This window comes from Tachypleus tridentatus, chromosome 11, assembly GCF_004210375.1.
Source record: "Tachypleus tridentatus isolate NWPU-2018 chromosome 11, ASM421037v1, whole genome shotgun sequence".
Taxonomy (NCBI): domain Eukaryota; kingdom Metazoa; phylum Arthropoda; class Merostomata; order Xiphosura; family Limulidae; genus Tachypleus; species Tachypleus tridentatus.
Window position 1 is genome coordinate 67,822,768 of NC_134835.1, and position 72,089 is coordinate 67,894,856.

A 72,089-nucleotide genomic window follows, 5' to 3' on the forward strand; every position below is an offset into this window, starting at 1 on the left:
AACAAACAGTTTGGTCTTGCAAGACTTGAGTTTAATACTCTATGAACTAATAACATGTCCACTTGCTGTTGCAAACAATTGATACAAACTCGAATAAAATCCTTCTTTGATTTTGGTGAACAACAACTGACAGATAGTGGTCGTTTACTTGCATTATTGAACTTAGACACTGTGTCATTACTATTACCTGTGGATCAGAGCAAGTCACCTACTTAGAGCGAAACAAAAATTAACCTGGCAACTAGCACAGCTAACTAAATATATTTTTTCTTATTTTATTACTTATAAAGATTATAATGTGTTGTTTCATCAGTTGGGAACTCTCGCCGTTATCGATATTTTCGGCCGTAAACCTAAAAATATTTGACGAAGTTCAGCCATCTTAGGAAATTTTCTCGTTCTAGATAAATATAATAAAATAAAATATAAAAATAATCTTTGTGAAAGTAACTTTAAAAATAATATAGCTCACCTTTCTTATGGAACATACAATTACTAACTGTTTAGGTTCAAGTACTATCAGAAATTTAATGTACGTTAAATAATATGGCTGCGCATGAGTAAAAATTTACACAATTTTGTTAAAAAATAACTTTAGAGAAGAGTGGCATCTTCTGAGATAAATTACTATCACACTTAGTATTGTTTGGATGTGGCTAAAAATAATGTTTATTAAGATAGAAAAGAAAAACAAAAATTAATAAAAAGCTGAATCTTCCAATAAATAGCAAAAAATATTGGTTCTATAGTAAAAAGAAAACAGTATTTTAGGCACGCTATTATTTGTGTTAAATGACCTCTGTAAGTTATTAAAACACATGGAGCAGGTGGCAAGAAGAAATAAAGTTAAACCTTCGGTAACAGTCGAAATATAAAAGATATAAGTGTGGACAAAAGTTCCCCAATAATAAAAAGATTCAGAAGGAAAACTAGAAGAATAGTAACTATGGGGGGAAAAGTAATTAGAGAAACTAAAAAATTAAATTAATTATGTAGTATGCTACACAAAGAACTTCTATATAGCTAGTAATAATTATACGTAACAAAGCTTAAGTTAACGGAAAGTAAAACTAATGGGGTCAGTACATTAAAACGGTTCGCTTCAAACTTAATCAATTTCCAAATTAATTAAAGTGTAAACGTTAATAAACAGAAAAAATATTGTTGAATATTCCAGATAAATTAATGAATTTTAATTCAGAATACGATAGAAGGAAATAATGTGCGAAAAGAAGTACTCAGTTTATGAGCTCTGTTCAAGAAATCTTGTAATGTTGAACACATTACATATTGTACCTAATAAGTACTAAGTAGTAAATATAATAATTTATTTGAAATATTCATACTTGAAAATGGAAAGTTTATAACTTGAAAGTTGAAAGGGCCGGGCATGTCCAGACGGTTAAGGCACTCGACTCGTGTTCCGAGGGTCGCAGGTTTGAATTCTCGTCACACCAAACATGCTTGCACTTTTAGCCGTGCGGGCGTTTTAATGTTACGGTCAATCAGACTTTTCGTTGTTAAAAGAGTAGCCCAAGAGTTGGTGGTAGGTGGTAGTGACTGGCTGCTTTCCCTCTGGTCTTACACTGCTAAATTAGGGACACCTAGAGCAGAGAGCCCTCATGTAGCTTTGCGTAAAATTTAAAACAAACCAAAGTTGAAAGTGTTCGCATTATTGAAAAATTTGACCTTGAGTGTTTGATTAACGACCCTGATTTGTTTTTCTTTAAGTGAATTTTGTTTAAAGAGCAAACTTCAGTTAATAAATTTATTGGCTGTATTGAAAAATAAACTTGATAATTAGTTATAACACTTTCTACAAATGCTACTAATATGCAATGCTATAATGTTTTTCTTACTAAAAAGTGACCTTCCATAAGAATCCATTGTGTTTGTTGGAAGATATATGGCTAAGAAACAAAATTTTGTGTTAATCAAAAAATTACATAACCAGTAAGAATTTGTTTGATGTGAAAATTAGATTCTTTTATGAATGACATTAAAATAAGAAATTCTATATTTTTTATGACACAAACCATTACAAATTACTATTATAATTACGATATCTTGAATTTCGTAGTGAAATATTTTTAATTTTTTTCTATACCCAAACTAGTGTAAAAGTTAATGTGATTATAAATTTTCCTTTTCTTTTTGCTTTAAAGCTTTTTTTCCTCTTTACATTCAATAGAATTAGTGATTATAGTAAACGGATTAATATCTGTTTTCTCTTTGATAATATTAGAACATTTCTTTGAATGTTCACTAAAGTATTTCAGAACATTGCTTATTGGACTCATTGAAACCTAACACATGTATTTTATACTCTTAATAGCCCTGAATTTATATGTTGTTTCATGCTGTTTGGAACTTCAAAGTAACTTAAGTATTATGTCTTCAGATTTAATAAAATTTACACCAGTTTGATAAAACAATACCGCGTGTACCACTTCGTGAAAAAATAAAATAAATAGAAGAAACTGTCAGAAGTCTATAAATTGGAGAACCAAGTGTCGATATATCCGTGTATTCTCCTCAGTTTCACGTTGTCAACACTAATTTATTAAATATTTCAAAACAAAGTTTCTTTTATAAAATTCTGAACTTGATTATTGTTTTATATAGTGTATTTAAGCTGTTAATAAATAATTGTTAATTTAGTTTCATATCTGCAAACGATCTTAATATTTCTATAACTGACAATGAACAGAGACATGAGCTGATATTTTTCCATGTTGGAGCGAATAAAGAAACTCAAGTACCTATACTACGTTTTTATAAAATGTGTTTGTAATGGTCCGGTGGTAAGTTTGAAGGCTCGTAATGCTACCAATACCCATAGCGGTAAATACACACAATCCATCGTGTGTTTTTACGCTTAAACTAAGTAAGCGGATTTACTTTTAAATACAATATATACAAGCGTGCATTTTGAAATTAAAGTAATTTCTTACGCTTCATGTTTCGGAAGGCATTTTTTATTCTTAGACTTCTCTTCCAGACAGTTTAATAGAGTATATCAAAATAAGTGTTTCATGTTGTCATAATTAACTAAAATCCGTTTTATTAATTATTTGAAAGAGTGGATACATTATTTTCGTTCTAAAAACTTTAGGATTTCCATTACGTTAATAATGCCAGATGTATAGCTTAGAATTCCTGAAAAAACATTCCAGTTTGTTCTCAAGATGCCTGAAATTTACCATTTCACTTTATAAAAGAGAAAAACTGAATATTCGTGATAACTAGCGAATACTTATAATTATCAACAAAAGGTTTGTAATTGGGAACTGCATAACACTTCACTTGAATACAAGCTTTATGAGTGAAGTGGGATTTTAAAACGTCAAAAAATCTGTAACTATAGACACGTTTAATAAAACTTAAGAAGTTGAAAGTCTAGGAGTGAAATGAGTTTAATTATTAAAGACATTTCTTTAAAGCACGCTATCTACGTTAATAAAGTGTTAAAAAATGCGAATAAGCCATATATTTTACTCTTTAAATTCTGATAGAGGCTCATCTTTGACGTAACTTTTGTTTACGATTGACATTTGAACGTATTATAAAAATTGTAAGAAATAACATTTAGTTCTTTACAAGCTCAAAAAGCTGTCTTTTCAATGAAAAAGATAATGCTTAATAGAACATATCCATTGAATGTGAAACGTGTTTTGGTAAAACATGTAATAATTTTATTTACGTGACATGAACAGCAGGAGTTCTATACATTTTGTTTAGGTGACAAGATATTAAAAATGAGTACATATTTTTTAGCAATATTATCTTTATGATTACCCAAAATAAATTGAAAGTGTTGCTGAATCTGCTTCTAATGTTTAAATGATAACTTTAATTACATAATACAAAAATGACAGCAACAGATATCACAATAATTATACTTTCAATAATACAAATCTATACTTAAGATTATGACCAGTTTTATGTTTATGTACATCAACAAAGACAGAATTTACTAAGGTCAAACCATAAAATGACCTCAGGATAAACTCATCACAGTGCCAATTTAATGTCAACCATTTTGTTGTGAGCACTTCCATTTATAAGCCTAAACACATTTTTATAACACCGATACATGATTGGTTTACAATATAACACAGAGAATAATTCGAGTAATTGATTCAAACAACAATATTTCCTTTAACTATTCGTATACACTCTGGTTTATAACACTTAGATACGTTAAAGTTCAAAAATCATTTTTACCCAGGACTTTAACTTTAGATTTGAGATCTTTTTCACTAGCCAAACATAAATTTTTATTTGTCTGTTTCACACTACAAAAACCATTTTGTCCAGACCCAACATCTACAACATAGGTTATAATACTGTTTCTTCACATCGTAAATATGAATATGTCCAGAAATCATAAGTTCATTAATTTGAAAGATACTAATGTTATCACAATATAGAAGATAAAGCGACACCAATAACTTGATGTGCAGGTTTAAACCAATACAAAATTACAATGGCTTATACTGGACATCTAAAATGACAATAGTGACATTTCGCCTTGTCAGTTACTGAGTCTACAGTTCTGTGACTGGTATCATCTTTAGCGATTGCTGAGCTGTTGTTTGTAGCACTGTACTTTCGTCTTCAACACAGGTTGTTTTCTGGTACTGAGGTTCCTTTCTTCTAGAGGTCCACTTATTCTTAAGAGCCACAGCAAGTTTCTCTCTATAACGAAAACCCAGCAAAACTAGAACACCAACTGCTATCGTAGCAGCCACTATAATACCAATAATCATTTGTTGTCTTCTATTTTCTATGTAACACCCGAGATCTTCTTGTGTAACTTTTAAAAGCAGCATATTTTTTAATCCAGGAGGAGTTGTGCAGTGGACTTCCACTATGTCACTTGGAGCATCGCTTGAAAAATTTTTGTTTCTTAATAATTTCCACAGCCACAACAGTTTACAGTCGCAAGACAATGGATTGTCCCTAACGTCAAGAACAGTCAGCTCATCCCAAGGAAGTAAGTCATAACTGAATGTAGTAAAAGCATTTCCACGAAAGCTTACGTATTTCAGATTGGGAAGACCATCAAAAGTATGCGAATCAACGTGATTTAAGTTTTTATTATGAGCTATAATAAATTTCTGTAAATTAACGTTGTCAAAAAAAGAGTTTTTACGAATGCTGGTAAACATTGGAGAGCCGCTGATTTGGATTGTTCTAAGATATTTAAGCTTTTGGAAGGAACGAGGCTTAAGTTCTTTAAACTTATTTTGGCCTATATTAAGTTCTTCTAAACGATTGACAATACGCAATGCTGATGTGGGAATCTCTTGAAGTTCATTATCGTGAAGTTTTAGGACAAGAAGAGAGCTTAATTGTTGAAATCCCTTAGCATCTATTCTCCGAAGACCACATCCATCTAGAGATAACTCTTCAAGCTGTCTGAGGAAAGCAAATGCTCCTTCCGAAACTTCTCGTATTGTATTCAACCCAAAATCTAGTTTTAACAATGTAGGAACGTCCTCAAACGCTGCAGATGGAATGTGATTAAGTTTGTTATCTCTTAGCAATAGACCCCGGATGTTTTCGAGTCCCTCAAAGGCGTTTTCCGAAATATAAATTATTCTGTTTCGTGAGAGATCTAGTGTTTCTAAGTTAGGTAAGTGCACAAACGCTCTTGATGGTACGTCTTCTAGAAAATTCTCATTTAAATGCAACACTTTCAGCTGCTGTAAACCAACAAAAGAATAGTTGTGAACTGAAGAGATCATGTTACTACTTAATAGAAGAAATTCTAAGCGACCCTGCATTTTAAAATTGTATTCTCCCAGATCTACCAACTGATTGTGTGAGATATCCAGGTATTCCAAGTTATGATATACACTAAAGGAGGCCATTATACCTTTAATGTGATTGTTGTTTAGAATAAGTTCACGAAGTTCTGGATTCAAAGTGATGGGGACTACGTCTAGGTTGGCATTAGCACATAAAACTCGTAGGCTTTGATCGTCACACTTACACCGCATGGGACACATGGCAGAGACCTCTGTCCACAAACATAAAATGTAGAAGAGAAGAACCATTATCCCACGTGATCCCCGCAAGCACTGCATGGTGATTAAATTCAAAAGGAGCTCTGTAGAAAAAAATGAAAGAACATATTTATGCTTAATTACCGAAAAATAATAAAACAAAGTGTACTATAATAATCCTAGTACCTTTTTCTAGTTAATATTCTAAATGAATTTTGAAACAATAATATTACGTTTACAGGAAGTAGTCTCTATTATCCAAACCATTCGCAGTGATTTTAAATAGGTTTCTTGTCTTACTATTATATAAATTACTATAATAATAAAAACAAAATATTAAAAACCTAAAAATTATGAACATTATTACTTATAAATGACTTATACTAGATTTAAATGCGTACTTAACTTATTTAACGGGGCAAACGGCAAGTTTCTTAACTTATTTTGACGATAAAACATCCAGGCTAGACATGAAAAAACCAAAGACACATTTTGAAGTAAAGCAATCAAACAGCTGAAACGCGACATGATAAACGTTGAAAAATACAAGGTTTCGGTAGTGTATAGGCAATTAATACTTAATATATACCACTTAAGAGAAACCTCGATAATAGAGACATTTTAGAATAAAAATTGGTAAAACTGGCCACGTGTTTATGAATGGTTTTTGTTCTCTTTCTTAACAGAGAGGTTCTTTATTTTTTTCTTAAAGCTGTAGTATTTTAAGCCAGTGTTCCACATAAACAATACAAAATAACGCCATGCGTAACTTTATATAATAATAATTAATTTTATTTTATGTTACCTGTAACGAGAGTAGGAGTGAAGTTTATTACAGATATTATATCAAAAAAATTTATAATTATTTAAAACACGTGATTTATTATCACAATCACAATTTTTGTAAAGACAGTTTTATTCCCGAAAATCGAAATGTCCAAACATTTTCCTAACTGTTTTTACTATGGTAACATTACGGAGGATCTCAAACAAAAAATAGAGTTTTTATCAATATGAATAAAGAAATAGATGATAGATTCACCAGATACTTTTTAACACGTACATGTTAACAACGTGTAGTAAATTAAGAGAATGATGAAGTATGTTCTTCACGTGCACTTCCAAGCAACACACTTAATACAGATTACTGGATCAAAAATTAACAGAAATAAATAAACTACGTTTATCATTAACAATGTCATTTTCTGCGTGTTCATTTTTCATTTGAGTTGTGTAAAATTGTCATAAACAATCTTTTAAAGACGTTGGATTTTAATTCTTAAAACGCAAAATGATACATTGTGAACTCTGAACAATGCTGGCACGTAACAATGTTAAGCCTTTTTCTCTCCACCTGAACACGTTCTTGGTTATAAAATATTGTAATTATAAAGCTGTAAGAACTTTATTCCTAACAAAAACGTCTTTTATCTTTATCATAACAACATTTATATAGGGTCAAAGGGTAGAGGAAGATATTAAAATATAAAGACAGTTTCTGATGCAAAACAACTTTAAGAAAAAAAAATAGATAACTGTTATAATCTTTAATCCGCGATCATTAAAATATAGAAAAATGTTGTAATCTTTACCTATGGATCAATGAAACAAATAGTTGTGTCAGTATTTAATAAAATACCATTAAAAACCATTTATAACTGTTAAAATATATATCCAGAAACAAGTAAACATTGATAACTGTTAAAATATATATCCAGAAACAAGTAAACATTGATAACTGTTAAAATATGTAACTAGAGACCAGTAGAACATTGGTGACTGTTATGATTTAGTCATGGAGTAGGAGAGTATACCAGACACACGGTTTTGGATTTATATTACGAAACTAGACTACGTATTTGCACAAGGAAATCTTATGTCCAATCTAACACCGTGGTTTCGTTTACTGCTCACGCCATATCTTCACATTTACAAGTTTATTCCCCTTGAAATAACTGCAAATTTTACGTTAACGCTCAGACTAAGGATTCCATGAGTTACATTCTACGATATGTAATGTAAATGGGAATATAGAGACCAGGTTAAAAATGCCGCTTTATTTCGAAATACGCACTCATTGTATTCAACTGCATTCAACTGAATCAGTTGAAACGTATCTGTCATATCTCTTATAATGCGAACAATAGTCGTTTATCAAAACGTAATGTTTCTTACTTATGGGTGAATTTGCGAAATGGTATAAGACAGATATGGATAAAAGACAAATCATCTTCAAATGTGATGGGAAGGTTCGCAAAACACTTCGTTAACTGAGACAAATATTTTTTCGTTCTTAAATTAATGCCCCAGAAAGTCGTAAGGAAATCTCCTAGGAGGAATGTGGGCGACCATTAAAGTTGAAGCAGTGGTATTCAGTTTTGCAGAGGATACTGTTTTAAAGTGCTATATATTTCCTCTGTCTAGATCTATTCCCTTCGGAACTTTCCTAACAAATAACCAGTCACCAGGAAATGATCATTGATTCCAGCTCAACTTTTCTTTTTTATTAACTACCAGTTTCTCAGTGATGTTCATGCTAGAAATACCTCAACATTCATTTTATTTTTTACAAAGATCACTGTGTTGTTCCGTGTCAACTACCTTCTTAAACACCCAAAACACGTTCCTGTACTGTTTCTAATTAATTTATTAGCATCATATTTGTCTTAAGATGTCATGACATAACATAATTAATATGTATATATAATTTGTTTTAGGTTAAAGCTATACATTGGGCTACATGTCATAAGTCTACCGTAACCTTATCGCTGGCTCATTGGAAGACTATCTGATAAAGTTCAAGATTTTATACAGTTACTTCTACAAACTTCTAAAAAATATTGAAGAACATTCTCGAAATCAACAGACCTGAAACGTGATTCCTCCATAATTTTTTTATATAGCTTATAATACCTTGATTCTCTTAATTCTCGAAACTGACGCTGTTGCAAACATACAAGTTTCTTTTTTAATCGAGGTGGTTGTGAATTTAACGAACACGTATCAAACTTATTTAGATTTACGTTGATTTTTGAATGAAACAATACCTGTATAAAGTGTTATATTTATTCATTTTTATAAGTTTGTTTGTTTTTTGAATTTCGAGCAAAGCTGCACAAGGGCTATCTGCGCTAGCCGTCCCTAATTTAGTAGTGTAAAATTAGAGGGAAAGCAGCTAGTAATCATCACCCACCGCCAATTCTGGGCTACTCTTTTACCAATGAAAAGTGGGATTGAACGTCACATTATAACGCCCCACGGCTCAAAGGGCGAATATGTTTGGTGCAATGTGTATTCGAAACCGCGACCCTCATATTACGAGTCGAACGCCTTAACCCACCTGGCTATGCCGAGCCGTTTTTATAAGACCTTAACTGTATTATATATTCGAATGAAAATACGTGTTTCATGATTACGTATAAATTCTTTACTAAACTATTGAAAACAATTTTTAAAACACAACATATAATTTATAGTATTTAAAGAAAATAGTGGCTATTTTAGTTAAATATATTGCATAAAATATAAAATACAACAATAAACGTTAGAAAAGCAATAATGAACAACCTTTTAATATTTAGACATGATATAAATGAAACTAGAATGACTTGCATTCTAGTCCCCTTCACGTTTCGTGTACAGGTATAGTATGTTAATTTATAAAAAAAATTTGAATATGAAAACCAAGAAGACAAATAAGAGTCAAATCTAATATAAATTCGCTGTGGGATACCATGTATAAAAACTGCATTTTGACATCGCTTGGCACTATGTAGGTGGTGTGACACCAACGAAAATTAATCGTTTTGGGGAAGAGTTATGTTTTAAAACACCTTTTCTGTTGCAAAATATTCATATATACAGATATTAAAGATGAACTGAGGTCGAGGATATAGAAGTTAGAATATTCCTTCTACATAATGGAACTGTAAAACAAAATAGCATGGATCAGCCTGGGGTACCATGAACATCCAAAAAGAAACCTGCAACAAGCTGTACCAAAGTCGAGGTTAGCAAAGTGTGATGAAGCAACAGGTAAGAATCGAAAAATGCATAATCAGTGGCAGAAGTTATTTACTTGTCTAGGGCAACAATACGCAACATAATTGAATAGCATTTCCATATGGAAACGAGACCAGTATGTTGCATGCTCATGTATATAATGCTTACAGTTATACCTCATGTTCAACCATAGCATAACGTAAGCAAATAAGTGGATAGGATACAGTGTTCACGGATTTTTATGCCAATGAACTGTTGAAACGGTTGATAGAAAATCATCTTCTTTGCATACTAGAAAGGTCACGGACAGCAACAGGGAGTAGTGGTATGCTTAGGACATAATAGTCCTGTAATAAAACCTTTTTCAACTTAAATTACGTTGCAAGGCTAATGCCAAATTTACAGTCATCAGGTAAAGCGTGTCTAAATGTGGCAATATGGACTATAATGACTATAATGTTTTGAGGCTCCAAAACATTTGTTTTTACACCTGCTTTGTTTACATTTCACATTTACAGAGTATTCTAGTTCTCACTGAACACTGCTAGCAAGCGTTATATTACTTCCAAACAATATATTTCGTAGGAGAAGTGGAAACCAATATTTTGTAGTTGTTTGAGAAAAAGTCATAATTCAAGTGGTATATAATACTGTTTCAACAGGATCCTAAACTTGTACTTTTCTTTTTGTTTCACATACACATACCACGATAAAACGTAATAACGAGAAAAGCACTTATTGTATACTGAACACAAGGAATTGTTAGATTAAATCATTCGTATTAACAGAAGCCAAGCACATAAAACAAAGAAGAAAAAACAATTAATTTGTGTCATTTCTTCAATCATTACTTTACTTTTATTGTTGTTGGTTGAGCTACGTCGCAATCAACCAAAGTCCAATTCACAAGGCCATGCTCAGCTACATGTAGAAACAAACAAGACATAACATATAAGCGAAATCCACTATTAATAACTACCAAGGCTAGAGAGATCTAATGTAGAAGCCTCTGGGCCCAATGTAATTCTGTTACAGTCCCTAAAGAAATACATGTAGTTTATCAAAATCCATAACGCAGAATGGAATGAAGAAATAATACAAATAAGGTAGGTGTAAATGACAAAAAAAACTACCAAACATAACTACATTACCATGAACCTTTTACTATTTTACTGAAAGAAGTTTGAAGTTAGTCAACACATCATGGTGTAAAGTGAAACGTTAAGTAAAATTAATTTATGAAACTTGTGTTCCTCACATAAATTAATATACGTTATAACACACAAAGTAACTTAACAATCATCCCAAGAAATAATTTATAGCCCAAATGCAATTGTAATGATAGATGTTAAATGTTCTACCATACAATATTATTCAGACTAAAATTCAATCCAAGCTCTTATAAAACATAAAAAAAGCTGAAACTTAAATCAAGAATTTACAAACTCACATTGATTTTATGTGTAAAAACATATTATAACAAAGAATTTGACATTTCCAAAGCAATCTTTGGATTGAGAATTTAAAAGGTGTAGAAAAATTATTTTGAGCTTTTTACAACTGTGTGAATCAATTCAACATCTTGCTCTTATTTCAAATAGAAAAGTAAAGTTATATTAACGTCTGAAACCACATACTTTATTCTAAGATAAAATAAACCCAAGCATTTGATTACTGTGACCTCATCTTCAAAAGGTATTTATTTATATTATCACATGAAATTACTTTTGAAATTAAGTGCATTGGAATTTCGTTAAACTGGTTGTTAACTCTGGAATTAACCTAATTATTTACCGATGAATTCATCATTAATGTGAATTAATTCATCATTAATTGTTTACTCTAGAAACAAATGTATCGACTTTGCTCGTTAATCATATAATTCATTTAGTCAGATTGTTAACACTAAAATTATTTTAATCTCATAAATTGTCATAATAGATACCTTATTATTCATGTGTTTTGCGTTATGTAATTTTTCAGTCCCACACATTTATTATATAAAAACAACACGAACTATTAACATTACAGTAAATTATAAGTTGATGGTGTTGCGGTGTTAATTTGAGCAAGTAAACGTTTTAAATTTTTACTTTTGAAAAGAATACTCAATATTGTTTGTATGTAAACCATTTGTCTACAAATCATTATTTGTATCAACTATTTATAATAACCATTATTTTAAATTGTGTTATTATTTCTTCGTTTAAAATTTCGCTCAAAGCTACACGAAGGCTATCTGGGCTATCCGTCTCTAATTTATCAGTGTAAGACCAAAGGGAAGGCAGCTAGTTATCACCATCCACCGCCAACTCGTAGGCTACTCTTTTACCAACGAATAGTGAGATTGACTGTCACGTAAAGTCTCCACGGCGGTATAGTGGACATGTTTGGTGTGATAGGGATTCGAACCCTTGATCCTCAAGCAATCTAACCTGCTGGCCATGACAGGCCTATTGTTTGTATGTTAAACTTCATATTTGTATGAAGAAATAAAACTGTGAGTATCAGTCCTGTTGGGGGCCTGGCATGGCCTAGCGCGTTAAGGCGTGCGCTTCGTAATCTGAGGGTCGCGGGTTCGCGCCCGAGTCGTGCCAAACATGCTCGCCCTCCCAGCCGTGGGGGCGTTATAATGTGACGGTCAATCCCACTATTCGTTGGTAGAAGAGTAGCCCAAGAGTTGGCGGTGGGTGGTGATGACTAGCTACCTTCCCTCTAGTCTTACACTGCTAAATTAGGGACGGCTAGCACAGATAGCCCTCGAGTAGCTTTGTGCGAAATTCCAAAAACAACAACAACAACAACAGTCCTGTTGGAAAATATCATAAATTTGATACATCTTAACATGTAATTAGCTTTTACATTTAAATTACAATTTACTTAATTTCAGGCTAATTAGAATCGTAATACGTAACCTAATAAATTGGAGGCTCGATTGAAATCAATTATAATACGTAAAAATTAATTATTGATTCATCTGCAGTATCAGATAAATTTGTAAGTAATATTTTACCGGCATTTTTAATATATATATATATATATTGTGAGGGAGGGATTATATCTATATCAGATAGAAATCTGTACGCTATGAGATATAGGATCTTAGTGTATACTTCAGTTTACGAATTTCAATAATTATATTTTCTGAAATTGTTTCCTTAGTAGTATTTAACTTTAAAAGGATACTGAAATTAAAGAACTATCACTCAGTAAGGAGTAAACTCCATCTTATTTCGAAGAAAATTAAACCTCTTTTAACCGAGTTATTAATGGTTATAACTTCCAATTTGAAAATTTCTGAAAAAAAGCATGCGAGAATCTGAAACTTAAGTTATTCAGCTTTGCGTAAAGCCAGATTTTTATTTGGTCAGTTCATTACTGTATTGTTTGTCACCACTATATGGGTGAGGTTATTTCTTTTCACAATAAATTAATAAACAAAATTCGTTTATATATGATGTCATACATACAAGTCATCGTCACTTATTTCAGACGTTCTAATTCTGTACAATCAGATGAGTGTCTCCCGCTTGAAATTTGTCACACTTTTCAAAAAGATATAAAATGGAATTCTTGACAATATTGTTTGGGTTTGGAATAACCTGTAGCTTATTTCTGTTTTAATATGCTATGTCATTATTCCTCAGACCAGGTAAAAAGTTTACGAAGAACTGATAGAAAATACCTCTTATTTCAAAATCCCAAAAAGTATAAAACGTTAGAGCCAGATTGAATTTGAATAAACTTAAAAAAACAAACCAGACCATAAAGTTCTGAGAATAATGTTTTACATTAGAGATAAATATCGACCTGTGCGTGACAAACTGTTAGGCGTTTAATAAACTACTGAAATTATATTAATATTAATTTTTACTGCAGTTTTACACCATAAAAATTAATCTGTCCTTTAATAATAATTATAACCAAATATTATTTACGGAATCATTATACAATTTACATAAAATTTTAAGGGCTATAAAATTTTACCAATTATTTACGTCAGTAGATGGTGCGTACTTTTGAAACACTTTGATAAACTTCTAAGTGCTTGTACAACGAACGTATATGTAGATATAGGCAAAGAGGAATCTAACTCCAATGTGCCCATAACAAAAGATTTTGAGCTTTACAAGGCGACCAATGTAAATTAATTTCTATCCTTAAGAATTAATGAAACGAAAACTCATCGCTTTGTAGTATCTGGTAAGTAAGTAGAGTAACGGGTACACGTCTTGCCCAATCACATTTATCAGAATAATTACAATATACTTTATCTGTGATATGTTAAGTATTTTTATTGTGAAACTTGAAGTTATTTCAATGTGGATGATGCTTCTACGAAATCTTCGCTGTATATAGTTATGAGAATAAGACACACTGAGAAATTGATAGTAAATAGACTGGCTTTCAATAAGTTCATCACCTCCGCACTCACAAAAAAACGGGCTCTGTTTAGAAGTACACGTACTTTGTGTAATAACGACATCAAGTAATCAACAGGTGACACTGCAATACATCAAGATGTATACGTGCATTTTGATGCAGAAAAAAGGAATATTTTGATTTGGAGAATAGCTACAACCGATGGAATCTGTGAAGGCTGGAATGTGTGGAGAAAGTGACGTTTGAAACCCAACGTGAAATGTGTTCTCTTCATGGAATCTTAAGAAATTAAGAATACTTATACACATAAATATTTTGTAAAAATGTTGTAAAGTCCATAACTACAGTCATAATGTTAACTTGAAAATTATCCACAAGATTTTCTTGAAAAACTATTTTACATGTAATTTACGAAAAGGTTTAAAGACAGAACTCGACAATTACATAATACACTCAATCAAAGCACATTCTTATATGTTATGAAAAGATAAAACATTCAAGATAGTAATCTTCAAACTGCTACAGAATCTGGTGCAAATATTTACACCAATATAATGGTCAAAGGTATTAAATAAAATGTGATAAACAAACAAATGTTTCTTCGATGCTCTACCTATCATAATTATTCATTAATTTAACTTATAAGGGAAGGATCACATGTGTAGGAATAGAGTTAGTGAAAAATGGATTTGTTTCTTAAGATTTTCGGTAAATAATTGATAAATGAGATATTTTATCTCGCAAATTAAAAGCCACTTTTCTTGATAACAGTTTGATAAAAAAGATAAATCACCATGGGAGGGGGGCAGGTGGATTTTCTAGAAGTTCCACGCGTAATTAAGACGGGATGTTTTGAAGAAGTATGTGCGGTTCTCCACTTCTTTAAGTGGGTTAGATATATTATGTCTATAAACATTGGAAGTCTTCTGTCATCAGTAATTACAGTGCTTAATAACTTATGTAAATGGCTTGCTTAAACTTGGCTTGTACTCATTTCTCACTGTAGTTCCATACCTGTATACTTTCTAAACCTAAATATATAACCATATACATCTCATTACGTATTAATATCAATATCATTTGAGGGTGCTTACTTAACTGTAACATGTCAAGATTCTCATTAGAATATGAATGGATAAAAATAAGGTTCATGAACTTCACTATTACTTTGAGGTTATACCGTAGAGACATAGACTAATGTCTTCATTAGCTGATTCTTTTGGTCTTGCATTACATGAATAATTGTGTTAAAACAAATCACCTTATTTTACGACGATGTCATGATAATCTTTAAGTTCATTAAGGATACGAGACGATATTGATAGCATCATGATATAAGGTTGTCAGAATTTATTAATAACACAACTAAAGGAAAATTTCTTCTCAGACTGCAGTCTAAAACTATACATTAAATCTATAAATCACTTGCTGATAACCGTAACACATAAGATGCAAAATGCATTTATTGTAACTTTTAAATGGCACACATCCCGATTAAAAAAATTAGACCAACGAATAGTCTGAGTCTGAGCAACATGAAAATATTCAAACAATCTGTTTCAAAGGATATGAATAAGATGATAAAACAGCAGAACGTTGTAACAATCGATCTTGTATTTGTCATACATGAATATTTATATGATTTTAATGGAGAGCGCTCCTTCTTATTATTGACTTTGATTTTAATATTTCAATTTTTTTGCACACAGTTTTCTATGCTCTTACATGCTAATTATTTAAGCATAGACTACATTAAATCAATTCATTTTCGTTGAGAGTTCTTTCTTCTTACTTTATGGTGCCGAATATTAAAATATATCAAAATCTAAGCACCAGATTTACTGGACTTAATGTTACGATTCGTCTCGCTAATCCATCCATATAGTGAGGAATATTTTGGGATTAGAAATATAACTCTAGTAAAGAGTTTTAAAAAATGATTTTCACATTATTATTAGTGAATATTTATTATGAAAAGGAAGTACTTCTAAAGCTTTGACACTGGTGACGTTTTGAACTAAATAATTGTCAGTTTCTTCATCCGAACACCAAGCTTGGTGTATTTTTTAACATACAGCTTGAAACGTCGTCACTGTGGAAAATCTCTACGCAGCTATTCTCCGTAAACTGCTTCCTCTATGTAATCAAAACTCGTGGGTATTCCTCAAATAGGTTATAATTAACAAATTTTCTGTTTTTAAATAACGGTTTAATAAAAAATATACAAAATAGACATAGTAAATAAAGTACATTACATAGTATGTGACTTTTAACATAAGCTTTCCATTAAGTTTTGAATTCACAATATCCGTTTCTATTTATCCATAATGTAATTTCTTTTTTCCAGAAGCTGCAAACATGCCTGTAATATGTACACGGTTGTACAGAGGAGTAAAAGTTATTGAAGCTCCAGAAATATTCTTTATATGTCTTATAACCATCACAAGAGCTTGGTTGTTGTTGTTTTTTTAATTTTGTGCAAAGTTACACAAGGGTTATCTACGCTAGCCATCCCTAATTTAGCAGTGTAAGGCTAGAGGGAAGACAGCTAGTTATCACCGCCCACCGCCAACTCTTGGGCTACTCTTTTACCAACGAATAGTGGGATTGATCGTCAAAGTATAACGCCCCCACGGCTGAAAGGACGAGCATGTTTAGTGTGATGGGGATTCGAACCCGCGACTCTCAGATCGTGTTTCAAGCGCCTTAACCAACTGGCCATGCCGGGCCCACAGGCGATAGATTACGTCATTCGTATTTAAAAACAAAGTACAATAATCGCTCTGTGGTGAACGTTTGAGGTACTTTTAACATGCTTGAACAAAACAAGTTAATGTGATCGTCACATTATAACGCCCCCACGGCTGAAAGGACGAGCATGTTTAGTGTGATGGGGATTCGAACCCGCGACCCTCGGATCGTGATTCGAGCGCCTCAACCAACTGGCCATGCCGAGCCCACAGGAGATAGATTGCGTCATTCGTATTTAAAAACAAACTACAATTATCGCTCTCTGGTGAACGTTTGAGGTACTTTTAACATACCTGAACAAAACAATTTAAACAAATATATATATATATAACAATACAAGGGTTCGAACCCTTATAAAAATAGTATTGAATAAAATAAACAAATGCTAATTTTACAACTGTATCTGTGTATGTATTAAAAGTTTATCTGAAGGTATTATTCATGCAAAACATGCATGAAACAATTTGATCAATAATATGTCTTCTTTCAACAATACTTAGCATTTTCATAAATATATTCCAAGCTCAAACGTTTAATTCTTTAACTATGATTTCGTTATAAATTATGGTCTCTAACAATATTTGTGTCTGCTATTGTCGATATATAACCTAAACATACTAAAAGACCTGAAGAAAAGAAAACCCAATGATAAATTCCATAAAATCTCTATTGTTGAATATAGCCTACCAAGTGCAAAAACGATGAAAATATTTTTTATTTTGCGAAAAGCTTTCATTTTTAGTGTAATAGTAAAACTTTATACATTGAAGCAAGTATTTGAGCAATATAATATGTTCTTCAAAATTATTTATAACATTCCATATTGATGCAGTATAAATCAATGATAATTAAATTATATTCAAGGGTAATACAAAGTTTCTATCATTTTACTATAACAAGACAGATTGATAGTTAGGCCAAACTACATTAAATAGTTTTATTAAAGATATTGACATTATAGCGTTACAGAATCTTATCAGAATCGCCATTGATGGTATAATCTCATAGCGACTCGTTTTACATGAGAATATGGAATATCCACCTTCTAGTTACAAAGCCGGACTTACGTTATCAAAGTCTTTTCACTCTCGTTTTTTTTTTTTTTTGAGATCGTATAGTTCTTTAACAGACGTAAAAGCGCTATTCAAGATCAGTGAATATGACATTTATCAAAGTGTGTGAAAAGGGATTGGTCCTTTCGCTTCCAGGACGGTTTACATTGTCAGTGTTTCTATAGAGGACCAGTCCTAGTTTTTGGTATTGTTGGCTTATAACACCTTGGACTTACATTGAACCTCTTGAGTTACAAAAAACTTCATTCAAATATATTCAATGAAAGGCTGAGCTGAAAGCCCTGTTGGTTAAATTCGATACCCATCATCAAGTTTCAAAGTCTGTTGGTTACGAGGCTTAGTTAGATTCAAGAGTATATATCGGGAAACCTTCTTATACTCAGGATTACGCGTATAAGGCGCGATGTTCTCGAAGTCTGGTCACGTGAAACAGAAGAAAAGAGATTTTTTAAACACCTTATCGCATCTGCAATCGTTTTCGCCATGACTCAGTGATAACAATCACATTTAGAACATTTCTTACCTCTGTTTATATTGTCAGTAACAGATGTTTCCCAATTGATGTTTTTATGTATTATGTCTTCAGTATGGTACATTATACCAATAATCCAAGTTGTTAAACGTTAACGCTATAAAATAACTTCAAAGTGTTTGAGAAGGATTTACCTTTCCTAAACCAGTTAATCTTTATCAATTAATTGTATAGTTCTATGGGGCTTTTTGTAAGATAAACTTCCAATAAAGAAGTATCAAGTTATGTCCAAGATTTATTTTAAACTATATAGTATTTATTGCAGTATAACAAATACGAATTATTACCGTAACAACTTTAATTAGCATAATTTATTTAAGGTATTATAGTTAGTTAATTAATACATATGAAATAACTGTCATATTCGTCTTAATGTTTTTAGATACAATACAATTATTTAGTTGGGTAATGTTTGTGAATTCGTTACTACATTGGTTCAGACAGCGAATCTTTCCCAGCTCCACTATAAAACAATGTATTCACTATATAATAGAGTATTAAGTGGATTAATGAGATTTAAAAACAATATTTGATTTAAGCAAGAATAGTTGCTATACGTAATAATTTCATATGTAGACTGGTACTGTAGCTTTAGTGTGTGTTTTCTTACAGCAAAGCCACATCGGGTTATCTGCCGAATCCACCGAGGGGAATCAAACCCATGATTTTAGCGTTGTAAATCCGTAGACTTACCGCTGTACGAGCGGGATACCTGTAGCTTTAGGGAAAAATGATTTAAAACCTACTTGTCATACTTATTCTTTTTGGACCGGTGTAGCTAGGTGGTTAAGGCACTGAACTCGTAATCTGAGGGTCGCGGGTTCGAACTCCCGTCACACCAAACATGCTCGCCCTTTCAGTCGTGGGGGCTTTATAATGTGACGGTCAGTCCCACTACTCGTTGGTAAAGAGTAGCCCAAGAGTTGTCGGTAGGTGGTGATGACTAGTTGCCTTCCCTCTAATCTTGCACAGCTAAATTATGGATGGCCAGCGCAGGTAGCCCTAGTGTAGCTTTGCGCGAATTTCAAAAACAATGGATGAAGTAATTACAATACAGGGGAATAAGCTATTTACGGATCAGGTGTGTACAAATAAGGATCCAAACAGTTTACATATCGTAATGAATAAGGGAGCACAATGTAGATATTGATATCTTATGCATTTAATAATGAAAAAGATAGGCATAATATAGAGGTTCAGACTGTTTATGTACCTACCATTAGGGAGAGTACAACACTTAGTTCTAGCAATAGGATAAAATTAGTAAAATTAAAGGATTCACAATGTTTATTTAAACTAATAGATCAGCTAATTACAGTGTATGGTCCAGAATGTATTTCTGTATTAATGGATGAGTAAATTTAATGTAAATGTCCAGAGGGCTTTTATAGTAGTGGATGGGGTAAATATAGGGTTTAAATCTATTATATATAATAATGAATTAAGTGTGTGCAGTGTATCGGTACAGACACACTGCGTATATTAATACAAGACGTAGGTAAAAGTAGGGGTCCAAAATGTTTATCTATAGTAATAGTTTAGATATGTACCACATAGAGATCCAGAAAATGAAAACAAACCAGTTTTCTTTTAATAAATTTGTCTTTGATCAAACGTTTTATATACTCAAAAGTAGTTCTTTTTTATTACACATACATTGTTTATGTATGCACAATCAGTAATAATAATGTACTAACAACCTTTTAGTGATTTACAGAATCAGTGAGCAACATAATCAGAAATGTATTGGTGACGAAATCTGAAATCACGTGGACTCGTTCGAAAGATGTATTATATTCTGATCTAGGCGTGAAAAAAACAACAACTTGTGTAACAAAGTAAAGAAATCAAAACATGAAAGCTAATCATATATGTTACAGTTGTCCAAATCAACGTAAAAAATATATACAGTAATTTCATAAATTTAAAACAAGTTTTAAATCAAAATACTTTAAAAATACAAAAATAAAACCAGTTAGCTATAATGTTTCAGTATAGTTGTTGGTTTATTAGCGTATAGTTACTGAATGGGTTAGAGTTGAATTTGTGAGACCTAACGCTGGTCCGTTAGGAATATTTAGTATAGGTAACTCGAACAACAGGTAATCGTCAATAGCCGCGGCACTTGAAGTTCGTTTAGGCAGAATTAGTGTAAATTAATCTACGATTTCTTTGTTTCTTTAAAGTGAAGCACATTGCTACACAACAGACTATCTATGCTCTTTCCACAACGACTTTGAAAACCCGTATTTTAGCGTTGTAAATCCGTAGACATTCCGCTGTGCCACTGGGGAACATTAATCTAGGATTTTTTTTTCCTTTTCATTATCAATATTTTTGCATACCAAGCGTGGTGCGGGTACACCCGATTAGATTTTATTAGTCATCAGGGTCTCTACCAACTCATCCTTAAATTGAAACTCCGTTATGTAGAATTAGAGTAAATTAATCCATGAAACTTTGGGTATCACCAAATGCATCAATCGAACGGGATTGGCGTCATGAGTCTGAAACTGTAATTAGATCCGAAATCGGTCAAAAGATGACGTAGCTACGAACTAAAAGTTTATACTGCAGAAAAAAAAAAAAGCCAACAAAACGAGCCGCTGTACCGCTAGAGATTTATATAACACTAGCTTCCTAGTGCTATACGTTTGATCCATCACCCAGCAGTTAGGATTTTTGTTTGTTTTTTGTTAAGCACAAAGTTACAAAATTGATTATTTACGTTCCCTCCACCGCAACCCGATTTTTAACATTATAAGCCTGCAGACTTAGTACTGAGTCACTGGGGGCATTTATAATGTAACAAACTCATAAAATTATCTTTTGATAAATAAATATACTCTTACTGTATAAATACCATATATAAATCGCAAAACCTTATAACAGAACTCCTTAATCACTGTCGTTATATGAAACATAACATAACGGTAATGCAGCATATATATCAGTGTTGTCTATTTTTAACGAAGGCTTATTTTTGGCGTAAAAATGAAACATAAAACTATTGGAATTTTTTTACTACCTAATAAATTAGTTTCCCTATTTTGTGGTTATATTTAAGTGATATCTACTATAATACAAAAAATCTGAGAAATCTTATAAGGGAGGGACGTAATATGTTTATTTGTTTTTGAATTTCTCGTAAAGCTACACAAGAGCTATCTACGCTAGCCGTCCCTAATTTGGCAGTGTAAGACTAGAGGGAAGGCAGCTAGTCATCACCACCCACCGCCAACTTTTGAACTACTCTTTTACTAACGAATAGTGGAATTGATCGTCACATGTAATGCCAACACGGCTGAATGGGCGAGAATGTTTGGTGCGATAGAAATTCGAGCCCGAAACCCTCAGATTACGAGTCGAGAGCCTTAACAACCTGGCCAGGACGGAATATTTTCAACTGTAATCTGTAGTGATGACGTTGGATTTCGAGCATCATTGTTTCTTGGTTGGAACGTCTATATGATTTTGTTTTGAATGCATTGGTTTGTCAACAATTACATAGTGATTATCAACGATGACATAGTGTGGTATCTTTTGTGACTTAAATCAATCTCAGAATATGTTGGAAGTAAGTCAGAGAAGTTAACAAAGGTCTGATTGTTGTATTGAATGTAGTGTTAACCACTTGATATTTTGGCAGTTGAAAATATATTTGTAAATGTTGTACAAACATGAAAACTGATTTGTTGCTAATTACTTCATATCACACAAATATTTTGTTATTTATTTTTCAAGCATTAAAGGAACCACACAGTGAGTCATTACAACCTTCCTCGCATGGCCACGTTGTTAAGGCGCTCGACTCGTAATTTAAGGGTCGTGGGTTCAAATCTCGGTCGCACCAAACATGCTCATCCTTTAAGCCGCGAGGACGTTATAATGTGACGTCAATCCCATTATTCGTTGGTAAAAGAGTAGCCCAAAAGTTGGCGGTGTGTGATGATAACTAGCTGCCATCCTTCTAGTCTTACACTGCTAAATTTGGGTCAGCTAGCGCAAATAGTCCTCGTGAAACTTTGCGCGAAGCTCAAAAACATACAAACCTTACACTTAAAAAAAAAGGTTGATATCACTTTTCGTCACACATGATTGTGTCAGAGTTCATAACTTAAACATGTTTTATTTACAATAAAAGTAATTTTAAAATGCTAGTGGCATAGACAAACAGAGGAATATAAAACAGAACTTCTTTACAAATGCTGAAAAACTTCCTAGACGCCCCCAGTGGTACAGCGGTATGTCTGCCGACCTATAACACCAGAAATTGCAGTATTAGTACAAGCATGAAAATCAGAACGATGTCATCGAACTGTAATCTGGAGACAGAAATACGAGGCTTGCTGTTTTCCATGGCCGCTAATTAGAATGTATTGATAACAATCTTTTAAGTGGAAAGAAAGAGCCGCTAGTTGAGAGAAGTCTTGCTGGTATCATAAACAGAGAGAAAGTGGAAGTCTTGAAAAAAACAGATGACCTGAACATACTGGAAATCATAGTTGTTTGCCAGCATTTCCGCATTAGAAATAAAAGAAAAGATAATTGAACAAAACTAGCCTAATTTCCCTCTATTTTCAGCGCTTAAAACTGTCGTAAATTAAAAGTATCCACATATTTCATTTTACAATTGGTAATACAAACATTTTTAGCGAGTTATTTGACGTGTTATTCTACTTTAATTGTATCGTATTACAAACTGCATTAGAGAAAACAAAAATTTATTTACCGTATTCTTCAAAGTGTCATTGGTTAGCTACAAAGTTTATAGGCTTAAGTGCTGTAAAATGGATATACCTGAGTTACAATGGATATTAACCTAAGTGCTATAAAATTATTATACCCAAATTATAATGAATATTAACTAAGCATTGTAAAGTGAGTATACTCAAGTTGCAATAAATAGAAGTTTGTGTACTGTAAACTTAGTATATCTGAGTTGCAATGAATAGGAGCCCAAGTATTGTAAAAGTACTACACTTAATTTACAATAAATATTAGCTAAGTATTGTAAGATTATTACATTTAATTTACAATAAATATTAGCCTAAGTATTGTAAATTTAGTATACTTAAGTTACAATGAATAGCAGTATGTCTGAAATATCTAATTACTAAGTTATATAAGTTAATATGTACTTACAATATTTTCAGTCTACTTTTAACATCAAAAATAGAAAACACAAATGAGAACGAATTGTACAAGTCAGGTAAAAAACTCAAAAAAATACTTTAGCTTAGCTGTCGTTCTTTCTATCACTTGAGTAAGTTTCAAATCTTCAGAATCAATATTCCTAGAAATGAAAAAAAAAAGAATCTTAATATGCATTGGATTCTAATTCATATCAACTGAAAGAAAATACTTCTATTTAAAAGTCCATGGTGCCCAACAGACATTACGTGCTGTAAACTAAGGACGTTGAAGAGGAAAATTGACTTTTAATATCTTTGTCAGCACTCAAGCCGTTAACTAGAATAACGATCCCTAAGGGTTTAATAAACTTTGATGATTGCAGTATTAATCTTCAGAGAAAGAATGAAAAATGTATTAGGTGATGTTTGGCATCCACATCTGAGCTTATGATTCAACGATGTTTGAAGTTTCCTTCTTCATGCATGATGTTATTGTTTTTCACCCTTTTGAAATACCTCAGGTGACAATCAATATTAAAGTTAATTAACGTTTCCATACATTATCAAACTATTTGGTAATGATAATATGTAGAGGTTAAAACTACGCTAGTACATCTATAGAATAACTTTTCTTGGACAACGCATATAAAAAAGCCTTAATAAGGTTCATTTAAGTTTCAAAGGGGTACTTCATTATTTAGAGCTAGACGTTGTCTATACTTATTTGGTTTGCTCGCAGTTTATTAACATAGGTGGTAAAATTCATGATTATTGAATATTTTCGTCGAGAATTGCGTTTATCTATAGCTTATTAACGAAAGCATTATTAGTGACTATTGGGTGTTTTCAACAAAGCCTTTTTTTTAATATTAGACATTATTTATGATTATGGATTATTCAACACAGACGGAGTGTTTGCAATACGGTTTATTCAGAATTTACTTTTATGGATATTTTTTGAAAATTCTGAAATATTTTCATCAATATTTGCCAGTAGGTTAATAATACAAACACCTTTTTTGTTTATGGATTATGTCCATAAATATTTGCCAGATAACGCTCGTATTTCCATCCTGAACTGACCCTTATGCAGCAAAAGTGCCCCAAACTATTATTTGTAGTTATAGGAGTTTAAAATGAGTATCAATAATTTCCTGGAAAGTAAAAGATGGGTTTCGTTTCTTACCTTTCTCAAACGTTGGTGTGATAAAACGACCCTAAATAATTAAATGGTCTCTTGTTTTTCGTAAGTTCCTGTGTTAAACAACCAGCTTATAAAATAGCCTATAGAGTTTAAGAACAGCCAAGTTGAATTAGAAACCAAAATCAATAGCAGCAGCCACGGACTAATCTGCTACTCTGAAAAGCAGTAATAACAAACACCACCTAATCTACTACTCCATTATAAATGCTGTAAGGAGAATAAATGTCAATGTTTTGGTGTGGCATAAGAAGGCCCGTTTGCAATTCTACGAGAATCAACTACGAGTATTGGTTGGTTGATTTAGTGTTTTATGGCACAAAGCAGCTAGGCTATCTGCGCCAAACATCCAGTAAAAAGTTAAAAATAAATTCAGTAAAATTCATAAAAGGGAATTAAGGTAGACAAAACAAAGTTTAAAAAACCCATAAATAGCATAAAACTAATGTTTACGTCTAATCTACGACGTTAAGAGAAAAACGACAGTAATTCAAGATGTAAAGGACTTTCTGTAGCGTAACTGTAATTCTCATAACTCGCCAGGAAGACAAACAAATAAGTACAAAAAACACTGTCAGTCACTTGAAGTTGGCTTTTCCAGTCCTGGTTCTAAGCTATTTGACGTTATGGCCATTTTCGAAAAGGAAAGTAGTAAAAAGGTTTTAAAAGACGTGTAGCAAAACTATAATAATAACTCGTCAGGATGACTAACGGGTAGTTCAAATAGCAGCGTTAGTCACCTGAAGTTGGCCTTTCCAATCCTGGTTTCAAGTTATTTAATGTTACGGCCAGTTTCTAATTTTAAATCGAACTAGATGAAGTGTGATATTTATAAAGGAGCCACATTAAAAAGGTGTAATGTATAAATTAAAAAAAAAACTCAAATGGTATGAAAAAGATTAATGGCCTTTAAAGAACTATAAACATTACCAAGGTGGACAGTGTCACCATCACCAATAACACTGTCTAATGTTACGGACAAACCTTGGGACCAAACAGTGTTAAAATAGTGCCGTCGTTGAGAGTCGTAACAATGGCAAGAAAGTAAAATGATTTGAGTGTTACATAGACTACACACTGATGCATCAATTTCATATAAAAGAAAACGATGAGTTAAAAAACTGTGACCAATGTGTAGTCTAGTTAGAACAACTTTCTCCTTCCGAACCTTACGAAAGCTAGACGGCCAAAGCCCAATATAGGGTTTTATTTGAAAAAGCTTGTTTTCACGTTGCTCACTCCAAGTTGACTGTCAGTTGGCATGGAGCAAAGCCTTGAATACAGGATCACAGTCCATGTATGGAACAGGTACAGTGGTGATAGTGCCAGAGCAGACAGATTTAGCTGCTGTGTCTGCAAGCTTGTTCCTGTGAATACCAACGTGGCCTGGTATCCAGAAAAACTGGATAGAAATAGACGCTAATGAGAAATTGGCCAGTCGGTTTTGAATATCCGCGAGAACAGGGTGTGGACCAACGTGAAGCGATTCTAGGGCCAGTAGAGAACAAAGCGATTCAGTATAAATAGTGCAGTCTGAGTACTGCTTATCTTCTATGTGATCCAGGACAAGAGAAATGGCGTACAGTTCAACAGTGAACACAGAAGCTGTAGAGGGGATTTTAAGGGCAACCACCGAACCACAACAAACCACACAGTCACCTGATTTCAAACCATCTGTATAAACACGAATAGAAGGATGGTTCGAAACATGTTCATCAAATAACAGAGAGTAAAGATGACGTAAAGATAGGTCACAATTGGGGACTGTAAGAAGCCATGGTGGGATGAGCTGACCAGTGAATACAGCAATGTTATCCAAGGACAGACCCAATTCATCCAACAGTGCCTGGATACTAAGGCCAAAGGTACCAATGACAGACCGTCTGTTCTGAAGAAGTATGGCCCACTGAGAAAGAAAAACACAACCCCAGGTGGGATGCTTTGGTAAGGAACGAAGTTTCAAAGCATAAAATAAAGACAGTTGCAAATGGCGGAAGTGAAAAGAAGGTTCATGAGACTAAGGTACTGACAGACCGATGAAGGGCCAGTTTGAGTTCCACTAGTGTAAAGGGACGATTATGGTCATAGAGACAATCAGCTCGAAAGGAAAAAGGTGATTGCTCTGCCCGAGGCTTGATGACTAATGTGGAAGAAGAAGCAGAGGTGCTAGATAACTGGCAAAAGTTTTCACCTAAAGTATCGGCGATGCTCCAAGTATCAGCTACTTCCTGGCTATTAGAGAGCAAGATCGAGAGGGCGGAACAGAGTTATATTGCCCAATGACCTTTCGAATCTTGTCCCATATGACTTTGGAACTGGTGCTAGAAGATATGCTGGTTGTGAACTTAATCCAAGATTCCTTCTGGCTTTGACGTCTTACCCATCGAGCATGTGCATGGCCCACTGGAAAGCGATGCGGTTCGAGAGTGTGGAATATATACGGAAAGTATCCCAAACTTGTTTTTGAGCCTTCCGTGCCATGTGGCTGGCAAGATTCCACCATGGACGAGAATATAGTGGAAAACGTGTCGAGGTTTTAGGAATATATTGAGCAGCTGCTTGTATAATACAGTCAGTTACTACTGCCACACAGTGGTCTATTGATGGCTTACAGACGATGGCAGGATCAAGTTCTGTGAGAGCAGTGAAAGAGGGGCAGTTTGCCTGATCCAGCTTTCACCGGGGCACGCGGATCAGGTGGCATCGACCACGGCCAGTCTCTCTCAAAATTATGGGAAAATGATCACTGTCTGAAAAGAGATAGATTGTGATCACAGAGCAAACGCTCTAAAGAGCGACCCTCTTATCAATATCAACACTTCTCCAGAGGGGATGATGCCCATTAAACTCCCCAAGGATGAAAAAGGAAGACGGCAGCTGTTCAATGAGAGCATCAAGGTCTGATTGATCATATGTCTCTCTAGGCGACAGGTAGAGAGAACAAATAGTGAAGGTACAACCCAAGGAAACACGGATGGCTACGGCCTTTAAGGGTGTGTCGAATAGCAAAGAGGGTGGGCACATGCTGATCAACCAACAGTGCCAGCCCTTTATGTACTCGTCCATCACAGTCTGTCATTTCTGTATAAAGAAAACCGCCGAAAGGTGACTGTATCGGCAGGTTTCAGAAATGTTTCCTGTAAGGAAAGACATACAGGATGGTAGGAAGCAATCAGTGCTTTGATACCATCCAGATTAGAACGTAAACCTCGACATTTTCATTGTATAAGGTTGACCATTTTATTTACATGTAGGCGAATTGGGTGGAGAACCCTCCTGTTTACGACCACGTATTTTTTCCTTACTGTGTTTATACGAGGGAGGTCTATTGACCTCCATGGATCCTGCCCTGGATTGATTGGGCAGGTATTTGGTATTGGAAGGGGATTCCAGAGACTGAGGACGTGACGAATGATTGTTTTGCATCGTGGAGTGAGAGAAGAAAATCTATCGAAGGAAATGTCTGGAACCAAAGGATGTGGATCTTGAGGTTTGTTGGAATGTATGTAAGTGACAGAAATAGGTGTTGGAGTTGATTCATTAACTTTTTTTAACCATGGAGGTCAAAATACTTTTCATTTGTTTGAAGAACGATTCTTTTGGAGGCACAGTGAGATCTGTCTGCACTCCCACTGTAGTTGTGGAACGAAGTGCAGTAGCATACATCCGAGATGAGGTGGTGCACAGCACTTTTCGAGCCTCAGGATAAGTAATGTTATGAATCGTTTTCAAACGCTGCACCTCTTCTTCTTTCAACTATTTATGGCAAGAACGAAAGTAAGACGGGTGAGAGCCATTAAAATTGATGCCATGAGGGTCCATCTCACACTCGTAGGCATCATGGTACTTGCCACTGCAACGAGCACCCTCAAGGAACCACGACATGACATCTTCGAATGACCGAACCGTTGACACTGGAAACATCGGACAGGGTTTGGAATGTATGGCCGAACTCTGCAATTAAGATAACCTGCCTTGATGGTGGCAGGTGGACGAAATGATGTAAATGTCAGAATGAGGACATTGGTCAGCATCGTAATTCCATCTTTGCGAGTGGAGATACGCCTCACTGCAGAAACTTCTTGGGTGGAGAAACCAGCGAGAATTTCCGACTCTGGGTTGTACTTTAAATACTCTCAACAATAACTCTTCGTGATGAATTCAAAGTAACATAAGGGGTAACCTCAATAGGTATATCTCCAATTGCTTTTGAATGCAAGAGGAGGTCACTGTGTTGAGATGTGGATGTTTCTACCAAATTAAAGCTTCTTTACTGGCTCTGGAGAGCTAGCAAGTCCCTAAAGGTTTGTCTGAAAGAGAATGTAAGATAAGTCTTCACCTACCTATATTTTGCATTCGTTATTATACAATACCAAGTAGGATCAGAAGAGTTTCCTGCCAGCGGAATGTTTGTGGATTACAACGCTAGAGAAAGGGTTTTTAATAGCCTATTGTGTAGCTTTGTGCTTAACTTTAAACAAACAAAAGAGTGTAGAAATATCAAACTTAAAGAAGCTCGATGAAACCCTGTCGACAGGTGAAAGAAGTTAATATTATATTATATTATTAACATTGTAACACGGTATTACTGATCTTTTGATAATTTATGGGCAACTTCATATGACCTACTTGTATTTTATTAATACATACATTCTAATGGTTATTATTTTCATTCAAGCTCATTACTGTTTCACTGTTACTGCCATTTTTATTACTATGAATTATGAAGCATTATCTATATATTACCTCATATGGATGTTTTAATAAATATGGAGAATTATAATTAAGGCCTACAAATATTTTATTCATTCGGACATTCTGATAACTATGTATTATTTTTTTCCACTTCTATTCGTATATTTTCCTAACATATAGATTTTAATACCTGTGTAGCTCTTTCATTAAGACGTGCCTATAAATTGTTAACACATAATGTTCTGATTATTATGAATTATTTTCATTAACTTCTTTTCATATATATTTTATTATATATGTTTTAATAACTATGGTGTCATTTCATTGAGGGCTGTGTATGCTTTATTAACACAGATAACTGTATTTTATGATCATGAAAGATTTATATTGTTTCCGAGATCGTTTTGGTATTGCGATTTCTTAGAGACTGTTCATATGGAAGAAATCGTTAGTATGAGTATGTTGTTTGAATGCTTTAGCGTTCAGGAAAATAGTGATGCAATATTGATCAAACTTTCTGTGTGGGCATGAAGCAGTTCAAGGATGGTTGTGTTATCTCATGTACCTAATGCTGACGTTAAAACTACTAATGTTGAGCGAAATAATCTTTTACCGCTAAAACCTCGCAAGAAATGTCTACTTTTCAACGCAACTTAAACTTTTAAAGCATTAAATATCAAATGAAACTCTACAATAATTCTCCTGTTATTTACTTCTCACTAATTAGCAAAATGTTTGATCACTATGATTTGAATATTCATTATACAATAAGCTACACAATTTCGATTATCTATTTCAAATTTCGAAACGCAAATAGTTTCATTGTCAATCTGGCTTACGTTTTAGAATCACAAAGAACAATGGTGTGTAATAGATTTACCGTTGTACGTTTATTTTAATACCTTTTTTGTTTCATTATAGTTTGTTTTGTTTTTTTCATGTGTCGTATGTTGTTGGGTGTGTATTGCGCAATTCCTGTCTGTTCTCTAAATTTGTAGAAGATTCTTGAGAGCAAGAATCAACACTATTTGTTTTAGGAAAACGCGCTAGAACATTTTTGAAACTTCGAAAAACTCGCGTGATTCGTACAAAAGCAGCTAAGCGAGAGACAGAATTATTATTATTATTGGTCAGCTACAGTCAATGTGATATAGACTATACTTGCGATTAACGCTTGTTAATCCGAAAACTACAGAACTGGTTCAGGAACGTTGATAGATTTCGAACGTTACAAACTGTTCAACTTCAGTGAATTAACTATGGACGTAACTATTTCTATAAATATGTGAAATATCTCATTCAGTAAAATGTCAGTGGTATGAGGCCAACCAAGCTAGCTTGCTTAAGCTGGGTGTGACAATATCAACTGAGAATTAATTTGTTCGTCGTGGACCTGGAACGTCGATAAGATATTCAGTTGTAGACCGGATTATATTATATCAAAAAATCTTTGTGTTAAAAAAGAAAATTACGTGTGTCAATCTTGTTGGTAGAATTTAAATTTGTTGCATATTAACATTTAATTAACTTCTAAACTTAAATTCTAATTCCGATTATTTGAAACAATAATAAGTAACGTACATAATATAATATATACTCGTCTCGGATAACTTATAATACGTAACACGTGATATATCACATCTCATCTTGGTCTTAGTAATGCAAGATATACTGATATTGTGAATTGCAAATTATAATTTTCGGAGATCCTGTAAGTTACCGCACGACTTTCGGCCTATATTTTTTATTCAACTGGCAACAGTTTTGTTTAAGGAGATTTTTGTCACCAAATAAATGCTTACACTAGTTTTCATCGTGTTGAAAATTCTTCTTTAACAAATATAATGAGTTTCATAATATTAGAATGATTCTTTCGCTTAAGTTCTTGTGATATTGGCAAATCGAACAAAAATGTCTTTTCTTCCAAATAAATCACGTATACGAGACACTAACAAGTAAATGTTCTAAAGCTGAAATTTTGTGGAATTAATTAACACCAAAAATGGATTTCGAACTACTTAGAGAACGTTCATGAGAGTCCCCACTGTTACAGCGTTAAGTCTTTGAATTTACAATGCTAAACACACACACAAGTTATTACATTAAGTAACATTTAGCTCAAATGTATTTGAAAATATATACGTTATTGTTGTGGTCGTTCTCCAGTTCACTGCGTATGAAGTACTTTCAACCCCAAGAGGCCCGGCATGGTCAGACGGTTAGGGCGCTCGACTCGTAATCCGAGGGTCTCGGGTTCGAATCCCCATCGCACCAAACATGCTTGCCTTTTCAGCCATGGGAGTGTTATAATGTGACGGTCAATCCCACTATTCGTTAGTAAAATAGTAGCCCAAGAGTTGGCGGTGTGTGATGATGACTAGCTGCCTTCCCTCTTGTCTTACACTGCTAAATCAGGGACGGCTAGTGCTGATAGTTCTCGTGTAGCTTTGTGCAAAGTTCAAAACAAACAATCAATTCCAAGACGATTAATTCTAAGCATAAAACATTAGGGTAGATTAACAATAACATAATGAGAGTGTTGTTCAGGTAAGGGGAGTTTCCATATTTTGTTATTCCCATATCGTGATATATCTTGAAGTTTCCTTTCATCTATAAACATGAGTTTCGTACACCCCACATGTCCACAAACATCGTCTATCTTCTTATGGATGACTTATAATTTCCTGTCCTATAAGACTGAGGAAGTTATTTCTGTCTAACACAAGATTCATTTCGTATACAGTATATTGTGATTGCTTTACCGTATATTGAAAACCCTGCAACGATATTTTGCACAAAATGTCAAGAAAAAATTCTGAAGTCACTGAAATTGGCTGAATATGAAGCTTCATAAATATTACAGTGAAAACGTATTTCGTTTTATCAAGAACTATTTGGGTTTATCTACAGCTTGGAAAGCATAAGTGTTGCCTTGACATTTTATACTTTGTTACTCAATAAATTTTGTTCATCGAAAGATTCAGAAAACAGTTTTGCTAACACAAAAGCCACACTTTGTTAACAACTTTCTAGGATCAGAGGTAGTGTTATTTCTATCAGTTTTGTCGTTAATGTAAACACATGTATTCATAAAGTTTTTAAAAGTCAAGTTTAGAAAACATTGAAGATTTAGAGTCACTGAACCTCAAGAATGGAAACTTTATCATATTTTCTCCACGTAATTTTTGTAGGTTGGTATAATTTTTAACCTGTAATAAATAGTCTGATTAAACCCACAGAAAATATTTTCGTTCACGTAGAAGAAGGAAGAATTAAAATATAGCTTTCATACATATAAGAGATATATGCAGCAAGCAAATAAATAAGTCATATAATAACTCCGCAGCTAAAAAATGTAGAAGTTATTTTCAAGAAAAGTTTTGCGAAAAAGATTTATATAAACATATACAGGTATAAGTGTACAATCTCATAATGAAATGAACTGCTAGATTTCACAGTTTCAGCGAAATTTCATATCCTTTTCACACGCATGAGCTGAGCTGCCAAAGTCGTGATTAAAGTATTATATTGGAGACAGTTAAATTTATACATTTGTGGGGACGTTTATTGACAGAGATGTTTGTATATGTAGTGATATAAGCAGGGTTGAGATGATTTAGAACGTTAGAAACTAAAACTAAGAGACGATGGGATGATCCTTTACAGATAACCTTAAAACGTTTTGTTTGATTTAGTAAGTTATATAAAATAGTATGTTTTAGAAGTATCACAGATATCGTATTCTTAGTTGTATTTTGCTGAATAATTCTGAAGAATACATTCGTAGCTTCATTGCTACATACTCTTCAAGTCATACATAAATATAGGTTTAATGTGGCGAGTCAAAACATCATACCTACTAATATACATGTCATTACTGCAAGAAGCCTAGTCTCGGTCTTTCAATTTACCCTTTTTCCAAGTTTGGTGATGAGAGTTGAAAACACCCGTAAAATTCATTGACAAATGACAAATCGAACGATAGATTTGTCTACATTTCTGTGTTATACTAGTTGACTTGGTAGCTGGCTATTTTTAGGTTCATCCTTCAAGCTTTATAATGTAGTACTTCAAAACTAGACAAAAAATGCATACAAAATGTAATTAGAGTTAGAGAAACAAAACACGTACTGGAAAGTAAATTTTTATTCTTATTTCTAAACTGAGAAAATTAATTGTAGCTAAACACAGACTAATAAACTGTCAATAATAATACAAACTAAAAATCAAAAGTATTCAGGGAAGAAAATATTAAATTACTTTACAAGCAAAATTGTGAGAAGTGAACTGTTTTTAAATCATTAAGTAAAGCTTTTGTCATAAGCAAACTTTAGAGTGATGGGTTCTTTACGCCATTTTGTTATTGTTATTGCACTGAACTGAAAACTATATAACGAGACCAATTTGTTTTGTTGAATTTTTGCGCAAAGGCTACTTGTATTGTTATTGCTAGTTTTGAAGCGATAAGCTAGATGAAAAACAGATAGTCCGCACCACCCACCGCTAACTCTTGACTACTTTTTACCAACAGACAGCGCGTCTGACTATCATATCATCACGTCTAGTCTGAAAAGGTGAGCATGGGACGTGTTCGGCAGCGGGTTTCGATCCCGCGACCCACAGAGTATGAATTGAACGTCTAATCATTTGACCCTGCTTGGCAGAAGAACTGCGTTTTACAGATGAGATGGAAAATGTATTTGATGCAAGGAAAATACAACAGAAAAAAATTGCTGTGTTATGTAAAGCTTATGTATATGATGCTCTTTTTCACATTTAGTATACAAGCTAAGAAAAGTAAGTTCAGAAAATGTTCACCAGTTGTCCAAAAGAAAGGTATGTTTAAAACATCAAGCATTTCAGAAATAGTTTCGGAGAGCATACTTTTCCAAATAATCTGATTGAACAAATTACTTTGCTTAATTAATACGACAAATATGCTCTCTATAGTAAAGCAACTTTATGAAAACCAGCTTCGAATGGTCAAACGTGTTTCTCTCCCAAGCATTCTTGGAAAATTAGAGAAGGAATTACGTCAGAGCTGTTGTTCTTCCCAAGCCAGGGTGTAGCAAAAACCTGTTTTTTGAAAACACTTTTCTCACCAAATAACGCACATGGAAAGACAGATTTTATATTTACTAACACACTGACTGACTATCAAACTAACGAGGCAGGTGTACATCAGAAAACTCGTTATGAAGATATATTATCACACAAAATATTTCTATAATTACCGTTCTATTGTAAGATGGCAGTAGAAGTCGGTGCTAAAGATAATTTAATTACGAATAAATAAATAAAGTCTGAATTTATGCATTTCATGGCTAGAAATGTTTTATAAGTTTCAAATTATAAGTTGGAAAACATTCAAGGCAGAGAAATTATACTAAAATATTGAAGAATTTGGTATGAAATTTATAAAACAAATTGAAACTGAGTACAACGCAGGAATTATCTGTCGTAATTTACAAAGCTGTAGACGAGATTCCTTGTTGAACATCTATGGTTTCATTAAAATGACGCTAGTAAAACAAGCGCCAAAGTGCCATCACAATCGCATTGTTTTAGTTGTACATATTTTCTGCTAAAATGACAACAGAGATATATCGAGCCCACACCTTAAGACTTTAGAAGAATGTCACCATTTTATCGGGTAAAAATTAGCTTCACTACGATACAGTCACGTGTTGATAGATTACACTGAGATTGATTGCCAGCCAGTTCATCAGAAACTGTTAAATCAATATGAAACCTATGGAAGTACAAAGTGATACGATACCTAATACTAGTTGTGATTCCAGACATGGATCCCGGGACTGAAATACCGCATGAAAACCGAGTATGAATCAAAGTTTGGGATATATAGTTTTACTCCTTCTGAAAATTGTAGTAGAAATGATACAGTAAAAAAAAATTATGTAAGAGTCAACAGAGGGTACGTGAAACTGGAACTGTTATCAACAAAAGTGATCGAGAAACTAGAACTGTTAGTAACAGAAGTGGTCGTGAAACTAGAACTGTTAATAACAGAAGTGGTCTAGGTAAAAATTAAAGCTCGTCAAAAATGACATTAAGTATAACAATATATGATGTTTTGTGAAAGAGATGAGAGTGAAATGCAGATTTTGTCAACGACCTTGATATAATTATAAAAGTGAATGATATCTATAGAATAGTGAAAGATACACTAAATAGTCTCAATGGGCGAATACCTCCGCTGATACAAGGTACTAAATTAAAAGGTTAAATGGGGTTTGGATCACAAATAGTGGAATGAACAAAGCTTGAGACGTGTGCTCTTCAAAGATGGATCCAAATTCAAATTGTTCAGCAGCAAGCAACAACAGCTTGTTCTACAGCTAAAAGGTGAATAATGTCACAAAAAAACATATCACATTTAAAGTGAAGCAAGAATTTTTGGTCGGTTTGTTTTGACTTTCGCGCGAAGCTACACAAGGGCTATCTGGGCTAGCCGTCTCTAATTTAGCAGTGTAAGGCAGCTAGTTATCACCACCCACCGCCAACTCTTGGGCTACTCTTATACGAAAGAATAACGACCGTCACATAATAACGCCCCCACGGCAGAAAATATAAGCATTTTTGGGGTGTTGGGGATTCGAACCCGCGACCTTCGTCTTATAAGCCGGGTGCCTTAACCACCTGACCATGCTGGCCCTAGTATTCTGAAAACTCAGTACAAATGCAGAATCTAAGAGTTATTTCTGTACTGCGGCAATGGCCTGGTTTAGCTTCTCCGAAAAAAAAAACATACGTGTCTTCATCCTACATTTTTTTCTGTTAACGTTGCATCAGTTCGGGTAAAAACGTTTGTCAAATAACTCAATCATATGAAAGGCATATAGATTAACTTACAATCCAGGACTCTAATTTATAATATGTGTATTGTTCAAAGATGTATTTGCATATCGACAGTTTAAAGTAAGAGGTAGCAGTGCAGTTTCACTAAGTGTTTCATGCGTACATTGCTTTGTTGCCAAATGTCTTGAATTGCATTTATACTAATAACTCACGAATTAGTTAGAGAAGTTATAGAAGCAACAACTGTTGTACAGTATATTCAAGAATCATGACTGGCATTCAGAGACTTAAATACGTAAAGGTATAAACAGATAATAAGCACACAGACACACACGTATACATATGAGCAGTCTAGTTGTATGTTACTAAACAAACATGGTCGTGTAATAAATACATATATATATAATATCATCGTGAGTGTTTAGTTTCACTTTGTTTAGTATCGAACCCGTCAGCTCCGGGTACTTGATAGCATTCTGTATTTCGAGGAATGGAGTTAGCTGGTTTATTCAGCTTCAAACAGATAACTGAATACGGATCTGCTATGACCGTTGAAGTGTCGCTCTCTGATTGTGTCCCTCAAAAACGAAGAGCTGTGACGAAAACGTTGTGTAGATTTTATGCTAAGTACTGGGCGTGGGAGTTATCTTTAAAGTGAACGTGAACATCGCGAGATCCTAGATGAACACATCCCAGGAGCCTTAGAAAAACGTTTTGGTCAGAAGACCAATACATTCTTTAAAAAGATAATGTTTTAGTTATAAAACAAGCTCACGTCTGATTAAATAAAGAAGCACTATCAGACTACTAGAATACTCCACTTCTCCTGTAGAGATAAGTTCTTAGGACGTCTTTATAACATTCGAAGATAAGAAAAGTCTCTTCACTTCAAGTATATCTCTTAACATACTAGCAGATTCTCAACCCAAGAGCTTTACAATACCGGACTAGGAAAAGTAACTATATTAACTTCCCTTCACAACTAGTTTCTCAAGCTATTTTTGACAGGACATTATTTGTTGTTTATGAATTTCACTCAAAGCTACACGAGGGTCATCTACGCTATCCGTCTCTAATTTAGAAATGTAAGAGTAGAGGGAAGGCAGCTGTCATCACCACTCATCGCCAACTGTTGGGCTACCCTGTAACCAACAAACATTTGGATTGACAGTAATTTTATAACGCCCCCACGGCTAAATGGGCGAGCATGGTTGATGTAACGGAAACAAGACATCGTATAACCTAGACAGAAATTATAACCAGACTGCTAAAATAACCTTCAAAATACGGTTTTGAAAATAAAAGAATAGCAGTTGTTGAATGTAATAAGTTCTTAATAAGCAATTACAAAAAATGTTTATTTCGTAAAATGTAAATCCATCTATTTTATCAACAAATAACAATTGTTGCTCATGATTGTTTATGATAAACCTTCTTTGAAGCGTTATCTAAATCGTATAGGTCACGAACAACTGTGAGAAAGGTGGCAAGTTTACAAAAACGCCGTTAAATCGTGTTATGGAATATCTATAGATATTAAATACATAACCTTAATCCGTTAACCTAACCTGTGCCTTTGGCATTGTTTATGGTATATCTTTAACAGTCTATGATTCTCCTCGTATCAAAATACTGAACCAGCATTTAACCCTTTATATATCAGAATATCACGAGGTGTCTCTCGGTGTAGCTCAATAGTAAGACATTTGTTTTGTCAATAATAATGAAACAAGAAGGCTCAAAAGAGGAAAGTGTATTAATAACAATAATAACTTATAAATTGTACTTAACTGCAAAAGTACAAGGGTCATATAAGAAGACTAATTAACTCAAACACACTTTAAAAGTAGGGTTAATAAATCCAGAAAGAAAATGAAAGATGGTGTTTGGCCAACAAGACCTAAGTTTTGCAAAAAACACAAATCTTAAAAATACGGATAAATGTGTTGATGGCCCGATATGACCAGGTGGGTTAAGGCTCGTAATCTGATGGTCGTGGGTTCGAATTCCAGTCGCACTAAACATGCTCGCCCTTTCAGCCGTGGGGGCGTTATCATATGACGGTCAATCTCACTATTCGTTGGTAAATGAGTAGCCCAAGACTTGGCGATGGGTGGTAATGATTAGCTGCCTTCCCTCTATTCTTACACTGCTAAATTATGGACGGATAGCGCAGATAGCCCTCTTGTAGCTTTGCGCGAAATTCCAAAACAAACAAACAAAAAATGTGTTGGTTTAAGGCTAAACCAGGAATTGAGATATCCATCATTCAGTGTATCTGTCAATTCTGTACTAATATATATGTAGGTTTACAGAACTACTGTTGAGGCGAAAAGCTGAAAGATAGAGCGCACACAATACTCAAACTTTTTTAAAACAAGTCTTCAGTAATCTGGACAGTTTCGTATTAAATAAAATGAAATGGTTGTCTTCTCAACTGAAGCGGAAAATGTCTATTTATAAACGTGTCAAGTTTTGGTTGGTGGGCCGAAAGTTCTTGCCATGAATATGGTTTGAAAACACTTTGTACTTTCAACAATTCAGATGGCGCCATGTTTGAATCTATACTCTCACTTCCACTCTACAATCTATCGGCTCCACACTTGGTACAAATGCTAAGTATCATGGAGGGATGTCCTAAAGGATGTTTTGTTTGGGCATGGGTATCCTAGGCGAACTCGTACGCTCCTACCCAAGAATATCAAAGGGTTAAATCAGGCTGGATGATGATTGTTCAGGAATAGATTTTATAGGCCACTGAATACGATTCTTGTATCAGATTTTCAGTTTCTGGTTTCGTCTCTGGATCAAAAGGGAAAACATATGTTTTCATATTGTGTTCATACCTTAATTCATAGGCCACCAGAACCAAATTTGGAACAAGTGCTTAGGTACTACGATCGGGTGTTTTAAAAGTTTGTTTTCGGGTATGGACTCTTAATGGGGTCACTATAGAAGTAATTATGGATAACGGAGGAGCTTGAAGTGTGCATTAGAGGCTCTGTAAAACACGAAGGGCCTTTAAATTCCGCAGCGAAGTGCGGATATATTATGTTAGTTAAACGAATTATCTTTAGTGCATGTTAGACAAAAAAACAAAACAAATATTAAATCATCCAGCTCAGATTCACTATACTAACAAAACACTCATAACTGATTAACCCTCTACAACAGTCCGTCTACTACGTACTTTACATCAATTATATTGTTTTATGCCCTTAGGATACTTTTTTGTTAACATCATGACTCGGTCATAGCATTTATCAACTTCTTAACACACAACTAAGTTCTTCTGATAATCTCAGTTAACACTAACTACACATGAAAGCTAGATTGCAATTTTAGTGTCTTATGGATAACTTCTGTTTCATGAAAATCTGTGCTTTCGTAAAAAATTTGGGAAACGAAGATTGAACATTTTGCTCCTTATATATACAATATTCAAAAGTTTGTTTGTTTTACGTTAAGCACAAAGCTACACAAGAAACTATCTGTGCTATGCCCACCACAGGTATTGAAACCCGGTTTGTAACACTAAGTCCGCAGACATACCGCTGTGTAACTGAAGGATATATATTATTGATTTTTTATCAGTCTCATTCATAGAATTTTTACTTAGATAAGTAAATTTTCCATGTGTCTTGTTTTCTGATAATTAAAAAGTTTCACTGAGGTACAATTACTCTGTTTTTGAATAGATAAATCACCGGTTTCATTCAAAGAATGCTCACGTTTTTGATAATGTTATTCATCATTTGGAAACTTTTCCCATTTCTTTATCCTGAAGAAAGACACGTTTTTCGAAAGACATCAGTATCATCACACGTTCTTACATTTCCAGGCTTAGTCCACGTCGTTTCACAGACAGAATCACTTATTACATGAACACAACATGCATTCTGCTGTTTATATTGCGGTGTTTCGTAACGTGATTTATCAAGAACTCACTGGAAATAGAGAAATCCTCAAAAAACGTCACTAATTGTCACGTGATTCTGAATACGATGCATTTAGAAAATTAAGTCATCCAAATACTGTTGTTTACTTAACTTCATATATATTAGAAAATATTTCTAAAATTGCTGGTTGACAGAAGACATTTTAAGGCAACAACTTTTTTTATTATCTTGTTTAACCTACAAAAAATAAGAGCTTTCAGTAAACAGAGGTTAAGACATCGAGGTCGTGATATAAATTTTTGTTTGTTCACTTTACGATGAAAATAAAATTGTCGTTCTTCACTTTTAGAAGTACTTTGCCCCATTAAATTGCATTTTGGTTTTATTCATTGATGTCTTTAAGCATTAAATTTTTTTCTCGCGTTGGAAACTTTACTAATTATTATAACTTTCATAAGTTTGTATTAAATAAAAACATAACTTGTTAATAAACACAAACGTATATATATATATTAGTTTGTTATAACTTAAAAAACAAACCGAAATAAAAATAAATTAAACAAAAAACGCTGCACTAATTGAAAACCTCCCAGCGGTTTGGATTTGTTGTTTTTAACACAGCCCTTCCTTGTAATTTTGTTTATTTACCTTTATTAAAATGTAATTATTTTCACTAATATATACACATATGTTAAAGCCAGAATAGTTCATTAAGAACGAATACAAACGCAGGATTATCGATTAAGTCAGATTCGTCTGAAAACCGTCCAAAACCTTTAACTTTATTTTTCATCAATATAAACTTGTTGCTAGTTAATATGAATTAACCTTACACTTCAATAATTCAGGTAGTCAAAATTTGATACACTTCAATATTTTAAGCAGCTTAATATTAATGCATTACAGTTATAAAATATCACCAGTGTTTAAAATATGTATTTTCGTTAAATAATTATAAAAGGCATTCTTGTTCTTTCATGATATTTAAGGTTAGTGTTAGATAGTGATTTGAATGATCATACACCAACTTAGAATTATATACATATTAACGTAAATACATAGTAATATATTCGTTCGTGAAACCTAATCCATTCCTGGACGATCAGTGGTACATTTGCAGACTTACAATGCTACAGCAGATAGCCCGATGTGGCTTCGTTGTATGATGCACACTGGCTTTACGTTAAACAAACAAGTAAAACCTACTTCCGTATGAAATAAACGAAAGTTGTTGACAATAAATTCAGTTTAACATTATAGTTTTATCTTTCCTTTATTAAATTTTGTTGTTCTTTGTAAAATTTTTCTCTAACAAATATAAAGTATTTTGTCTAAGTACCTCACTTAAAAAAAACTATAAACGTTTCCTATATTTTGTAGTAGATCTGTATACATTAAACCAATGAAACATAACCCAACATGATCAGGTGGTTAGGGCGCTCGACTTCCAGTCTAATGGGAGCGGGTTCGAATCCCCGTCACACCTAACACTCTCGCTCTTTCAGCCGTAGGGGTGTTATAAAGGTACGATCAATCCCACTATTCGTTAGTAAAAGAGTAGCCATCTAGTCTTACACTGCTAAATTAGGGACAGCTAGCGCAGATAACCTTGTGTAGCTTTGCGCGAAATTCAAAAGAAACAAATAAAAACCAATTAAACGTTTTAACGCTTATAAAGATGCACAGAAGTCGATACAGTATTATTAATACTTGTGAAGTAGAAATAATCCTGTGTATTACAGATCTTGTTGGTTGCTTTTTTTTCTGAAGAGTAAGAAACAAAATATTTCAACACAAAGGTAGGAAAATATGTAGAAAACAAGTTTGTTGATTAATTATTATTTTTAAAGCACACTTTTTCAGAAATAAACTAAAACAACTGCTTGAGTTTTAAGACAAAAAATCATCATCGACAACTATTTCTTGGAGCATCTGTTCACATTTAACTTATTTGAACCTGCATTAGTTATTGAGGTTAATGACATAACATAACATATTTTATGTCTTTACAGCATGACACACATGCGCGTAAGTCTTCTGTTTTGTATTTTGCACACAGGATAAATTCCTCCTGCTTTCAATAAACACTGAATATCTTTCGTGGTGTCCACGGTTCCAGACCAGCTACCGAAAGTTCAAGCATAGATTTAGGTAGTAAAAGTCAATGTTAATAACTGGAAAACAGCATTCGACGAAATCTCTATGGCACCCAAAAATCCGGATGATGAGAACATCAAGGTCATGCGCACTAACCAATTTAACTCAGTTTCTTCTTAGTGTCGTCTTCATTTGCCTAACCTAAGACAGTGTCGCAAAGAATCACTTACATAAAAGTTTGTTTAAACAAGTTACAAATGGTTCCTGTCTGCATTTCATGTTATATTTCCAACGTTTGTAATAGCAGCATACGACTTCGTTTCTATAATAAAAGTGAAAGTCTTTGTACCATTACTTATCCAACATTGTAATTTATAATAACAGAGCATAAAGTAATTGTACAAGGAAAACAAGTTTAAACGAGAGTTGAAAGGTTAAACAAAAATGGCACACTGCTGCTACTACTTAAGCACGTTACATGATTGTGGTGTGATTATAGTTGATTTTATATATTCTTATTGCAATATTTAGAAACGAAATTTAAAAATAGATATTTCATTATTGTATTGTTATTAGACATTGTTGTTTTTGTAATTTCTTTCAGTATTAGAGATTTTCATTTCTGGAGCTGATATTATTCAAAACAAGTAAAGATCAAAATATTAAATTTAGTGAACTGAAATCCAGAATTAAAATTTGTATGTCTTCTAGAAATAATATAACTTTATATTGTAGGTAAACATTGTGCTTTTGACTTTGAAATTAAATGCCAACTTATTTTTTATTCGATATACGCGCATGAAATGCTCCAGGGGCACAGCGGTATGTCTGTGGACTTACAACGCTAAACACTGAGTTTTAATACCAGTGGTGAGCAGAGCACACATAGCCCTTTGTGTGGCTTTGCACTTAATTAGAAACAACAAGAACAGCGTATGACATATATTAACATTTTCCAGTAGAGGGCCTTCTGTTTTCACATTCTCTCTTTTGCTATTGATGTTGAATGAAACTTTTACAGTTATCGATGAAACCAAGAATGAATACAAACGTGACATTTTCGTCATTTGTTTTTGTTGCACCTGTAAATGCATCGCGTGTTTTAACGTCAAACAAACACTACGTCATCATTATGTATTTAGTAACTGAATCAGTATTCGGTTTACTAAAGCAGGAAAAAATGCCAGTTTCAGATACTTATCAATAAACTGTTTTATGTTTCTTTATACAGATTATAAAAAAATGAACTATTTATTCCAATACATTTATTCCTAGTCTTTTCGTAAATGCTAAGCCTATTCTAGTGTCGATGTGTCAGCATTATGTAAAGTTTAACAAAATTTTGATTAACTCTAGATTTCTATGAACTGCTACTTGTGGGAGAATTTATAATGTTAAAAATCTAGATTTGATACTCGTTATTGGTAACAAAAAATAGATAGATCGTTGTGTAACTTTGCGCTTAACATCAAACGATATTTATGTAAACCTTCATCCACTCGTCACAAACAAGTCACTACCTTCATCAGTTTATTACCAGCCCGCACCAAACTTGTGACTTATATCTAATTTTGCTTTCAGACATTGTGTTGTTCTCATAATTATCTGAGAAAGTCGACTACTAATTTAAAAATTCTAAATATCTTATATATTATTAATTATTTTGTGTTTAAGAACGATGCAATATAAACTCATCTATCGGTTAATAATGTGGTACACAAATATAAAATAAAATAACTTCCTAATGACATTGCGGTATGTTTACGGACTAACAGAACTAAAAACCCGGTTTCGATACCTGTGTCTGACTGAGAACAGATAGCCCTCTGTGTAGCCTTGTGTTTAATTTCAAACAACTAATATTTATTTTAGGTTGATTTAATGGTTTTTGATACCTGATTAAGCAGAAATCAACACAATGAGCTATCTTTGCTCTGTTTACCACGCGTATTGAAACTTTAATTTTTTATCGTCGTAAGCCTGCATACGTATATCTGAAACAATAAAGCACTTATTTTACAAATATATTACATAATGTTATGCATTATTGCCTAGATTCTAAATTGTGAAGTTCCGTAAATGATTATTACATTTAACATCATTAGGACTCTAAATTTCGTTATTCAAAGGTATTCGTTTATCAGATTATCATAATTAAATCTGTCATTAACTTCAAAAGTCTAAATTTCAAGTCCTGCTTCTCTAATACCTTTTTATTTTGTTTGTTTATTTCCTCAGTTCCAGTATTGAGGGCCTCATGAAGAGTCGACCTTTACTTATTAAGTTATTTCTTCTTCAACGTGAGTTCCCCATTCGAACAACAATGAACATTTGCTTCGAAAATATAGTGAATCATGTCATTCTTTCTCTTTGCAACGGGATATGATTTTCTATGTATCAGTCCTCCCCCCCCCCAGTGGCACAGCGGCATGTCTACGGATTCACACCGCTAGAAACCGGATTTCGACACCCGTAGTGGATAGAGCACAGATAGACAATTGCGTCGTTTTATGTTTAATTCTAAGTAATCAATCAATCAATTTTAGTTCTGGTTTGTTTGGAATTTCGCGAAAGGCTACACGAGGTCTATCTGCAATAGCCGTCCCTAATTTAGCAGTGTGAGACTAGAGGGATAACAGCTAGTTATCATCACCCACCGCCAACTCTTGAGCTACTCTTTTACTAACGAATAGTGAGATTGATCGTACATTATAACACCCCCACGGCTGAAAGGGCGAGCATGTTTGGAGTAACAAGGATTCGAACCCGCGACCCTCAGATTACGAGTCGAATGCCTTAACCACCTGGCCATGCTGGGTATCAATTTTAGTGTCGGATTAATTTCTTCCCAAGTCCGGCATGATCACGTGACTAGGACGCTCGGCTCGTGATCTGAGGGTCGCGGGTTCGAATTACTGTCACATGAAACATGTTCGCCTTTTCTGTCGGGCGGTCAGACCTATTGGTAAAAAGTATTCCAAGAGTTTGCGGTGGGTGGCGATGACTAGTTTCCTTACCTCTAGTCTCGCACTGTTAAATTAGGGACGTCTAACGCAGATAGCCTTCGTGTCGCTTTGAGCGAAATTCAGAAACGAACAAACAATTTCTCCAATATGGAATAAGAATCATTGCTGTCAATGATGTCTCTTTAACTTTGTAAAAGCTTATCATTGCCTACAAGGTAACTTCAGATGAAACCTAATAGTATCAAACTTAAGATGTATTGGAGCATATTTCATCAGCAGGGTATCATAGTTGACATAAGTTAGTAGCTGGTTTAACTTCATAATAGAATCACGTAGCCATCTGAAGATGAATGGAAGGCTGAATAAATAAATAAGATTAATAACCATTGAATAAATAAGTAAAATAAATAAATAAGGAAAAAAAAAAGATAAACAATGTTAAAATATAGTAAAATGAATAGTATAGTGATATTATTTCTTGTATAAACGTTTGATTTGTAGAACTTAAATATAATTGGTAATAATTAGAGTTCACTTCTTCAATCTGATTTACACCCTAATAATTGCCTTTTGTGGAAATTAATGATATATGTATAGCTCCTAGGCCACTACTGTATCTGTCGTATCCCAACCAACCTGATAACTCCTGGCACTGAGCTTTAGAATTTGGCTGCGTTCACAGTGGATAGCGCAGATGTAATGAAATTTATGTAATATATAACACTTTCTAATTTGTTTTCACTCGTGAGTAGTTCCCTAACCTGAGGCTGATGATTTTATGACATTGTTTTTGATGTTTAACAGTGGTGTTGACCATCGTCATTGAACCTAGCCTTGATAATGAATGTTCATTTCAATGGTTCTGTTCACAAGTAAATGGAATTACAGAAATACATCTCCTCTGAGTGTTCGGTCACATGTTTTTTCAGCGACTATTACGATAGCAAATTAGACTGTTCCTTTCAATTAGGCAGCAGAAAGGACAGTTTTGTCTTTACTGTTCATTTGTTAACGTGGTGAATGCCTTTAACATGGTTTAATTCACATGATATTCTTATCATTATTTGTTGGATTTCCTATATATGAGATAATGGAAATATATCATATAATCTGTTGCTATATAGGTAAGTTTGGCCATTTAGAAGTCCTTTGTTTGTTAAAATATTTTCTGAAAACGTGTTTGTTTTAACTGTATAGGCTCAAAGTAGCTTAGTTATTATGAGCCATTCTTGGAATTTCTTTTTCTCGTTTGCCAACGTATTTACTCTCAAACAGCTTCTCTCTGTTTTCCTGACTGCACCAAACTCAACAATAATGACTTGTTGTGATGTGGAAATATTAGAATTAGCGACGTTTTGAACTCCTGCAAATATCAAACAGAACATAGTTTATCATCAAACATGCCCTTTGTTCACTTTACGACCCTTTCAGTAACAACGGGTACGTTTTCTAGATTCACATGGTACCTAAAATGATGCTAATTTTAATATCCTCGTTCGTTATTACACAGCCTTGTGGATATTAACATTATTGCTTCCAACCCTTCTTGAAACTACCTGTAACATTCTTCTGATACTTGTACAAATGTCAAGCTCTGATTTATTGACATCTCATTTCTCTGCCTCGCTCTTGACTTTTATTTTGGTACTTCAAAAAATTTCTAGTCACGTTCTTCATTTTTTCTTCTACAACTTTCACCTCATTATTGAAAGGCTTTTAAAATGCTGTCGGTTTCTTTACAGCTTTCTAGGCCTGAATACATTGTCAACCATCTGCATCAATAAACCTATCAGTGTTTCCAATGGATTAATTTGAGAAAACTCAGAGAATTGTTGAAAAATGTTACTAACATATTAAAAACGATGTACGTTTATCTTATAGACCTTTTCACGTCTAAAAAACAATTTATGAAATTTGAATCTCTACTGGGTATTTAAAGTAGATACCATGTTCCATTTGTCACATTCTTAATCACATCTATTTTTTCTCTACTTTCGGTGACATTAGACATACTTCGTTGACTTCATCATTGTGATGAAGTTCTGAATTAACTTCTAAACATTTCCGGATGCTTAAACTAACACGCTATTAAAAAGATTTTTGATTTGCTACTAGTTTTCAGTTGATTGTTTACTCTTCACTGAGTTCTCGTAAGTTGTGTCTCACTTTATTAACAGACCCGCTTTACTTTCAGACATTTTAATATCATATTAGATAATCTAGGTAACGTTGTTATTTCGAACCTCATAGAAACTTCTTGAAAACAAATAAGGTATATGAACTAATAACATTTTATAAAACTAGTTTGCTAAATTAAAATAAGAAACCCTGTAACCCTAGACCTTACTTGACAAGGATAACAGTTTGGTAGATTAAAAGAATAAACTAAGAAAGACAGAGGAAAATAATAAGAATGATTACTTGGTAGCCAGATATAAAGATTACACAAACCCATAAAAAATTAAATATTAATGTAATTCCAGTTTTTTATTAATTCATCTAAAATTTAAATATATATTATTTAGCTCTTGGGATTTTTTTTTAGTTCAGGTGTTCTTTCCATGTAAAGCTGTAATAATAAGGCCTATCGAACTATTACCACAACTTCACACGAATATGATTACTAAATTGAAAATAACTGTTGATAGCGGATAGAAATATTGACTATCACAGTGTTTCAGAGCTATTCAGTATAGACCAAAGTAATGTTATCAGACATTTGGATTGTACATGGACTGAATTTTTTTAGTGAATTATCTATTGTCTTTCTTAACTTTAAGACGATCTTTCGAGCTCCATTTCGTCCAATCAAATAAAAATTGTTGTTGTTTTCATATAAAAGAACTACTGATTTTATATAATCATTCAGGAAATTAAAGTAAATAAATGACACTGTGTCTGTTACTCCCTAGCCGGCTTGATGAGCTCTGGTATTGTTCGAAAGCCGTCGTTGCACAAGCACAAGATATAACAGATACTGTATGATGGACATGTTGTTTACATTCTTTTTTCTTTGCTTAATACGTTCTTCATAGTGGGAGTGAGCGAGGAACAAATTACATCTCAAAATATTAAAAGGAAAAACGTGCACAGACGAAGACGGCGCTGTAATTTAGCTCAATTGTGGATTTAACATGTAGACGTACGTGTTAATTATAGAAGCATGAATATTTTGTTTATGATTGAAATGAAAGATGGAAATATCATCATCATGCAAGTAAGAATATTTTATTATCTAAATACTAATACACATTTTCTAAACACGTTTTGTGCGCGGACGCCTTAAAATGGAAAGGATAATCATCAAATAACTATGGATTATAGCCAGCTAACATGCTTTCGCAGATAGAAATACATCGCTATCCATTAATCCATTTTATGTCTGATAAGTGATTAGTTATAGATAAGATCAATATTTAGCTGGGTGTCATAATTACAATTCCTTTTGGCATATCAGTTTGATATTCTATAGCGTATTTAATAAGACTGGTATTTAAAAAAATTGTACTTTTTTCTATGATGTGGCGTAAATAGATCTTTAAATAACGTCAATTTCGGAAGAAAGTGACAAAATATTCAATTAATTGTGCCATTGGATCTTTGCCCAAAATAATTTACTATAAAAATCAAGTTTTTCTCTACTGGAAAAAACAAAGTTTCATCATGAATACTCTGCCTAAACAATCTATCAAAAAATATAAACAAACACGTTCCCTGGACAGTCAACGTGGGAGTGATCTTAAAAAGGAATTTTTAAATGGAGAGTTTCACCTCCTTGACTCTAATTAGATTTTCTTGCTTGTTTCACATCATCAGGACAGCTGAAAAGTAGCTGTATCTCAGCTGAATCAATCATTGTTTGATGTGTATTTTATCAGTTACTACAGGTAAACAAATAGCACACAGGGCAGTCTGTATCTGTGAATTTGAATATAACACATCGGATCTCAAGCTATTACAAATATGCGTGTGTGTGTGTGCGCGAGCATTTATAAGTATATATTTAAGATGTTATGAGATAAAAGGTGAAGGGTTTAGAGAGGATATATCGAACGCAGCGAGAGAAATTCACTGCTTTGTAAAGTTTGACTTTTCACTACTGATACTTGTACTGTACATTAGCTGTTGACCTAAAGGTATCACTTCATATGTTTTCTGTGTGAACTATGGCATATCCTTGAATTATTATTATTAACATTTTTGGCCTGGTTATTTGTATCTGGGGTACCGAGTCGTCTGTGCAAGTTTGTTAGGAATAACTGCACTCCAATACCTTACCGCAACAGGTGTATAATGTACTAAAATACTTATTTCGGTCTTTAATGTTTAATTATATTGTTAAGTTCATTTTACAACTGAAACAGACACAATTTACCATTCGCGCTCGGTAGTTCGCAGTCTTTTACTATTACAGTTGTTTACGGACTGATTATAAGATAAAAATTTAGTAAGTTGTACGCACAGAAATGCTCACGTCTGTAATGCTGTAGGTTTAGAATATAAAAATACGCTTATTAAAACCTTAAAACAACATTCACTTTTTAATCCAAAGCTCCCAGATGCAACTGAAGCAATCAGCTCTAGGTCTTTCAACTGGTAAACTAATTTTCATTCAATTACTTTGAAATATTTGTGTGGCTAGAAATACAAACGAATGCTATATACATTAATTTAAGACAAAAAATTAAACGCAGTAGACTTCACAAAAGTCCAGAAAACACAAGTTGTATAAATGCAGAGAAAGCAACATCATGAACAAGAAATAAAAATCTACAAGACAACGTAATACTGATACATCCGCGTCATACGCTAAGACATTACAGAAACTCCAACAGAAAGGGCGTCAAATAATTGAGGTAGATCAAGGCGTGCTGCCAGAATATCGTAGTAAATAGTGAAACTGTTACAGATGGACACAAATGTAATGATATGGATAGTCATTCTTATTCTTATTATTTTATTTTGTATTTTAACCTTCGTTTTTACAACAGATGACGCTAATCTAGTCTAATGTAAATACATGGTCGTGTTAGATTTAGTTCCCTAATGTTCAAAGTAAATGTTGAGTGATTGATGTTATTTGGTACAACACTTCTTAAACGATTAATGTTCACTTTCTCCGTAGACTGGGCCTGAAGACGAATTCCGATATTCGAATTAAAGCTTCAGATGGAAATAAATCAAACGTGGAAGAAAAAAGGTATTTCAACGTATTTATATGTTTGTTTATTATTAAGTACAGAGCTACACAAAGGGCTATCTGTATTCTGCCCACTACGAGCATGGAAACCCGGTTTCTTGTAGTAGAAGTTCGCAAACATACCTCTGTGGCATTCGGAGCATATGTTTGTGTACATATATATATGTAATGTTATACGGAACTAATGTTTTTACATGTTAGATATAAAATGCAGTGGCGCAACCTTTAGTTATATAAAAAAAAGAAAACACGTAATATATACGTAACGCATTTCAACATAAATCCCGTCATTGGTGTTTATATTAATAGAGTTATGTCAGTCATTTGAAGCAGCAGTAGGCCTACTACACACTAAAACATTATATATATACTTGTTTCCATTAATAGATGTTAAACGTTGAGATAACTTTGTGCTTCTAAGACAAGACTAGTCTGCCATGCCTAACAGTGACTATACAGAACTTCTGAAAGTCCTCTAGTTACAGAGTATAGTGTGTCACATATATATACATTAAATACACACATTTTAGTTTTGTTTTTCAAACACTGTTCTCATCGTGTTTAGTTACGAAAGAGATTGTTCATAAGACCGACTTTGATTAACAAGATTAACAGCGCATCTTCTTTTGTTAGCTTTCACTATCTTGTTTGAGCAGCTTGCACATCCTTAAAGCAAATCTTTCTTTTCATAGAGAGCATTTTATTTCTCTCCCTTAATCTCATTAGAGTGACTAGATATTTTCAGCGAAGAAAGATGTTCCCATTTGAGTAATTGATCATCCGTCCTTTGCTTATCTTAAGAAATTCATGTTTTTATAATCTAATAATGTTTCAATGTGTATATTCACATACTCTTTGTTTATAACAACTTATTATAGTTTGCACGATGAAACAACCTAACTGAATTTCACCAAGAATCTACTATCAGTGAATAAAGTAGACAGATGAAGAACAAGATAAAAGGAGAGAAGCAGATATAAATTATAGGATAAATAAATATATATCAACAGAGAAAAAATACGTGAAGAAACTGGGCAATAGATAAATAAATACGTGAATAAATTGATAAAAAGATAAATAAATACGTGAATAAATTGATCAATAAATAACTAATTACGTAAATAAAATGATCAATAGATAAATAAATACGTAAACAAATTTGTCAAGAGGTAAAGAAGTAAAGAAATGAATCAACATCTAAATATATACATTATAAAACAGGTCAGCGGATAAATAAATACATGAAAAAATTGTTCAATAGATAAATGAATACGTGAACAAACTGGTCAATAAATAAACCCATAAAAGAACTAGATGTAGAAGTGTACAAATAATTATGAAACTATTTATGTAATAAACAAATACATGGAGAAAAATAACGTTAATGTAAACTGCTACTCAATAAATACAATACATATAAATTACTAATGTGTATAACACATTAGAGGACGTAACTGCCATAATAAATTGTGTTAATACTTTGATAAATTATTAAACCAGTACTAAATACAGATAATTATAATAATAACGAAATACTGAACAGTTACCAAAATGATTACTCGAAACCTCTCTCAGAGAAATAACGCTTAAATTGCAATTGCGAGACACATGTGACTTTTCATTTTATCACCTAAATATAGTTTCATAAGAAGGTACGTTGAACTCTGAATATAGAAAGCATTTTGTTTATCACTTATAACTTATAAGATGTGAACAAGAACTGATGAAGGGTTTAAAGCCATTTGATACGTTGTTTGATATAGTTTGATGCGCAGTTTGATATAGTTGGATTTGTAGTTTGTTATAGTTTGCATTAAAAACAAAATGAAAAAAATCACTTAAATTGAAACTCAATATTAAGTAATACACACATATAATATATTAATTCAAGTCTTACAAGTGTCTCACTTAAGTAATGCAGAAAATATTCATATAAATATTGAAGGCTGAAATTCTAAATCAAACGTTTACTTCTTTACGAGCCGTTTGCTATTCTCCTTTTTAGTTAGAGCGTTTTTATGTGACTTGAAAGCAAGTTTGGGAAGCAAAGTAACCAAGTTTCTTATTCTCATTTAGCCTAAACTTGATTACTGAAATAAGTTTGTGTTTTTTAAACGCAAACTATAAGTAAATGTCAATGTTATTTGTTTGTTACAAAGCACAAAGCTATGCAAAGGGACTATTTGTTCTCTGCCCATCACTGGTAATGAATTCGCAGACATACCGCTGTGCCATTGGGAGACAATATGTTAGTTAAGATATATGTCTTTTTTAATGATATCGTGGTGAGTAAATGTGAAATGTGCGTGGTAACCTAAGCTTCAAGAAAAAATAAGTACTAATTGAAATACAGTTATCTCGTAAACACGTCTTTGTAATTAGAAACATTGTTCAGTTTAAAATATGAGCTATCTAATGTGAACGTTTTCTTCGTGATTTCCTCGATTTATTTAAAGTGTTTTTGTCGATGAATTAATATGTAAATTTTAAAAAGGTGTTTTTAAATCATTCGGAAATACGTTTTGTATAAATCATACTAAATACAAGAAATATGAGTTATGATATAACTGTATGAATATTCAGATGATATAAATTTTATATGAAGGTAAAGTGTTTAGGCTTAGTGTATATATATACCATTGTTACAGTTCAGGGTAAGTAATGTTACTGTATTGGAAAATTACAAAATTTCAATCAAAACATATTGTAGTCTAGTCACGAAACTTGAGCGAATGACTCAAAGTATCGAATACAGGGAAGTACAAACAAATCGTTTGATATATAATCTCTCGAATAAACCTTCAGTATCCACGTACTAGACGAAAAACTTGTCTATATTACGTTCGTACTTGGCAATTCATTGCTGCGAACACAATATCTTAAGCTTGAAGTATATTCTAAAGCAGAAGATTTTCACAACCTTCATTAAACCTCTACTTGTATCTGTGTATTCTGAGATTTAACTCTTTTAATTTCTTAGGTACAAAATACACCAAACTTAAATGCTATTTATTGACCTTTGTCAAAAGTGGATATGACAACAGTAAAAGAAAAATATGTTGCTAGATTAAAAATATAAATTTTGTTTATAGCCCAAGTTAATATCTCTCTTTCTATATATTCATAGTCATACTATCTTCTCATAAAACTTTTGCTCTGAAGACTTAAGTAAAAACTCCAATGAAAAACTTACAAAAACAAAACAAAACTATAACAGGGATTATACGATTTAACATTTTAATGTAGTTTTTATACTGTCTAAACACCTAACTAAACATACCTTTGTTTACGATACTGAAGACTTTATCCGAACAACGTCTACAGCTTCTGATAACAATCTAGAAATGCTATAATAAAAATTTGTTTATCTTTGAGAAACTAAATGTTGAAATCTAACAGGAGAATAAACGATATATAAACAGCATTTCTTCCAAAAACCTGCGAGGATGTGCATTTATGTAAGAGAAATTACACAATTCTCATGAATCTGGGATATATTTTAAACACTACATTTGTATGTAGCCGGCTTCTTCCGTGTCCGTGGTGTACCACGGACAGTTAACAACTGTCTTAAGAAAGCGCCAAGTGGACACGTTAGAGGCTCATATCACTTCAACCGGTTAAAGAATAGAACGCCCCCTAGTGAGTAAGTTACGATTATACGAAGAGATTAAGTCTCTCAGAATGTTTTGTATATCAGCGAACTCTCCCAGTCTTTTCTTTCCTCAGAAAAATACCAGATGATACGGAAGTGTTACTAGATGCTGTAACACAAACTTGTGGATGTAGGACATAACTAGAACTAACGCGCTAAGTGATCCGTAGCCAGTCGTGTATTCATAAATATATCCCTGTCAGTCATATTTTGTGGAGTGCGCAAATGTAAATCAAACTGTAAACCTTAGATGAACATGAAATTTTTATTTTGTTAGTATCATCTCTGGAATTAACATTTCACATTTACCAAAAAAAATGTATAATAAAAGTTAGGTGATGTACTGTGCCATACTCAATACGCTGTCCCCAGTATTTTTTTGTAGGTGTTACTATATTAATTTAAACGTTTGCTCAATTGCACGCATATATACATTCATTTGAATATTATCTTTCGCATATTACTTAAGCAAATATGTCAAAACGAAATGAAATATTAGCGTCATATCTTTTCTTTTTAGCATATTTTTCTTTAGAGTATTATAAAATCTAATGATATTGAGAGCCATTTTTCTTAAGATAAGAAATAATTTACACATACGTATGTATTAGCACATACCGTCGTCTACAACGGGAAGGAGTAAAGATAACTGAGTGGAAAACGTGCAGTTAGAAATAGCGAAGTTCAAACATGTTATAAACGTAATTTTTGACGTTTAACGTATCATTTGTGCAGTGAATTTGCAATTAATTAATCATGCCATGAGAAAATGTCATTTTGTATAGAGAGTGAAATCAGAACTGTTCATTTTTACACAAATTGTAATTAACCATGTATTCAGAAAATGTCCTTTTTTTTAGAAAGACCATCTGTTTTCACAACTCATAATTAAATGTACATTCATGAAGTGCCATTTTATTTACAGAGTGAATGAATAAATCTAATTGCGTATGTTATTGGTCTTAACATATATCAAAACCATTTTTTTATGTAGTGTTTAAAAACTGTGAATTATCAACATATATGTATCAAAAGAGTTATTAACCAAAACACTGTGCATGTCCATGAAGCAGTTTAATTTTGGCCAGGCATGTCCAGATGGTTAAGGCACTCGACTTGTAATCAAAGGATCACAGGTTTGAATCCGTGTCACACTAAACATGCTCGCCTTTTCAGCCGTGGGGGCGTTATAATGTCACGGATAATCCCACCATTCGTTGGCAAAAATAGTAGCCCAAACGTTGTCGGTAGGTGGTGATGACTAGCTGTCTACCCTCCAGTCTTACATTGCAAATTAGGGACGGCTAGAGCAGAAAGCCCTCGAGTAGCTTTGCGCGAAATTAAAAAAACAAACAAACCATTGAAAATTTGCCTTAAACTCGTGACACTTTTTTTCATGTTAGCGATTGTGTGACAATAAAATTTAATATTTGTAAATAATTCTGTTTTAGTAACAATATATATATTTATATCTTAGTAGTTATGGTATTTGAGAGTGTAACTGTTCCAACCTCAAAATGTTATCATTATCATCTTGGAATGTTAGTTGCTTCTTTCTTAATTCTGTGTAGTTTATCACAGGTATAATCCTTATTTTTTTTAAATATATATTAGCTACATTTAGTTTTGAATCTGAGTTTTACTACAGTTTGATGGGCATAAGTTAATAAAAACAGATAACGTTTGAGATGTTATAAGTAATTAGATTAATGTTACACACAGACATATATGTATATTAATGGTCTCCTTTTATACTGATTTAGTGTTAGCCTCCAACGTAACATGTTTTATTGCTCGTGACAATAACGTGTACGCGAATAGAAAACTTCGTTAAATTATTACCAATAAGCATGTTCGAGCGTTTACACACACATAACACCAAATTTATAATCTAGTGGGATTTGGGAGTCATTCCCTGTGCTAAATGTTACGCGAACCATGGATCTTCGAATTCTCAGTCTGGGAACAAGAAGCATTTTTAGCGCCCGGCCCAGAAATGATTTAACAACAAATTGTTATTGCACAGTTTTCGAGTATTTTACTCTCATTACTTATTATGGAACTATAATTTAGCTGTTTGAAAGTATATTATAGTAACATATTTATCTCTGATCAATATTTTTATTTTACATAACAAACTGTGCATGTACAAAAAATTCCTGATAGAAAATAACAAAAAACAACCTGATCGCTTTCGAAAGGCAGACCTTTCTTCTTCAGGAGAAAACTAGAATCTTTGTAGAAATTCTTTAAATAATTTTTGAAAAAGGTTATTTTAAAAACATCCAAGAGCAAGTTCCCTTAGCAAATGCTAGTGTTCTATGTGTCGCTTTCAACTTTATTTTTCATAAATATTTAATTTGTCAAAGAACAATAAGGCATTTTGTGATTCTATACTTGAAATCTCTGGGAGACTTTGATAAAATTCTCACTACAGGGATTGGGTATACAACCGCACGTGTTCCCGTTATGTTACTAATCAACAGAAATCGGGTTTGTTTCAGTCAGGTGAAGACATTGCAGTCGTAATAGTTAAGTGTATGATTTGTGAAATCATAATTATTGCATTGGTTTTATGTAAATAAATGATTTGACTTCTGATCTGGAGAGTGCTTGAATCGTGATATTATTCTACGTCCCATCTTAAATTATTACAAACAAAACCCACGAGGATATCACTTTCTCCAGCTTCAAAAGGTTTGGAAAGGTAAGGCGCTAAAACACTCAGTCGTCTTTCGCCGTATTTTGACATTTTATCTAGCTTAGAAAAATTTATACAGGTTTGTCTTAAATTATTTTATTTTTCCTTTCCTGTAGCCTGGTAATAGTCGTTACACCTTGCTGCGGACTGGTATATTTTAACGTGATATATTGCTCTTTCTCTTTTTTTGTTTGTTTGTATGAAAGTGAACATAAATTTATATGAGTTACCCGTGCTTTGCCCGCCAGAGATATCAAAGCCCAGTTTCCAGGTTTGTGAGTCCGCAGATCTTCAGCGGTGTCACTGGTGAGGAGAAGGTATATTGCATAGAGAAATTTATATAAATTTGTCAGCAACTGTTTTTGTACTTGTTTATGTTTACTGATAATGCTAGTTTAGTACAACTGTAACGTGTTTTTTTTTTTTCAGAAATTCTACTTGAAAATATCTTAGCGTTAAAATAAGTTGATTTTTATATAGAATTTTAGGTGAGACAGCCATGGTTTGTACATGCTCGTTAGGAAAAAAAATTTAAAATAAATATCATGGAAAATTGAGAAAAACTTTTGTACGAAGACGATAATTGGTTTCCACAACTAACGTTATTATGATTTCATTGTTACATAATTCTGACGAGTCGATTATTATACACAAATAATGGGTTATACATAACTATTACTGTGGTAAATTTCTTTGTATAAATTATTCGAGCTCAGCAGAAGTTAAACTTGCTTCAAATATTTTGATAGTTTTGTTATGAACTCGAATTGTTTCACTATGAAAAAGTGTATTTATCTCTGAGAGTATACGTAATACGGATCTCGTGGTTGGACAACTGTAATTTCATGGACTTACAACATTAAAATCTATAGTTCCATTATTCGCAATGAACATATTAGATAACCCAATGCTGCTTCATTATAAACGAGCTACGTGTAAGATGGACACCAGATTTTCGTCATATATAAAAAGGTAGTTTTATTTATAATAATTTACATTTCTTTATTATTGTTATAATAACTTGAAATACATTACATATCAAATTACGAGGTTCTAAAACAGGTAAATCATTCATAACAACAAATATTACAAATGAGTGCCTTTTAGTCTTTACATTTTAGTGTGAATTACAAAAACTGAACTATGTATGTAACTGCTTTACTGTTTTTGAAATGTAGTTTATTTAGTCCGGGACTGTATATGCTAATTACTTTTAGAAGTGTATTAATTACTTCCTTGTTTTTAGATGTGTATAATTTGGTTGTTCTATCAGGAAGACAGTTTTCTATAAATATTCCTTTATATGTTAATATCCACGTAAAGGTTTTTCTGCAAAATCAGTTTGAATATTTTTTATAATGCTTGTAGAAATGTAGTGTTGGTGTGTTATATTTAAAGAGAAGTCCACTATGATGGTATTGGTATGTTTTACTTGAAGAGCATTTTCATTGGTAGTGTTGGTGTGTTCTGTTTAATGGGGAGTCCTCTATGATAAAGCTAGTGTGTTCTAATTGAAGGGAAGTTCCCTATAAAAGTTCTGGTGTGTTGTACTTAAAGGGAAGTCCTTTATGGCAGTGTTGGTGTACCTACTTGAAAGGAAGTCCTGTATGGTAGCGTTGGTGTGTTCTAATTAAAGGGAAGTTCTCTATGAGAATGTTGGTGTGTTCTACTTGAAGAGATATTCTCTATAAATATGTTGGTGTGTTCTATTTGAAGGGAAGTCCTTTATGGTAGTGTTGGTGTGTTCTATTTGAAGGGATGTCCTTTATGGTAGTGTTGGTGTGTTCTATTTGAAGGGAAGTCCTTTATGGTAGTGTTGGTGCGTTCTATTTGAAGGGAAGTTTTCTATGAGAATGTTGGTGTGTTCTACTTGAAGAGATATTCTCTATAAATATATTGGTGTGTTCTATTTGAAGGGAAGTCCTTTATGGTAGTGTTGGTGTGTTCTATTTGAAGGGAAGTCCTTTATGGTAGTGTTGGTGTGTTCTATTTGAAGGGATGTCTCCTGTGGTAGTATCGATGTGTTATATTTTTTAAAAAAGACCTCCTGTAGCGATACTATTGTGTTACGACTGACCCATTATTTTGAGATTACTTTTTGCATTCTAAATAGAATAAAGTTTGTAAAAATAGTATCTTTGTTTAATAGTTTATCGAAATACCTGTCATCTGTCTGCAATATCTGAAGAGCAATATATGTTTTTCTTCAATGATTTAGCCATGAAAGATATTCGATAAGTATTAGATTCCAGGAATTTCCTTATGCCGCAACGGAAGTCAGTTTAAAGTAATCTATACATAGAAATCAGTTCTAGTTTAGTGTTTTTATCTGTAGATGTAGATATTTAAGATACTAATGGTTAGTAAAAAGTAATTAATTTTGGTTCTCAACGGAGAAAATAGCGGGTGTTTCAAATTGGGTTCGTTCCGCATAAAAAACACAAAAGTGAATCATGAACAGTGCTATACATAATTTCTTTTCAAGCACATTGTCTGCTATATAAAGAGTAAAACACACATAAATTGACATCTTTTGGTACATTAAAAGGTGAAACAGCGTTTTTCTCAAAATGAACGACAAACATGTACAAACGAAATTAGCTCCATTAAACACATCTTAAAACAACTTCATTAGTATACCATTTTTTCCTGGGACTTCGGAAAAAAATTCTGAAGGTTTCTGATTAAAAGGTTACAAAGTAGCGTTCGTTCCACAAAACAAAAGTGTTAGCCATTTACAAACACTCAAAGACCCAAAACAAAATTCAAATAGAGATGTAATGTGTCAAATCAGTTGCAGTTCTAATAAAACGTACGTTGGACTAACAAGAAGGAAACGGAAAAATGGGATAAAAAAATACCAGTTTGACAAATACAACATGGCAACACCATGTTCTCTACTGTAACTGAGTATGTCTGGAACTGTGGTTGTGGTAATTATAATGAACAAGTGTAAAGATCTTAAAAATTGCACAAACAAAGAGAAAGGAACTTAAAAGAGAGTATTTGTGTAATTAAAGGTAGTGCATACATAGGGATGACAGACCATTCAAAATGTTCTTTTGGAATACTTGTTAAACTTAATTGAACTTACTCCCTCATTTACGATTTACTTTCCATTTTTTGTTTTCCGGCCTTGTATTTGAAAAGGATCTCGCCTGTTAACGGTCAGTAGCTGAATACATTTCAAATTAACACTATTTATGATGATGGTAACCGTAGGTTATAAGTAATGTGTTTTACCTTTCATTGTGCCAGAATTCATCACTTTTTCCTTCTTTTACACTTAATAAGTTCATATACATTTAATCTTCTCCTAATACCATGTCAAAATTGTTATTGGTAAAAGAAGTGTATATTGAACGGATAATAATATTACTGTAATAATAGTTGAAAATAATATAGCTCTTATAGTTGAAAATAATACCAATTTAGTTGAAATCATTTTGTTGAATTCATCACGTATATGTAAACGATTTTGAAATTTTAAAACTCGTCTATTTTATATAAATAGAACATTGCTTATGAGTTTAACAATCATCCAGTTGGTGAATTAATGGTAATTATTACAATCAAAATATAGTTTTAATTTATTTTACAGGTAAACGATTTAGAAGATATAAAAGACAACCGTTTCTTGGTTGTTGTTTTTTTATAAGTTAACACAGTAGTTATCAAAGTGTCTGTTAAGCCTATTTTAATCACGATTAGTCTTAGCCAATTAGCAAAAGAACGAAAAGGAGACATCATTTCAGTATCGTATTGTCACATGTTATAAAATATAATTATAATTTATTTCAAACATATTAATCTTTGCAACCGATGCAATAGACCAAAAAATAAAATTCTTACTAGTCTGTGAAGAAAGTAGCATCATATATCTCTGGATATCATAGGAAAAACACTGTTTATAATAATATACATCTTATTTCTATTCACTTCAAATATTAGTGTATTGATTCATAGGATTTCATAAAATACGTTTAAACAAGTATTTCTTTTCAGAAATTGACTGAACGTTTCATTTTGCACTTCATATCTCCTTATTTTGCACACAGTTCTAAACTGTCCTGCAAACTAGTAAGTTTTATCTTAGACAAAAATTGTTTAGGCAAAATGTATAAATATCAATAAATTTTAAAGTTTGGAAAAAATTAGGTTATTTTGTTACAAGATATAGTGGTGCAATTAAATAGTCCTTACCCCACCCGACTGTATGTTTCGAATTAACCCACAAAATATTAAATGGCAACATTTTCGCTTTTAAAATTTTAAAATATGCAGCTGTAACTCCAAATCTCCTGGTTAAATCATGGACTAGGTCTGTTTTCGTTGATATTTTAATATTTTAAAAATTGTGTCTACAACCTTCAGTTCAAATCTTAAAATCAGCAAAGAGCAGAGTTACATTATACTTAATTCAGGCATATTCAAACAGGTTTATTTTTATTCTTGTTTGTATACGTGTGCTCCTTGACGCGAGCCTTAAATCAAATTATGATAAAAATAGACTAACTTTGTAAACGACAAGAGAGGTAATTTGTAAACAATGTTCAGTGTTTGTGATAATAATATGGAAATGTAGACTCAAGTTTCAAAGTGTAGTTTTACTGAATGTGAAATAAACAGCAAGAGCGAGGACCAAATGTATTCATAAGTTATACTGTGGAAATTCAAATAAACAAACAAGCTGTGCTTACATCATCCTTACGGCACAGCATGAACAGGTGAATAAGGCACTAGAATCGTAATCTGAGAGTCGCAGGATCGAATTTCCATCACACCAAACATGCTTTCCTATTCAACCATGGAGGCGTTATAATGATTCAATCAATCCCATTATTCGTTGGTAAAAGAGTAGCCCAGGAGTTGCCGGTGGATGGTGATGACTAGCTACCTTCCCTCTGGTCTTACACTGCTAAATTAGGGACGGCTAGCGCAGATAGCCGTCGTGTAGCTGTGCGCGAAATTCAAAACAAACCAAACTTTCTATTACGAATAACACGTAGGATCAAATTGATAAACTGATATTGTAGAATATTATTTTTACCCTATTCTTTTCTCACGATAACAAAGTGTTGTGTACAGAGATAACAAACAAACATAAATAAACTATGATAATATTGGTCTACGTTAGCAATCTGTTCTCTAATAATCTAAATAACCAATTTATAGAAAATCGATCCAATTTCTTTGAATTTGAAGGGAAGGGTTTATTGAATTGATTTTGTTAAAATAACCACGAATAACTTATTTTACTGTGCTTTTCTACATCGATGATTTTACAAAGAATGTTTACATTTCCACGAAAATTAAAGTATTTGTTAAATGATTTAGGTTTCTTGCAGAAAGTTTAATTTACACGTATAAAAGTATTTTGAGTAAATTATACCAATATGTAACTTGATTATTTTTATTATATTATCAATGCACTGTCTTACCATAAACAAATTAACTTTTTAATGAATAATCTCATCTTATTCCTTTGACGTCATAAGCGCAATGTTTACAGCGGCATAACACAGTTGCACAGAATGCATTAACAAAACTTCATTGGATATTTCATTATCATCGACGAAGAAAAAGAGATGTCCAGCAGTCGTGAGAGTAGGGATCGTTCTCTAAATCATGGCCTTTGTTTGGAAATGAGCTCGGAATTTTATATCATAAAAAGTAAACAAATATAAAACTAGTAGAGAGAATAAAAACAGTGGTGGAAGGAGAATTTATTCTTAAAGTCTATAGCTTGTCCATGTATTTAAATATGATTATAACAAGAAGAGATGAACCGTGCCATAACAAGATGATATACATCTATACTAGATGTAACATTCAGACTGTTTAAAGCTTAATCCTTTACTTCCATTATTCACGAATTGCTACTTTCTGGTAGTCTGTGTTTCATAAGTAGTACAATAATATTATGAAAATACTGTGAAAAAAAATCCTGTGGAAGAAAAACAAAAAATATTGAATATTAAAATATGCGAAACAGGATTTGGTAAAAGGGTAAAAATATAAAATGTAAATAAATTTTATAACTTTCTAGCATCTTTTAACTCTGTTTTAGCAACATCAAGAAAATATTACGTAAAGCTTTAGAAACTCTTGTTTAAAATAGAAAATAAAAAAACTCTATGATATTAAATACATCATTAGGCCTAGTTATTAATGTTTAATTTCAACAAATAAATGAAATGTAAACCATGAGCGTAAAAAAAGCCAAGAAACGAGCACCTTTTGTGTGTAGTATTTAGCGCTTGAATTACAAATGAAAACTTTGTTGTAATTGGATATGCATACATTTCTTTGTAATACCTCCAAATAATAAACTTAAAATAATGGTAAATTTTTATATGGTTATAACGACATTATACGTAAGTTTAGCGAACTTGAGGTTTCTATTCGGTTTTAAGAAGCAACGAAACAAAAACAGAAATAAAAATATTAAATTTCCTCTAAAATCTTCAGTGTTTTACGTGGTGCCACCTTTTATTTTATTTCTTTTTTTTTTTTTGCTTTTAGAATTAAAAAGAAAGCAGAAAATCGAATCTCATTTCTTCAAAATTCTTATTCTGATTTGGTTGGTAACAAGAAAAAGCTTTACATACACATATATGTGTCTCTTTACTAAGGTTCTCTTATTCAATTTCACATCATAAATATTTCTCCAAGCTCTTTATCAATGGGTAAGTGCATTTGAGCTGATGCAATGAAAAACTTGTAAATGACGCAGCTTTTTTGTTATATTCCCAAAACATTTTCTAATGTTAAAAGTATTTTCAAAGTACAAAATAGAGTTCTGTTTTTAGTTCACACAAACATACGAATGTTATTTGCTTAAATAAACTCTTAGAAAATTAAAGTATTAATATCCTGGTTTAAACTCACTCAATTATTAAATAAATATGAACAGTTATTAACATTTTAAACTTCTCTATTTTATAAACAAAATAATTATAAATATTTTAAATTCCTCTCTTTCGTAAACATGAAACAATATAAATATTTCAAATTTTCTATTTTGTAAATATGAAAAATTATTAATACTTCAATCTCTTATATTAGATTGAAAGAAACATTTTTCGTTTCTCAGTTTTGTCTTTTTATGCTGGAATTAAGGTTACATTACGTATAGATTTAAATATAAATCAACGATCTACTTAAAAGCTGTATCTTTGGAGGTCCACTGAAAGCATATAGTGGATTTTTTTCCTTTCAACAAGAGTAAAGAATGTTTTAATAGATATAATTTTTAAATTGGTTATTGAAAACGTGGGCATTCAAAATGTAAAGTTGTGAATAACCATAATGTTGCTCAGTAAAAATTAGTTGTTAAGACAACAATTTAAAACCTGTTAGATGATGTGCAATAATTAAAACATTTATTACATCTCGTATTTTGAAAAAAACTTACAACTCACGTGCATACTGATAACTAGGACATATATGACCAGTTTAAATTAAAGAATAAAATGTGTTCATAAACATATGCATGTGAAGCCGACAAAAACTCAGAACAGCCATTGAACGTGTTAGAAACATGGCAACATAGTTTAAAGAAATACGTCAACAGTAATAAAAAATTTCGAATACCGAATATTTTTCACTAATATCATGGACGCTGGGTTAATTAATGATGGCTCTAGCACCACTGATGTTTTGCGATATGAATGTGCCAGTTGTTTAGCAACTTAATGCCTCAATTGAGATTTATTGCTCTTAATGCATTTGAATAAAAACACGCAAAGCATGGAAGGCGACGTCAAAACTTTAATAGTACAGGTACTTACAGTAATACAAATATACATTTCTACAGGGTGTTCGGAAAGTCACTGTGCACTTATATATTTATTAACAGACAAAACTGCACAGTGACTTTCTGAACACCCTGTATCTGCAATCACTCCATTTTAATTTTTTATATAGGAACACAACAATATTTTAAAAGCTTAACTTTCCTATATAAGGTATATAGACAACAGTGGTAATTGTTTTACTAATTCCTGACAAGGCCCGGCATAGACAAGTGTGTTAAGGCGTTCGACTCGTAATCCGAGGGTCTCGGGTTCTCATCCCGGTCGCGCCAAACATGCTCGCCCTTTCAGCCGTGGGGGCGTTATAATGTTACGGTCAATCCCACTATTCGTTGGTAACAGAATAGCCCAAGAGGCGATGATGACTAGCTGCCTTCCCTCTAGTCTTACACTGCTAAATTAGGATCGGATAGCGCAGATAGCCCTCGAGTAGCTTTGCGCGAAATTACAAACAAACCAGAACTAAAATTGATTGATTGATTACTTAAAATTAAACATAAAACAATTCCTGAAAAGGTTATTTTTCTTATACGATATATATATATAGGTAGTTCTGGACAGTTTTTCTCGAGTTTTTAACAAACTTTATTATATACATTACACAACCCTGAGCGTACCAAACTGTTCATAAAAACGTTACCTACACTTTGAATGATGTAGAAAACTCTGAGCAGTATCTCTTCTGTTCTTGAAAAAGGTACAATAAAAATAAAATAGCCAACCAAACGCACTTCTAGTATTCCAAGATTTGCGCTAAAACCCAGTGAGCGTGTAAACTGAAAATTATATTTTAAAAAAGTTTAGTTCAATATTATTATTTTGTTCCACGAAATAAAATGGACAGACTTACTGCTATGCACTAAAGCCTACATAAAAGCTATTTGTTTGTTTTTTTAAATTTCGCACAAAGCTACTCGAGAGCTATCTGTGCTAGCCGTCCCTAATTTAGCAGAGTAAGACTAGAGGGAAGGCAGCTAGTCATCACCACCCACCTCCAACTCTTTGGCTACTCTTTTACCAACGAATAGTGGGATTGACCGTTACATTATAACGCCCCCACGGCTGAAAGGGGAGAGCATGTTTGGCGCGAAGGGGATGCGAATCCGCGACCCTCAGATTACGAGTCGCACGCCTTAACACGATTGGCCATTTCAGGCCTCACATAAAAGCTAGTGAGTTTCAGAAGATGCAGTGTATAAGCTAAGATAGCAGTTCCATGATCCCTGGAAAGAAATAAGATGAAATAAAAAACACAAATGTGAATACATCGTTTCTTATGTGAATTGATACAGTCCATATTGTATCAGAGTTATTCGTGGTAGTTTACCTTTACTTGTGAATTTATCTAGACAATCCTCAGCAGTGTTTCAAAAAATCACATTTTCTTATGAAATGTTTTTACAACTTTACACAGTATAGAATCAGTTTCAATGTTTTCATTGGGATATATAAGCTATTCCTTAAATATTCTTGTAAGGTTTAGATATTATACCTTAACTATCATTAAGATGTCAAGAACACTCCATTTCTTTATCGGAATTACGTTTTTAATAGATGAACAAAAGACAAACAAAAACTAAAATAACAGTCTGCTCTGCTAAGTTAAAAAACTCGTATGTGTTTTAGTTTGTTGTTTGTCTGAGCTTTAAGAAAGCCAGAGAGTTGTTTTCATTTACTCCTTTTCTCTAACAAGATCTGGTTGGAGCTAATGGTACTAAGTTTAGGAATTCTGCAATTTTGAACAATAGCTTTCGAATGACTTCAATAGATTTAGAAAAAAGTAACAAATGAAGATAAGAACTTGGTTAAATTTGCTTATCGCTATTAACAGCTTAGTATTATCACTTGACATTGGCAATGAGAGGATATAATGGGCAGAATATGAGTCATACGCTATCCCTTCGAATTTAACGTTTGTTGTTGTGGCAACGATCAATAATTTCCAGGTTGTGAAATAAATAATCGAAGCATAGGTGAATAGAAGAGTCCAGCCCTTGTAGAGATCCAGATATAGCTTCTTGAAAATGGGCTATGTTAGTATACTGTATGGCGAGTCTAAACCTGTATAAATGTATATAAATAATTCATCTATAATTTAAGAGCGGTAGTATTTTTACAAATAAGTTAGCTTACCCGTATTCGACACTGTACACTTCAACGAAAGTGTTATGAACTTTATTTGTATTTAAGTAAAAAAAAACTTTACTGAATATTACAAGCTTATAATCTTATAATGAACCAAAATAGGGTCCCTGCATTATTATCCATGCTATTATCACTGAGAAATATATCATTTAGTTCATTGTGAGCTAGTGACGCTAACACACCTTGATGGATTACACGAACAAACTAACATTGTTCATGTATTTCTCCATTAAATTCAAACGTCAAGTTTGTAAAAACATTTTACTGCAAAAAGTATTTTAATACAAAAGCGAAAAAAAAAATCGAGATAATGTTTTTATTTAATAATGGATTCCTAAACCAATTTTACGTGTTTTTAATACTGGTGCTTTGGAATTTGATTAAACCAGCCTAAATCCTTTGAGATGTGGGATCTCCTCTTACGTCTCGTAGAATGTTTTTTATTCGTAGCGGCCTCTTAAAAGTATTTTATAACCTTAAACAATCTTGTGAGTTCTCGATAGGAAACTGCAATAACGGTACACAAATGAAGAGTTTTCCTGTCGGCGCTTTTAGTCTAGTAATTAATAATATTCTCTGGTCAACGTAGCAGACATGCAGTTTAAAAAACAACAGCAACTCTAATTGAAGTGTGTCATATCTATGTTTGGTTTTGGTCTGAATTTCACGCAAAGCTACACGAGGACTATCTGCGCTAGGCGTTCCTAATTTAGCAGTGTAAGACTAGAGAGAAGACAGCTAGTCATCACCACCCATCCCCAACTCTTGGGCTACTTTTTTACAAACGAGTAGTGGGATTGACCGTCACATATAACGCCCTCACGGCTAATAGGGCGAGCATATCTATGTTCTCTTCATAACGTTTTTTTAATAAGCTTCTGACTCTTTTATAATGAAAGTAACTACTCATGTTTAGGTCATTGTTGGAGTTTTGATAATATAAGCGTATCAATTCACCATGAAAAATGTGATGTTTGAGAGACTTTCATTTTACTAAAAAGTCACTAACACTAGGAAGAACACGTCGAGTTTTGCGACTTCTTGCGTTCGAGATCTCTTCTTCATGGACGTCAATAAGTTTCATCCAGAATTCTATCTAATTTAGGTCCGCCTGTCCCCAGCACTTTAAAATGTTGTCATTTACACGTTTTCCGTAAAAGAAATATAAATATATAATTCATTATTTCAATAATACTTGTAGATTGATACAGAACCTAAAAGTTACTTCAGTGGAACGCCATCTTAAAAGTACGTGATTTAATATCCCTAAAAGCAGAAACTTCTATTAGAAATTCTACGTCTTTCAAATCAGGATACATAACAAACACTATGTTGTCACTCAGTGCACGAGTGAAAGTCGTAAGATACGGTTATAAAGTATATAAATAAAAGGTAAGCTTTTACAAGTGTATAAGCAAAACGGAATATTGATCACGGATATCAGATCACGCGCATTTACCAAACAATAATAAAAGCTAATTAAAATATTCCATCGGTAGTGCGTCCAGTGGAATAACATATGTATCAGGATTCTCAAGGTAAATTTAACTAAATATTTATAGTCAATTTATGATCCCTAGTTTATACAATTTGAACTAAAACATAGTCATATAATACGTGTATATCTATAGATATATATAGATATCTATAGAGAGAAAGAAAATTGAGAAAGAAAAAAGAGAACAAACAAGAAATAATCAAAGAACTACATTTTTATTACTTCAAGATTTGCGCCCAAACAGAGTGGGCATATAAGCTGGAAATTATTTACAAGAAAAAACAACTTAAGCTCAATATTATTATTCTGTGCCATAAAATAAACTAGAATGACTTACCTACGCATTAAAGCTTACATAAAAATCTAGCGAGCTTCATAAAACGCATTGTGTAAGCCAAGATAGCAGTTCCATGTTCTCTGGAAAGAAATAAGGTGAAATAAAAAACACACTAATGTGAATACATCGTTTGTCTTCTGTTTCTAAGGTGATTTGTCAACTTGGGATCAACGCTAGATTCTCTCTGCAAGAAACCTTAATTCCTGCACAACCACGTGATGTAATTCGGTACCACAGCCAAGATGACAAGGCGTTCCAAGTTGCAGCCAAGAGTAAGTAAAGTGGAGTGTAGCGTGTTTGCCCAAACGTTGAGCCTTTGGGATGAAAGTAACATAACCTTAGCTTTAACTTAATCACTCTCTCGAATTTCTGACTCGTAGTACATTTTTAAAGAATACCTAAGAACTAGTTTAGTTTCATTAATATCTACGAGATTTGGCTCTTAGTACATTGTTATTATTAAGAAATAGGTATATAGCCCAATGTATTAGAATAAACACATCAATGTAGAAGAGATAATATCCACAGTAATTAAGCTAAACCTGTCAAAGAAAACATATCAGATGTACTTTTACAGGGTCCCAAAAAATTTTCTGTTTTAAGATTAAATAGAATCAAAATTATGAGTAACAAGTATTTTTATTTCTATCTTTCAAAGTTCATATATCATGCTGTGTTGTAGTCTATAAAGTGCATAATTTTTCTCACGATTCATGGAATGCGCACGTTTTAGTGACGTCACGACAATACAAATTGTAATACTAAAAGTAGTAGTGTAGTAGTGCAAGTGGTTAAAAAAGCAATCTTTCTAAACAGACTTTGGCCCCATTATCGAGAAGATAAAAATATGCTACAGATGGAAACAATACTGTTAGAAGAGATAATATTAACTATTTTATCCTGTCAATACCAGAGGTCACATTGAGCACCCAAAGTCTTAGTTCATTTGTCTATTTTAACCATAATTAATATAAAGGTGTTTCAAGAGTGACACATCAGATTAAAAGCAAACAAAAGGTTATATTACTTTACATTAAACATTTTCTCCAACCAAAAAAATAATAGCTGTATAGACTTACAACACACACAAACACACACATTAAAGTAATGCACACAATAATGTGATCAAGTCATGTTTTTGTTGAATTGAATACAGATTACCTAAAAATATTCGAATAATAGGTTTGCTTCTTTCAAACAATGTTTTGGTCATCACACAAACGAATATAGTGTAAATATAGACAGATACAAAAATTATCTGATAACGTTGTACACTTAAACTTAATCGAACATAAGAGTAACTTCTACGACGGAAAAATAATCAATATAAACGTAAAATGTAAATTCAAACTTTTCGGTATCGACAATTTTAATACAAATTTCTTGTAAAAAAAAAAGGGTGTCATAATATTATATTATATATTAACTACATTTTATTCACCTAAATTTGTCAACAAAGCTTTTCGTTCTGTACCAGAGCTCATCACTTTGACTATATTACAACATACGTAATGTTATATGAAGCAATATTTGTAGAACGTAAAGATTAATGTAGAACATTGAAAATGACAAAAAATAATATCTTGTAGGGTAGGAGTTATGGTGAATCTATATAAATATAATTGTACTGTTTGTTGTATGTCTATTTAACTAGTTCGCAGGGTGATAATGGATCTTCACCAAAATTAGTAAGAAGCTTTATGCAGGAATACATACAAATTTTCAATTTTGTGTTTTGCTATTTTTATGGGTGGTTTTGCAATTTTTATCACTACTCGCCCCTGTAGTTGAACCTTCACCAAATTTAGCATGAGAGTTCATTGGGTCCATGGGAAAATGCATACAAATTTTCAGTTTTGCGGTTTTTATGAGCGTTTTTTTTTTACCTCGACTTCACCCCTTTTGATAGATTTTACCAAATTCAGACTGTGCAGTGATACATGTAGGTTTCCTACTTTACATTTGATGTTTTGAAATTTTTGTGGGCGTTTCTGTATATTTTAACAATTACATATGAGGGAAGCAACTTTTCTTGTCCTAAGATAACCTTTCAATAAATAATCACGAACTTACCTAACTTCCGTCCAGGGTACGGGTACTCCGGCTAATCGTAATAACAATAAGAAATGAAATATTTGTATACACTAAGGTTTTTTACTCTATTAAATTTCATATTTTAACACGTAAATAACTGTTCATATTGAAACTTAATTCAGTGGAACTGAAGTATATCTGATTAGTAAGTAAAATATATTGTTGGCAACTGTCTAAGATTTGAAAATCCCATACTTACATGTAACTTAGTGTGAACCTGACTAAAAGGTTTAATAATTCGAGAAGTTAGTGTGACGTAAACATCTATCTAAAGGAATATAAAATATGCCTTCATATTTCTCAAGGATACATTGTATCACTGGCTAATAAGTAATGATCCAGAAAGAATGGCATGGTTTTACACTGCTAAATTAGGGACGGCTAGAGCAGATAGCCCTTGTGTAGCTTTGCGCGAAATTGAAAAACAAACAAACAAATTTTATATATCTCGTTCTATCATTAAGGATTTTGTTTTCATTAGTAAGAATCGTTCTGATAGAATGAGGTTCTATGATTTCCTATGTTAAGCTTGGTGAGCAGAATTAAATGGCCGTTGACTTAAATTGTTTTGATGACTATGATTTTCCATCAACGAAGTAAGAGTTATGGCCTACTTTGTACATTTAGGTATACACATTTAAAATACGTATTTTCAACTAATTTTTATCAACTTACAAATCATACAGAAGTTAATAAGAAACGTTGTTTCTCAGTATCTTACTATTGTGAACAACAATACTGGGCTTGTGAATAACCATGTACCGAATTATACTCAACGTGTCGCACATATTGACTCCTTACAGTGAAAGGGTTAACTAGTTATGTATTTTGTGTGATTAACGTAGCATTTTTAAGCACTTAATATGTTATAACTGCAAGGAGAATGACCTCTTTTCAAATTAGTTGAGTTTTTACCATTTAGGATAATATTCTCAGTTAGAGCTACCAGATTTACGATGATATCACACATTTTTGTAATGTCAATGAAGACATTTTTAACTTGGTACCACTCGCACTTTACCTTCAAGTTGATAATGACACATCAACCTAGTCCTTACACAATAATCTTCCATTA

The 72,089-nt window shown here is 32.9% G+C and overlaps 1 protein-coding gene and 1 long non-coding RNA gene across 3 annotated transcripts; one reads left to right on the forward strand and one right to left on the reverse strand.

Moving 5' to 3' along the window:
• Window positions 1-3,683: 3,683 nt before the first annotated feature.
• On the reverse strand, window positions 3,684-54,346 carry LOC143232373 (uncharacterized). 2 transcript variants are annotated; one of them, XM_076467716.1, is made up of 3 exons: window positions 54,048-54,346; window positions 33,643-33,862; window positions 3,684-6,118 (listed from the first exon to the last, which is right to left on the reverse strand). In XM_076467716.1, exons 2-3 carry the CDS (start codon window positions 33,659-33,661, stop codon window positions 4,551-4,553), a joined length of 1,587 nt encoding a protein of 528 aa, XP_076323831.1. In that variant the 5' UTR covers window positions 33,662-33,862; window positions 54,048-54,346; the 3' UTR covers window positions 3,684-4,550. The 2 variants fall into 2 exon arrangements, with proteins under 2 accessions (XP_076323831.1, XP_076323832.1); XM_076467717.1 differs by lacking the exon at window positions 33,643-33,862 and having other exon boundaries at window positions 54,048-54,345.
• Window positions 50,379-52,535, forward strand: LOC143232374 (uncharacterized). Its single transcript, XR_013017508.1, has 3 exons — window positions 50,379-50,488; window positions 50,693-50,767; window positions 51,646-52,535. It is a non-coding gene; the product is annotated as an uncharacterized LOC143232374 (long non-coding RNA).
• Window positions 54,347-72,089: the final 17,743 nt, after the last annotated feature.